This window comes from Miscanthus floridulus, chromosome 10 (assembly GCF_019320115.1).
Source record: "Miscanthus floridulus cultivar M001 chromosome 10, ASM1932011v1, whole genome shotgun sequence".
Classification (NCBI taxonomy): Eukaryota; Viridiplantae; Streptophyta; class Magnoliopsida; order Poales; family Poaceae; genus Miscanthus; species Miscanthus floridulus.
Genome location: NC_089589.1, coordinates 126,141,358 through 126,202,305, shown reverse-complemented (window position 1 = coordinate 126,202,305; position 60,948 = coordinate 126,141,358). Strand labels below are relative to the sequence as shown.

The 60,948-nt window shown below is 47.7% G+C and overlaps 3 protein-coding genes, 2 long non-coding RNA genes and 2 pseudogenes across 5 annotated transcripts; 6 read left to right on the top strand and 1 right to left on the bottom strand.

The window, feature by feature from the left end:
• Positions 1-978: 978 nt before the first annotated feature.
• Positions 979-1,836, top strand: LOC136487164 (uncharacterized). Its single transcript, XR_010767157.1, has 3 exons — positions 979-1,097; positions 1,182-1,675; positions 1,751-1,836. It is a non-coding gene; the product is annotated as an uncharacterized lncRNA (long non-coding RNA).
• Positions 1,837-10,605: 8,769 nt separating this feature from the next.
• On the top strand, positions 10,606-12,813 carry LOC136485636 (beta-D-xylosidase 1-like; annotated as a pseudogene).
• Positions 12,814-14,112: 1,299 nt separating this feature from the next.
• LOC136489553 (probable LRR receptor-like serine/threonine-protein kinase At3g47570) lies at positions 14,113-17,721 on the bottom strand (annotated as a pseudogene).
• Positions 17,722-28,672: 10,951 nt separating this feature from the next.
• Positions 28,673-29,569, top strand: LOC136485635 (uncharacterized). Its single transcript, XR_010766509.1, has 4 exons — positions 28,673-28,924; positions 29,004-29,148; positions 29,267-29,395; positions 29,479-29,569. It is a non-coding gene; the product is annotated as an uncharacterized lncRNA (long non-coding RNA).
• Positions 29,570-30,919: 1,350 nt separating this feature from the next.
• On the top strand, positions 30,920-32,117 carry LOC136489552 (MDIS1-interacting receptor like kinase 2-like). The gene is made up of 2 exons (XM_066486151.1): positions 30,920-31,879; positions 32,079-32,117. Exons 1-2 carry the CDS (start codon positions 30,920-30,922, stop codon positions 32,115-32,117), a joined length of 999 nt encoding a protein of 332 aa, XP_066342248.1.
• Positions 32,118-46,627: 14,510 nt separating this feature from the next.
• LOC136489551 (leucine-rich repeat receptor-like protein kinase PEPR2) lies at positions 46,628-50,071 on the top strand. Its single transcript, XM_066486150.1, has 4 exons — positions 46,628-46,633; positions 46,714-46,887; positions 46,962-47,322; positions 49,821-50,071. The coding sequence occupies exons 1-4, from the start codon at positions 46,628-46,630 to the stop codon at positions 50,069-50,071; spliced, it is 792 nt and encodes a 263-aa protein (XP_066342247.1).
• A 221-nt stretch (positions 50,072-50,292) lies between these two features.
• Positions 50,293-51,706, top strand: LOC136489550 (MDIS1-interacting receptor like kinase 2-like). Its single transcript, XM_066486149.1, has 2 exons — positions 50,293-51,037; positions 51,420-51,706. Exons 1-2 carry the CDS (start codon positions 50,293-50,295, stop codon positions 51,704-51,706), a joined length of 1,032 nt encoding a protein of 343 aa, XP_066342246.1.
• Positions 51,707-60,948: the final 9,242 nt, after the last annotated feature.

Sequence of the window (60,948 nt, the reverse complement as noted above, 5' to 3'; positions counted from 1 at the left end):
CGGACTGCTTTGACTTCCCAGGCGTCCACTATGTTGTTGGGGACGACACAAGGAATGTTGTGTCGGTTTCCCAGCTCGCTCGTGATCATGGACTGGCCACTGTCTTTGAGCCGACGTCTTGCCACGTCAAGGAGAAGAAGACCGGGAAGATCGTTGGCAAGGGTCGCTTACGCAACGGCATGTACATACTGGATTCTCTACACATCGTCAGCCAAGTGAGTATATACACACACCTCGATCATCTCTTCTCGAACGACCTTGAGTATCCTGCGAGCACATTTAGTGTTGATTTACATCCATCTATCCAGTAGTGCGTGGAGTAGGCTTCAATCTATTGATTCTATTTTTTCATATGCACAGCATATAAGAGACGGAGGAGCAAGTGGAGGCGATCGCCATGATGGAGCAGATGGAGGTGGTGGAGGTAATGGAGATGGTGATAGCACAGCTGAAGGGCGTGGAGGTGGTGGAAGAGATGGTAGGGGAGGAGGAGGGACCGGAGCTAGAAACCAGGAAGAAAGCAGTGGAAGTGGAGCCGCCAGAGGAGATATTAACGAAATAAATGAGGAGGGGGAGGGCGGGGACGAAAAAGAGATTGAAGAAATGGATGATAATGATGAAGATGACATCAAGGAGATTGGAGAAATAAATGGCAAAGGGGAAAATGAAGATGATGAGAAAAGAGGAGGACAAAATTCTAGACAATTATCGTCTCGATCGCACACAGGCTTGTTTGGCTTGTCAAGATTTGGTACGAACTTAACTACTGCATTGTACAAAATATTCATTTCATTATAAATCTCTATTTGCTTTGAAATTACTGGATTGTGGATTATTGTAGATTGCATATGGTGGATTGTTTCCATATTGTGCATTGCAGCTTGCATATTGCAACCGTATACAGGCTTGGGGGCAGGAGTAACAATCTTGCCTGTGGAACCTGTGGATTTTAGCAGTCTAATAGCTGTGTTCTGGGTCCAGTTTAAAACATGGATGAGCACAATCTGTAAAGAAGAAGAAACATTGGGGCCTTATCTCCAAGAATTATCTCATCAAGAGCATTACAAGCGATTGTTTGGGCTATCACGATTTGATGCGTATGTACCTGCTGCACTATATCTCAAAGATATATAAGGAATGTGTTCTTGATAAGTTTGTGATATATGTATATGTGTCTGCAGGACTACGGACCCGACTGGGTACCATCTTCCCGCTGGAGCCTTTCCTGCTTCGTCGACAAACGCAGCACGCCGGGACGAATTTCTACTGGACTCGGGTGCATCCTTCCACACGACATGGGATGAAAAGATTCTAATTTCCTACCCCGAGGGTCTAAAGGATCATACCGAGCCACCGACGCGGCGTTTCGGAGGGATTAGTGGGTCTATCGCGGTCAAAACATCTGGCTACTTGAGCATCGATAAGATCAAGCTCGACGGCGTACTGCTTGCTCCCGACTCACGGATGAACCTTGTCTCCGTTGGCCAGCTCTCGATCCAGTACGAGGTGAATGTGGAAATGGACGACAAGGGGTTCGTCATCAAGAAGCAGCAGGGCGGGGTACCGATTGGGGGAGGCAAGATGATCGACTACCATCTGTACGTGCTGGAATATTTCAAGCCAGGAGGTCTATTTGCTGAGAGCCCCACACCCGACTTCAAGATCTTTGGTAGAAGCCGTCCAGGTCGACCTCATGTCAACACTGTTCCCTGTCCGGCACATTCCACTACTACTGAAGAAACCGGAGCAGGCCGCGAGTCCCGTGCTGTCAGGATGCGAAGGCCCAACACGCTCGTCACAGGCCCAATGTGGAGCCGCTAGAGAGAGAGGGGTACTCTGTAATCCCATAACTGAATTCTGTTAATCATTCCTCCTACCTCCTACTCCCGTGCTAGTATGGATGAAAACGGTACGGATATTTATTCGACCGTTCGTTCGACCGAACAAATATGAACACTTATCTGGATAGTTACTCGGATATCCATAATTTTTTTTGGATACGGATAATAAAACGGATATCTTAGGCGGATATCAAATACGAATGTAATATCATCGATATCCGGCGGATATCGGATAATCCGGTTAAGTATCAGATATATCCGGATATTATTCAAACGGATATTATCCGGATATTATTCAAACTTTCTCAAATGAAAAAATGGCCAATATAAGGATTGTTGATCTTGATGAGCTGAACAAACTTGGTATTCAAAACTTTTCAATTTGAGACAATCTAGGGTTCCGAAAACTAGTTTGTAGGCGTTGAAATTTAAAAATCACAAATTTGAACCATCCAAACTATCTCAAATGGAAAGTTGACCAAAACAACAATTGTAGATCTTGAGGAGTTGAACAAACTTGGTATTCAAAACTTTTCAATTTGAAGTCATTTAGAGTTCATAATACTAGAGTCAAAGTGTTGTTTTTTCATTTGACCAAATTTGACTTGGTCAAACTTGCTCAAATGAGACACTAAATGACCTCAGATGAAAAAACTCAGAATATGAAGTTTGATCATCTCAGCAAGATCTACAATTGTTACATAGATCATTTTCCCATTTGAGAAAGTTTTATCAAACACTAGTCACAAATTCTTAAATCCCATATAGACTTTCTAAAACTATGTCACACACTTGTGAAATTTGAACTATATTTTGTTCAAACTTTCTCAAATGAAAAAATGGACTATATAAGGATTGTAGATCTTGATGAGCTGAACAAACTTGGTATTCAAAACTTTTCAATTTGAGACAATCTAGGGTTCCGAAAACTAGTTTGTAGGCGTTGAAATTTAAAAATCACAAATTTGAACCGTCCAAACTATCTAAAATGGAAAGTTGACCAAAACACTAATTGTAGATCTTGATGAGTTGAACAAACTTGGTATTTAAAACTTTTCAATTTGAAGTCATTTAGAGTTCATAATACTAGAGTCAAAGTGTTGTTTTTTCATTTGACCAAATTTGACTTGGTCAAACTTGCTCAAATGAGACACTAAATGACCTCAGATGAAAAACCTCTGAATACAAAGTTTGATCATCTTAGCAAGATCTACAATTGTTACATAGCTCATTTTCCCATTTGAGAAAGTTTTATCAAACACTAGTCACAAATTCTTGAATTTCATAGACTTTCTAAAACTATGTCACACACTTGTGAAATTTGAACTACATTTTGTTCAAACTTTCTCAAATGAAAAAATGTCCTATATAAGTATTGTAGATCTTGATGAGCTGAACAAACTTGGTATTCAAAACTTTTCAATTTGAGACAATCTAGGGTTCCGAAAACTAGTTTGTAGGCATAGAAATTTAAAAATCACAAATTTGAACCATCCAAACTATCTCAAATGGAAAGTTGACCAAAACAACAATTGTAGATCTTGATGATTTTAACAAACTTGGTACTCAAAACTTTTCAATTTGATGTTATTTAGAGTTCATAATACTAGAGTCAAAGTGTTGTTTTTTCATTTGACCAAATTTGACTTGGTCAAACTTGCTCAAATGAGACACTAAATGACCTCAGATGAAAAAACTCTGAATACCAAGTTTGATCATCTCAGCAAGATCTACAATTGTTACATAGCTCATTTTCCCATTTGAGAAAGTTTTATCAAACACTAGTCACAAATTCTTGAATCTCATATAGACTTTCTAAAACTATGTCACACACTTGTTAAATTTGAACTACATTTTGTTCAAACTTTCTCAAATGAAAAAATGGCCTATATAAGGATTGTAGATCTTGAATCCATGACCATGACTCCATGAGACCCATGAAGCCATGAGCTTGGCTATTTCTACTCATGCCGCGAAGATTGGTGCTTGTATGATGTTTGATGTATGATGTATCTGTATCTTTATCTTATTTGTTGCTTTACTCTTTAGTCTTTTCGCTTAATCTAGATGGATTATGGACTCATAAAGTGGTGTAATGGTTTGCGCACGTATGATATATATATATATATATATATATATATATATATATATATATATATATATATATATATATATATATATATATATATATATATATATATATATATATATATATATATATGCTGCTTTTACTCAATATCCGAATAGATATTTGTATCCGACCTTCTCCGAATCCGATTCATACCGTATTCAATACTCATTATTCGTATCCGTAACCGAGTCAATCCGTATTCGTATATGTATCCGAACGCTATCCGTGTCCGAATCCGAATCCGAACAGAAATATGAAAACAAATATAATATGAGTGATATCCGTTCGTATCCGATCTGTTTTCATCCCTACGTGCTAGTGCTTCCTCCTTCCTTCCCCAATTCTACCTCTCCGACCTACCCTTCTGCACCTCAGTAACAATAACAATTTTATTTCCCTACAGTGCACAGTTGGTTCGTTATTGTGTGCTCTCATCTTCGGTCCACCAGCACCCCCCACTTTGATGCTGATCACACACTATTGTTTTAATTCCCTTGTGTTGTTTCATCATATATTATTGTCATCGGGCATTAGTTAGCTATGCCTTGAAACCACTTCTTATACAAATCACTGGGAGTAGTGTATGTATAATCTTGCGCACCTTTGTTCTGGACCTCGAACTTATTAGTGTGCTTGAATAAGTGATTTGTGGCTGGCATTGGTGTGTTTCGTTTGCAGGACCAGATTGTGCGTTCGTACCCTTCTTCTGAATAAGTGTGTTATTTGTTATGTAGGTGATATGTGAACAACAAACCACATTGTATTTGTATATGCTTGTAACAATAACAGCAAACCACACTCTTGTAGTACTGGCCTTCTGTCATCAAACATTTCTCTCCGGTGTGTATTATCTTCTACTCCATCGGTTCCAAATTATAAGAAGCTTTGCCTTTTCTGAATTCATAACTTTTGCTATGCATCTAGATATATGTTATGTCTGGATACATAGTAAATATTATGAATCTAGACGAACTGAGCCTAGCTCAGTTGGTTAGGTCCCTTGTGGTGGAACCTATCCACCCGGGTTCAAGTCCTTGATTTGGCACGGGTGTTCGTATTTTTCTAGATTTATTCTATAATTTAATGGCGTTGTGCTTTATGTGGTAGACAACGTTCCCGTCGATAGCGAGGCGCATGTGCACTAGTACAGAAACAAGCTGTACTCCCGGTTGGGAAACCCCTTCAGTCCCGGTTTCCCAACCGGGAGCACGAATCCGGGACTAAAGAGTTCCTCCTTTAGTCCTGGTTTCTCGCCCGGGACTAAAGAGGCCTCCCGGCCTGGCAACGTGGGCCGGCCCTATTACCAACCGGGACTAAAAGTTTTCTTTTTTTCTTTTTTTGTTTCCATTTTCAATTGATGATTCATTTTGGTTTTCGAATAGGTCTTCGAATACGCATTCTACGCTGCAATAATATACGTATTCTACACGTTTATAATGTTCAAACATTTTGTACAAACTAAAGTATGAAACTAATGTATATATTACATGCATATACATATATTGTACGTTATTTTATGTACATATAATATGTATATATATATATATATATTACAAATAAAGCTTGCATTGTATATTCTATCATATCCTTGGGATAATAAATTCACTCCATCTGGTTTGGCTTCCATGTTTCGTTCATGTCATTATAGAACTCGCCGGCGGGGTTTAGGACCTGGTCATTAAGAAATCCTGCTACGATCTCTTGAATTGCTTTCAGTTGGTCACATCGTATGACTTTTTCCTTCAACCATAGAGTCTTCAATAAAAGTTAAAGGAAAAGTATTAATATATATATGTGTGTGTGTTGGTCAAGTGATTACTTATATATATGAGCAATAAAAGAAATTATGAATATATGAATATATTTATATAACGTACTTTGAGGATCTCTTCAGGAGTTCTTTTTGAGTACGCCATGATGAACTCGCAAACATAGTATCCGCAGTAGTTGTTTCCCTGTTCTTACCTCAGAACCCACTTTTACGAGAAAAAAGATCCGGTGAATTAAAAACATGCATGGTGTTAATTGAATTATATATATATATATATATATATATATATATATATATATATAAATGTAGCTAGTACTTACTTTGTGTGCGATTACATCCAGTGGCGCTTTGCAATGTTTCATGTGGTGTTCCTCAATGAAACTTTTCCAAACACTACGTCCAATAAAATAAAAAATTAATTTGGCCTTTAATAATTATTGCAGTTAAGAGATTAGGGTATATATAGTTGCTAGAGAGACCAAATTACCCTTGGATAATATCTATCATGTCTTGGTATTCTGTTTGCTCTTTTCTTAACGAGTCTAAGATGCTCAACCGACTATTAGCCATATCGATGACCATCAATATCCAGTGATTGCAGCATATGTTTTTATACACAAATATGATCGATATTAACTAGAGTCAACATATATATATATATGGGAGATAGCTTAGCTAGTAAGCAAATAATTGAACAAATGTCCATATGATCGACATTAATTATTTAACACACTTGAAGTTGTAGGGGAAGAGTATGTCCTTGTTTTGTTGGTTCACTAAGAACCTCATAAGATTTTTCTTGAGTTCAGCTTTCCATTGAGGCGGGGGATTAGGGTGTTTGAATACGACATTTGGATCAACGAAACCAACATCGTTATCCTTTCTCTTTCTTAGTTCTATCATCTCATATCTACATATATAAAAATATAGTGTGAGGATATATAATTTATATATATATATATATGTAGCTTTATATATATGCACTTTAATAGTAGAAAATAATCACACTTACAGACAATAGCAGCTAATGAGACTTTTGTCGAGAGAGTCCAGGTGGCATAGTTGGTGTAATTCTAAAAACTCGACATATATAACGTTATCGCCATGGAAGTAATGTTGGTTTCTAACTCTGACAGAAACAAAGTTCTCTCCCCATTCACACGCCGCCATGTACCACTTGTTTAGCAGGTATATTTGCGTACCCAGTTCACCTAAGGCCTCAGGGTTGTATAGACTCTTTCCATGTTCAAATTTCTTCCAAGGATCCACTTTCGGAGCAGATGGTCCTTCAGCGAGCATTTGGGCAAGGTCCAAACTAGTATCCTCGTAAAACCGAACCAGGTACTCAAAATCGACGTCCAGTAAGTCTAAGTTTGAACCATATTCATTACGAATGACAAGAGGGGGGGACTGATTGTTGCGATTGTTGTCCGAGTTGTGCAACACCTTTCCCTACTCTAGTCTTTTTTTGTGCCGCCTCAAATGACTTGGTGAGAGAGCGGTCGTAGTCCGATTTTGGCAGGGTCTTTTAAGATTCCCGCTTTTTCTGGTCCACCTTCTTTCTTAGAAGATCTGGAGGTAGGTAGAAGTACGGTTTCTCTGGGTTCTCCCTCGTTTCTCGTTGCTTTCTTACTTTTTTGAAGAAACTGTTCACATATTTTTGTACTGCAACATTTAATTCCTTTTCACTTTTCTCTTAAGACAGTTTTTGGAGAATAACTGGATTAAAGGAGGCTTTCTTCTTTGCCGACTGGTGAGCCAACGGCTTCGTTTGCGGGGAGGACCTCTTAGGAGCTGGCTGCTTCTTGGTCATCAAGGGAGGTGGGGAAGCCGTTGGAGACCTCCTTGGAGGTGGCGGTGGTGGAGACCTCCTTGGAGGCGTTGGAGACCTCCTTGGAGGTGGCAGCGGTAGCGGCGTTGCATAATCATTGCCCGGAGCACTATGATGATCTGGAGATTGAATAATTGGACTTAGGTTGACGGAGGCCCTGCTGTGTGAGTACAAAAAAGAATAATTAGGTATAAGAAATTGTTATTATTAATTATGCATGTCAATAGAAAATTAGTGAAAAAATTGTTTCGTTCACTTTTGTCCGCACCTATTGTCTGTCAGTTGAGGAAGCGGCGGTGGACTAGAGACCCCGGGAATAATGATGTAGCGCTTGTGCCATAGTATGAATGTCTTTTCTGCTTCTCCTAGAGTCTTCTCTCCATCACCTCATGGAATGTCAAGAGCCAGATCACTAAAACCTTTGTTAACTCTATCCACTGAGATGCTAACATATCCAGGTGGTATTATTGCCTCATGGATTCTTGGTGTCTTTGTAGGATCTGGAGGAGAAAAAACACCGAGAGCCACCATGATTGTTTCATTCCCTTTTGAAATATGTAGCTCACATGATGTAAACGGTGCAGTGATGTCATCCACGGGAAAACGTAGCATTACATCATCTTGATTTGGCAACTCCGTGGAAGCGCAGCTGCTTTTCAACTGATCAGGGGGCTAATATTAATGTTGATTCTTGGATCTGATGCCTGCCGTTGGGCACTCATTGCTATTTGCACTTGCTTTATGATTTCGTCCTGCATTCTAGCTTGCATGTCTTTTTCGCGCTCCTGTGCTTGAAGCAACGTCACCCGTGACTCACGAACATATTCCTCCAACCTACTGATCCGCGCTGCTTTCTCATCCTTCCTTCTCTGTCGGCTTCTGTAGGTATCTCTGTCGTTAGGGAAACTATGCTCCCAAGAAATATTCCATCATAAACCTCTCGTTCGGCCACTATGTTCAGCAGTCCCGATGGCATACATCAGTTCATCCTTCTCTCTATTGGGCCTGAACGCACCAATAGCTTTAGCTTGTAGAGCATAAGAAAATTTTTGTGTTGCTCTTTCGAGTTTTGGGCCATGAACCAGCTTCCCGGTCTCTAGGTCCAGTCTTCCCCCATGAGCGAAAAACCATTTTTCGCGCGTTTAGGCCAATTGAGTGATTCTGGTGTGATACCCTTGGCAAGAATGTCCGTTTCCATTTTTTTCCACTTGGAAATGGCAGTCGCATAGCCACCTGATCACATGCCATGGTGGTATACCTTCTGTCGGGCATTCTCTTGGTTCCTTCTCACCCGTTCCTCACCCTCTTTCAATGTCTTGTACTGTACAAAATCATTCCAGTAGGGCCTCAACTTCGCGAGCGGGCCCCTAGTATTGAAATTAGGCGTTAGGTTCTTCTTGACGTATTTCGTGTATAGGGATTTCTTCCAAGTCTGGAGTTGTGTGGCCATCTTCTTCATAGCCCACTTTCGAACTAGCTCCTTCAATTCATCATCGTTGATATCATCATAATCATCCGCTTGCAATGTGAAATATTGAAGGATATCATCCCAAATTAAATTCTTATCAAGATCAGAGACAAAACTAACATGAGGCTCATTGATCTTTTGCTTTCATTCACGGGCACTGATCGGAAGTCTGTCCCTTACAAGGTATCCACAGTGTTGCACGAATTTCCTTGCATGTGGACCAAGTGGTTCGCTTGTCTCGATATTGAATTCCGATATTATGTAGCGCCCCTCCAATTGCTTTTTCGGGCCTCGAATATTTTTGCTTTTCGCCGTTGTGGTCGTCGATCTAGAGGGCTACGTATAAAAAAAGAATAAATAAATATTATGTGTATACATAATAGATGATAGATATTCAAATATATATATATATAATATTCAAATATATATATAAATATATATACCTCGCCAGTATTTTCTTGCACAATATTTTCTTGATTATTTTCAAGAGCCAGGTATTGACTCCCGTCATCTATATCCTACTGGTCACCATCGGTAAATTGAGTGCCGATGTTGATAATATCCATCATTTCTTCATCCATGTTGTCTCTCAGGGCAGCCATCTAGCTTTTACACCACTAGATATATCTATAAAAAATAAAAATCATATATCTATAAAATGGATCGAGTCATATGCTTAAAATTAATTGAATAACTACTCTCGAAATTCAAGTCTCCAAAGCATAACTTTGATTTCTTATTTTCTAGAAATATTTATTGGCAAGTGATATATATAACAAATATATATATATATAACAATATAAATTTAAAACTCTCTAATATGTATAGCAAATATATATATATATATATATATATATATATATATATATATATATATATATATATATATATATATATATATAACAATACAAATTTATAACTCTCTAATATGTATGCATAACATCACTGAAGTCAGTCTTTTTCCACATATCAAAATTCATATATATACAATATATCACTAAAGTCAAAATATCAAAATTTATATCACCAAAGTTAGTATCTTTCCACATATCACTAAAATCAGTCTTTTTTCTTATATCAAAATTCATATATATACAATATATCACTAAAGTCAATATATCAAAAATTATATATCATGTAGCTAATGAAATCATATAACACTAATAATAAAGTAATTCTAGCGGTCGCGTGACTGCACAGTGCTGGGCAACCAAGAACAGGAGCCACTTGAAGCCACGTGATTGGCCAGACCGCCAGGCGGAGATGTCAGGCCATCTTGCCTCGGCAGCTGTGCACACCCTTTTCGTTTGGGCTTCTTTGGCTGGCAAGGTATGACTGAAAGTACTTTTACCTGAATTGATATAAAAATAATACTATTCGTTAGCTGATAAGTCATGGCTGATAAGTAAACGTGACCGAGCGAACAGACGAACATGGTCCATGGCCATGAACTCAACGCTGACCTCCCAGAAAGGGAGGAGAAATACTCCTACTTTTACCAATCATTCATTATACGTGCATTGATCGGTGCGACTGCAGGCGGTGTCGGAAGAGGCGCGCGCCATGTACAACGGCGGTCGAGCGGGGTTCACCTTCTGGTCCCCGAACGTGAACATCTTCGGTGGGGCCGCGGGCAGGAGAACCCCGGCGAGGACCCCGCAGTGTCCGCGCGCTACGCCGCCGCCTACGTGCGCGGCCTCCAGCAGCCCTACGCCGCCGGCCCGAACGCCCACCACAACCGGCTGAAGCTCGCCGCCTGCTGCAAGCACTTCACGGCGTACGACCTGGACAGCTGGGGCGGCACGGACCGGTTCCACTTCAACGCCGTGGTGGGCGCGCAGGACCTGGAGGACACCTTCAACGTCCCCTTCCGCGCCTGCGTCGCCGAGGGCCGCGCCGCCAGCGTCATGTGCTCCTACAACCAGGTCAACGGCGTGCCGACCTGCGCCGACGCGGCGTTCCTGCGGGGGACGATCAGGGGGAAGTGGCGGCTGGACGGGTACATCGTCTCCGACTGCGACTCCGTCGACGTCTTCTTCCGGGACCAGCACTACACCCGCACCGCCGAGGACGCCGTCGCCGCCACGCTCCGGGCCGGGCTCGACCTCGACTGTGGCCCCTTCCTCGCGCTCTACACCGAGTCCGCCGTCGACGGGCGGAAGGTCTCCGACGCCGACGTCGACGCCGCGCTGGTCAACACCGTCACGGTGCAGATGCGGCTCGGCATGTTCGACGGCGACCCGGCGTCCGGGCCGTTCGGGCACCTGGGCCCGCCCGACGTGTGCACGCGCGCGCACCAGGACCTGGCACTCGACGCCGCGCGCCAGGGCGTCGTGCTGCTGAAGAACCAGCGTGGAAAGCATAGGGACGTCCTCCCGCTCCGCCCCGCCGCGCACCGCGTCGTCGCCGTCGTCGGCCCGCACGCCGACGCCACCGTCGCCATGATCGGGAACTACGCCGGCAAGCCATGCCGGTACACCACGCCGCTGCAGGGCGTCGCTGGGTACGTCGCCCGGACGGTGCACCAGGCCGGGTGCACCGACGTCGCGTACCGGGGGAAGAACCAGCCCATCGCCGCGGCGGTGGACGCGGCGCGCCAAGCCGACGCCACCGTCGTCGTTGCTGGGCTCGATCAGAAGGTGGAGGCCGAGGGCCTCGACCGCACCAGCCTTCTCCTCCCTCGGCGACAGGCCGAGCTCATCTCCGCCGTCGCCAAGGCGGCCAAGAGCCCCGTCATCCTCGTGCTCATGTCCGGCGGGCCCATCGACATCGCGTTCGCGAAGAACGACCCGAGGATCGACGGGATCCTTTGGGCGGGATACCCTGGCCAGGCCGGCGGCCAGGCCATCGCCGACGTCATCTTTGGACAGCATAACCCAGGTGTGTGTATTACTATTACAGTGGCCGGTCGGCGTCAAAAGATCAATTTTTTTCTGCACAAGATGAAAACAGAGTCCGACTGACTGAATTCGTCAATTTTTTCAATTCAAAAAATTGGTTGCAGGCGGGAAGCTGCCGGTGACATGGTACCCTCAAGACTACCTGCAGAAGGTGCCGATGACGAACATGGCGATGCGCGCCAACCCGGCGCGCGGGTACCCGGGGCGGACGTACCGGTTCTACACGGGGCCGACGATCCACCCGTTCGGGCACGGGCTCAGCTACACCCAGTTCACGCACTCGCTCGCGCATGCGCCGGCGGAGCTCACCGTGCGGCTCTCCGGAGACCGCGCCGCCACCACCGCCTCCCTCCTGAACGCGACGCGCACACGCCCCGCCCGCGCCGTGCGGGTGGCGCACGCGCGGTGCGAGGGGCTGACGGTCCCCGTGCAAGTGGACGTGAGGAACGTCGGCGACCGCGACGGCGCGCACGCCGTGCTCGTGTACCACGCGGCGCCCTCGTCCTCGTCCGCCGCCGGTGTCCCCGGCGCGGACGCGCCCGCGCGGCAGCTGGTGGCGTTCGAGAAGGTGCACGTGCCCGCGGGCGGCGTGGCGCGCGTGGAGATGGGCATCGACGTGTGCGACCAGCTCAGCGTCGCGGACCGGAACGGCGTGCGGCGGATCCCCGTCGGCGAGCACAGGCTGATGATCGGCGAGCTCACGCACTCGGTCACGCTCGGCGTCGAGCAGCTCGGGGTATAGAACGGAAGGAGGATCCAGAGGCGTTCCTGAATAATCGTGTTGTGTTGTTGCGGGTGGGGTATTGGCTTGTGATTGCCACGGTGCGCTTGCTTCTGTCTCTGCAAAGGTGGAGATGGAGATGTAGAAGGCACCGGATTACTGAAAATTGATGGATTGAAAACAGAAACGATTGAAATGGAAGGAAGACAGAAGAATGTCGTTTCTTCCTTGATACCAATGTTTTCTGATCTTTATCTAAACAAATTCCACAATGTTTTCTGATGTCAAGATTAGTGCATTTCATGGAGATTACTACTATGTGATGGGTCATGGGAGCATAACGCTAGTGAGATCAGGCCCTCGAATCTTTCATGTGAGCAAAGAATACAAGCTGTTATCTCTCTGTATAAAAGCCTCAGCTAAAAAATGGTCATCTGAGCTTGATTCTGAGAAAATGGCATAGGGATCAGCTGTGCATTCCTGAACACTGGTTTCTTTCGTCTAAGTGTCCAAAAGACCAAAACCATGTGCTCTTCTTCCATTTGTCTTGGGCTCTTGGCCCAACTGCCCACTGATTTTGGCGCGCAAAGCTTCAGCTTTGCAAGAAAATCTCTGCTGCTCAGGTCTGAATATCTTCAAGCCCATGGATTTGGGTTCTGGTGACTCTACCAAAATTCAGTTTCTATTGTTCATGCAACAATTTAGTTTGAAGACAAGACTAAAGTCTTCTTTGTCGATTATCGTCTCTCTCCGATGTTTCAGGGAAATCTGGCGAGATGTCCATGTTAGATTAGTAAACGTGCCTTGCACGCTTGTACCTAATGCGGCCCATGCGCATCAGGGCAGGCAGAGGCGCAGAGCCCAGAGCGGTAGAGCCAGAGCCTGAGGCCGCACGCTGTGACGCACTGACGCTGGTAATACTAATTCAGTAACTAATCCCCGTCTTCCCATTCAGGCATTCTCACTTCTAATTTCGAATTTAATGTTGAACTCTTCCAGATCTATAGTAGCAATTAAATGATTCAAAATTATAATTGATTATGTGTGTCAAACCGTTGTCCGAACTCTGAAATGCAGAAAAAAACACAGCCACCGAGGTGTTCATTTGCACCCGAGTTGCTGCAATGCCTCTTCTCATTTGTATTTTCGAGTTTCCACTAGACCCCGATGGGAATCTGATGACAATACTGTTTTCCTTACAACTCACAAGTACATTATTGGATTCAGATAGGCAGAATCTCGCAACTTATTATGATCAAGGTTTCAGCTACAACAGCAAACCAGTTAACTCTGCATTTCACAGTATGCAAACTAATCTCAAATACGAAAGAAGCATTAACAAAATTCACAACAGGAACAAACAAACAGGTTGGCAGACTAAGGAAAAAGTAGGCAAAATGTAGCAAGACTTCGCTGCAGCTGCAGAAGGGAACGAAGAGAATAGACACGTCACTGGGCAGCACACAGCTCTGTCGCTGATGCAGACTTGGTGTAATCCTTTTTTATTTTCTTCAGTGCCACCACAACATCGCTCATCGATAACCTTTGGTCAGGTGAGTCACTTGAGCAGAGCAAACCCAACACAAATATTGGTGGTAGTAAGTGCTTCAGGTCGGGGGCAGAAGAGGAAGCTTCTTGGAGGATCTGTTCGTCCAGAACATGGAAAATCTCTGATGGAAAGGCTTGGTGAACCCACTGCCTGATGCTCAGATCCCCAACGAACATGGGATGTGTGGGTCTCTTTCCAGTGAATACTTCAAGAAGTATGATTCCAAAGCTGAACACATCGCTGTTGCGGGATGCCTTTCCAAATGATCCATACTCTGATAGCTCAATAAATTCAGATAACAAGAAGTTAGCACGATTAATCAACCGAATGAGTATATACGATCAAAGATATAGTTATAGCAAAACAGCATACAAGTGGTAGTACCTGGTGCCATGTACCCAAGTGTTCCAGGCATGCTAGCAGTAGTCATTGACTTGTCCTCACCCAATAGCAACTTTGCAATTCCAAAGTCTGCCACGTGTGCCGTCATGTCGCTGTCAAGCAGCACATTGCTAGGCTTCAAGTCACAGTGCAGGACGACCTCGTAATGCTCATGGTGAAGATAGTCCATTGCCATGGACACATCAAGCATGATCTCCAACCTTTTAAGGAACCCCAAGTTCCTTCTAACTTCAGAGTGTAGGATCTTCTCTAAGCTACCATTGGGCATGTACTGGAGCACGAGCGCTCTGAAGTCCAGGTTGGAGCAGGTGTTTAGTACCCTTATCAGGTTGCCGTGCCGAGCCATGCGAAGCACACGACACTCCGCATCGAAGCTCCTGATGGCAAACACAAAGCAGAGTAGACCCAAATGCTACGGCCGCAGCAAGGATTACATATTTCAAGAAGCGCCTAATATTCGTGTGAGACTTTTCATGACGACTGTTGAGACTAGCGGTCTCAGACAGAGTGGAGGAGGTGGTGACCTCCGTCCGCCGGGCAATGCCTTCAGGCGGAGGTTCGGGAAACAGGCGCAACAAACGGGCGTGTAAGGGAACGGCACACAGAACTAGGGTTTCATTCATTCATCATCCAACCCCCCACACTGTTATAAGTGTTCCCTATTTATAGGACCCAACTACCTCTTGACAGGATTTATTACAATGCCCCTCAACTGCTACAGTACATTCCTGGAATATTCCGCCACCGGTATCTCGTCCGCGGGGCAATCTCGCCACACCGTCTTCAAGTAATGGGCCTCCATAGGCGGGCGGCCCACCGTGCCTCGGTCTTCGGCCCAGAGGCCTGGGTTCCCGACGCTGGCCTCCGTCTTCAGGGGCGCGCCGTTGCCTTGGCGGGTCTCCGACCGGACCGGCGGAGACCATGTTGGCGCGCTCGCGCGGACCACGGGCGCCTGCGCTTAGGTACCTGTACACACTTAGGCAAGATTGTTTGTTTGATTAGTTCAGGGGTAGGGCGGCCTCCGCCCTCATCGCCGGAGACGCCCGTCAGCCAAAGCGGGGCGGCGTCCGCCTGAGCGGTCGGAGATGTCTGTGCCTGGCCCGGGCGGAATCCGCGACAAGCTCGCTGAGCCTCGTGCAGCGCCCTACGAGCATAGCCAGAAAAGTTCCTTTAGTCAGCGCCAGATCTTTGCCCTAAGACGGTCGAAGACGCCTTGGCGACACCTCGCCGTCGGAGGCCTTCGCCACCCGCCGAGGCCGTGTTACAACAACGACATGGCAAAAATCCGAGGCGTGGAGCGTCACATAGCCCAGCATTCCCAATCAAAGATTGGATAGTGATATTTGAGAATATACCTCTCTCTGGTATCCTGCCTTCTAGCTTATTAAAGGAGAGATTCAGAGTTGTTAAGAATGTGAAGTTAGCAAAGAACATGGGAATGGTGCCAGAGAGATTATTTGAGGAGAGATCTAACGCTTGTAGGCTAGTAAGCTCTTGAAACGAGTCTGGGATAGAGTTTTCGAACGAGTTGTGTGACAGATTTAGGTTAGTGAGCATCCTAGGTTGTCCAAACGATTCTGGGATGCTTCCACGCAAAAAATTGGAAGACAGGTCCACTGTACCCACTTGTTTTAACCCACCTACATCACCGGGTAATTCACCTGTAAAGAAGTTATGAGAAAGATCTAGCTCGATAACCTTCTCAAGGCTAAAAAGGCTTGCCGGTATTGTTGAACCCAACTGGTTCTGGGAGAAGTTGATGTGTTCTAGCCAGCTAAGATTGCCAATGCTATCCGGTACAGAGCCTAAGAATTTGTTTCCTTGGAGAAAGAATTGCTGTAGGCTTTTGAGTGTACCGATTTCTGCTGGGATATGGCCTGACAAGTGATTGCTTGAGACATCAATGAATGCTAGATTTTGCATCACTACGATAGACTCTGGGATTGGCCCTGTGAGCAGGTTACCGGAGAGTCCTATACTTTCAAGGCTACTTAAGTTTGACAGTGTCGATGGAAGCCTGCCTGTTAACTTGTTGTAACCTGCCGTAAAGCGATATAACTTTGTAGACAGGTTTCCCACGAGGTCTGGGAATCCCCCGGCGAAGGAGTTATCAGATATGTCAAGGATCTGGAGTTTCCTACAGTTGGAAAGGGAGGACAGCAAGTCGGTTAGATTCCCCTCTAAATTATTGTCCGTCAGAGGTAGACATCGCAGAGCTGGGATGTTCCCAAGTGTTGGTGGCACTGAGCCAGACAGCTGATTCATTTGCAAATTCAGGAAAGACAGTTGAGATAAATTCCCAAGAGAGCTTGGAATTGGGCCAGTCAGCTGACTTGAAGCAAGCTGCAGCGCAGTAAGCTGGGAGAGATTGGCAATAACAGATGGAACAGAGCCAACCAAGTAGTTTGCACCCAATGACAGATAGGTGAGGCGTGGGAGCTGAGCCAACCAAGGTGTTGTTGGCATGCTGCAAGCCCTAGCGGAACCCGGCCTGCGAAGTTGTTCCAGCTGAGGTCAAGCCACTCCAGCATCGGAAGGATGAAACTGCCGTTGCTCGGAATCACACCACTGAGATTGTTATCGTAGAGTGCAATAGCTCGCATCCTCGACATGTTGTAGATGGCCGGGGGCACCGTGCCGCCAAGCTGGTTGTGATTCAGGTTCAAGTACTCAAGCATGGGCAAGGAACCCACACCGTGTGGTATGGGACCCGACAGGCTGTTGTTTATCATGTCGATGTACCGCAGGGAAGGCGTGTTGTTGAACAGACATGGTGGTATGTGGCCACTCAACTGGTTCGTTTCGAGAGAAACGCTCTGAAGGCTGCGCATGTTGTGCAGCAGCCCCGGTGGGATCTCCCCCGAGAGGCTGTTGTTGCCTAGGCCAAAAAGTGCGAGCCCTGTGAGGTTTCCTATGCTGCTAGGGATGGCGCCTGAAAGGCTATTCCCGAACAGAGAAAGGACCCTCAGGCGTGCAGGACCTCAACGTGCAGGACCTGTAGGGAGTCGGAACGCGTCTTTTGCAGTAGTAATTAATTTCCCCATCGACCTTCTTTTCGGTCTTCTCATGATGACCTTGCATGATGACACAGGAAAAATACGAGTCATGTGCTATTTGATATTTTGATTGTTCCTGAGGCGGGCGTGATTGGTACGCTGCTTCTACTCGTACGTGGCCTATCGCATGCAGGAACCATGCGTGATTGGTAAGCTGCTTTGCTGCTCCGGCCAGGGCAGCCGCATGCACCAGGCGACGTCGAGGTAGGCTCGCTGGAAAGTGGAAACGCGGTTGCTGGGTTGCGTTTCTTTCGGGCCTGGCTCGTGCGAGCGCGCGCCATGTCCAAACAAACAAGCGACCAAACAAGGGCTCTGTTGATTTTGTATCTATTTATTCAGTCAACTAAACTTGAGGGTCTTGCATATACATAGCCTGTCATAGCTCAGCCTGGCGGGTAGGAATGAGCCAGACTCTCTTTCACCCGGTTCGTTTGAGTCATGATACAGTGTTTTTCTCTTATAATAAAACAGTATCAGTCGATTTATAAACCATAGAAACAATCACGCGAACAGAATAAATCCTCAAACCAACCACGCCCTAGTAGATCACCCACAGCCGAGCGCGGCCATCAATAATGGCGTGCGCAGGAAGACCGATGACGTGCGCTAGATGCCTTCCAGAGAATCCAGCATTGTTTGGCAAATGAGTCCTAAAGGCAATAGAGTAAAGTAGTACAACGCGTTTCTCTTTTGTTTGTTTATTTATTTATATACTGGGTTTGTATCACTTCCCCCTAAAAACCCATTAGCTTTTTTCCTGTTCCTGTTCCTGTTCCTGTTCCTGTTTCACTGTTCAGAAACGCGTTGCTGTCCACGCTTGCCGAACTTTTCTCGCGGTTTCTGTTCACATGCTTTTACAGTTCGCACCTCTGTTTAACGCACAGTTTACAAACGTTTCTCCAAGCTCCGCTGTTCGCTGCGCTGTTGACGCGCTCCACCGTCAGCGCGCCTGCTATCCTAGCAGCTTGTTCGGGAGGCCGTATCGTATCGTGGATTATTTATTACTGGCTGGTTTGGTGTGAGAGAAAAACACTGTTCCTGGCTGGAAATTTACGATCATTTACGAGCAAGCGAACAGACTGCTAGTCTGTATCATCCAAAGAGAGTGCCCTCGTTAGTTTGGCTACTTGTGCTAGACTGCTAAAGAAAGAGTCTGAGACAACAATCTTACTATTACTAACTAAAGGCCTTTTTGATTCGTCTAGTAGTTACTAAATTTAGTAGCTTTTAGTCACTTTAGTAACTTTTTAACCAAACGCTATGACTAAAAGCTACTAAAAGGGCTTTAGTCCTCTCTAGTAACTCTGAAGTTACTAAAAGTGACTAAACCGTTTAGTAGCTACTAAAGTTTAGTAGCTCGAATCAAACACCCCCTAACCCTAACTAGTCCGTCCTCTCGCACGGACTAGACTCTTAGTTATTATTTAATAATTCGGACTAACAAAAATATTTATCTATATATCTAATATTAAAAGCCAAAATTTCTTTTTTTTCCTCGTCTATCTTAACTAACTCCGTAAATGTATAATACAACTCTCATGTTTTATATGCTATGGCCCGTTCGCTTCGCTGAAAAAATAAGCTGAAACACTGTTCCGGCTGATTTGTTGTGAGAGAAAAATATTATTCCGGTTGAAAAGATAAGCCAAAAAATACGGATTATAAGATAAGCGAACAGGACCCACAGCTTGAACACACGTTCTTGAGGTAACCTGAATAGTTAGAAATCCTAATCTAAATAGATCGCTTCGATCTTGAGTAATGTTGAATAGGGAAAAAGATAAAAGTACAAATTAAGTAAATTTTACGCGCTTCTAAAAGTCCTAGACAATTTTTTTTTCGTCCCTGTAACCGTAAGAGGTTTCTTGGTTTCGTCCGTTGTGGAGTATGAGTTGGTATTTGCCGATATATATAAATAAATATAAATCTTTCCAAACCAAAGTCTCGTGGCATCAATGGATCTTCACCGTAGTTTGTTAAGAAGTCTTTACGGCGATGTCGCTGTTGCCGCACGTTGCCTCCGGAGATCTCCGTGTCCACCGTCGCCGCCACGGTGGTTGGCACCGGGACCACACATGCTCAAGGTCGAGGGCTACTCGTGGCTCAAGGCGACGCATCACGGCAAACGACAGCAACATAGAGTCATCTGCGTTCAAGCCTTCAAGCAGGAGGCCACGTCTGGAGACTCCGTTGCTTGTTGGAACCGGTGGTGACCTGAGACCTGTGGGAGTGTATGCTCGTGGTAACGAGTCGGGTCGGCTATAAGCCAGCTTCGAGATCGTGAACTCGGTGGTCACCACCGGTTCCAACATTGCTGTCTCAACGACCAAAGCAAGAATGACGCCGGCTTCGTCTCGCTGTACCTCTGGCGGAGTGACGCCGCCGCCGGGAGCTCGGGACCGCCGTCCACGCTGAGTTGACTCGCTCTGGTGCATAATCACCAGGGTATCACGCTGGTGCGGCGGCCGCGTCGTCGTCGTACGGCGTCTCGGGCACCTTCTCCGGTGAGAGAGCCTGGGGCAGTCCGCGATTCGTCAGCGTGGAGGAGCTGGAGCGGTCCCGGTTCCTCAAGGACGACTGCTTCACCGTCCGGTGCACGGTCACTGTCGTCGAGGACACGCCGTGCGTGAAGGAGGCGGTCGTGCAAGCGCAGGACATGCAGAGGCTGGGATTGCTCTGCAAGCACGACAACCTGTGCAAAAACCACCACGCGACGCCTGCGCAGACCCTTCAGGAAGAGTTTGCTAGGATGTGCCGTTCCATCTTTTCGATACTTTGTGTTTGTCGTCACAACTTTTTTTTGGTTCGTGTACGTTGGGAGAGAAAAAAAGTTATGCGTTTACCAAAATCTTCATGTTTCATGTGCATCAATGTCTAACTATAATCTTTTGTCTACCAAATATTAAATTGTAATTTCTTTGGTACATTACTCTTATCCTATCCATTCGTCCTAGAGGTGATGGTACAGATTTTTTATGCACTGATCTAACCCACTCTCAACAATATATGACTAACACCCATCCCTCACCTAAACTCGAGTCAAACACACACTGGCCACCATGAGCCTAATTCAAATTAATACCTCGCACATGCAGCCACCCGGTCTAGTCTGGTACTCACGTTGTTATTCAACGCTTATCTATACTCCACCTCCTCCTAACAATCTAACTACTCGCATAGTGGAGAGTTTCTTACGTCTTGTTTTTTTTACTTCCTAAACTATGCTCACATCCTCCATCCATGTCTTCTATGTGACCTGAACTCATGACCCCAGCTCATATATGAGCGAGAACAATTCGCATCTAGCGACGATCGATATATAATTCGATTCCAAGATATATTGGATCAAGCCCTCTATGTTTTACATGTGACCTAAACTTATGACCCGTGTTCATACGAGTTAGAACAACTCGTGTCTAGCAATAATATGGAGTCTGATTCCTATGTATATTAGGTTCCATTACAATGCACAGGCACATTTACTAGTTTATATTAAATTACATGTTTTTCTCTCTATTCATTTTCTAGCATATGTTTGATGAAATTTTGTTTAAAAATGCTCACAAGTGTGCGCATATTTATGTTTGCTATCAAGAAGTAAACAAGGAAGAAGCGCTAGGGTATGTATATAAAGTCATGTTCGTGGCATATACACAGGGTGACGTATCAAATACGATCTTGGCCCACTGGACAACTGCTGTGACTACCATAAATATGAAGCATCTAGGGTTTGTTTATGAGAGCTCCACTCGTGCAAAAAGTGAATTTGGATCCGAGATTCAACTGGATCCACCGTGGAGCAGCTCCACTGTATATATGTGATTCACCAAAGTGTTTGGCACAGTTCTACCTTCCTCTCTATCACTTCCACCTAGGCCCCACAGGCCACACGTCAGCTCCAATCTATTCTTTTCTTCTCCCGACGAAAATAGGAGCACTCGCCTCGCTCCCGTTGCCGACCCAGCGCCGGCAAGACTACTTGCAGAAGGTGCCGATGACGAACATGGCGATGCGCGCCAACCCGGCGCGCGGGTACCCGGGGCGGACGTACAGTGCCAGTCCTAGAGGTAGGGCACGAGGTGCGACAGCCGAGGACCCAAGCGAAGGAGGGGTCCAAGCCCAGGTATATAAACTCCAGGTCATATAGTCCATTAGGTCATATAGTCCATTAGACATTAGCAAACTAATGAGAAGAGGGACATAGAACTGGTCAGGCGGCGCAAAAAGATAACATCAACATTTCTTTCCTAGTTTCCTTTCCCCACGACCCTCGGGTAGAGAGGAGACGAGGAGTCACGCTGCACACAACACACTCTAATCGTGAGTTCACGATGTGTGCCTTACACACGCTGCACACAGCACACTCTAGTTTCCTTTCCCCACTTCTTGTACTTTGTACCCATATAGTCATATTTTTCTTTTAATTTAGGTGTTAGAATTTTAGAATGTTACCTAAGAAATATTTGTCATGGGTGAGAAAAAAAATAAATATATTGTTTTTTAATCTACATTGTTCCTCAATAATTATCATATATCTATAAATATATTGCTAAATCTACATTGTTCCTCGATAATTATCAGACATATTAAATTAAAAATATGTTATTGAATTTACTTTCGTTTTGTAAGTAAAATTAGTACCTATATATTATAAGATTTTATACATGGTTAAGAGGAGTCGTTGCGATGAGATCCTTAGAGCAGCCTGCGGACGTACCGGTTCTACACGGGGCCGACGATCCACCCGTTCGGGCATGGGCTCAGCTACACCCAGTTCACCCACACGCTGGCGCACGCGCCGGCGCAGCTCACCACGCGACTCTCCGGTAGCCACGCCGCCGCAGCTCGGGGTATAGCCGTATAGTAGAACGGAAGGAGGATCCAGAGGCGTTCCTGAATAATTGTGTTGTGTTGTTTCGGGGGGTATTGGCTTTGTGATTGCCACGGTGCTTGCTTCTGTCTCTGCAAAGGTGGCGATGGAGATCAGAATTAAAGGCACCAGATTGAAAACGGAAGCGATTGAAATGGAAGGGAGACAGAAGAATGTCGTTTCTTCCTCGATACCAATGTTTTCTGATCCTTATCTGACGTCAAGATCTGTGCATTTCATGGAGATTACTACTATGTGATGGGTCATGGGAGCATAACGCTAGTGAGACCAGGCGCTCGAATCTTTCATATGAGCAAGAATACAAACTGATAGGGGTCTGGCTGATGGTTTTTTTTTTCTGATAAATCAGCTGATGCTGTTTTATTGTGAGAGAAAAATATTATACCATGACTGATAAGTCAAGCTGATAAGACAAGAGAACAGGACGATATGTCTGTGCATCGAAAAGCCTCAGTTTGAATAGGCCAGGTATGCAGCTAAAAAATGGTCATCTTAGCTTGATTCTCAGAAAATGGCATACGGATTTAGCTATGCATTCCTTAACACAGGTTTCTTTCGTCTAGTGGTCCAAAAGGCCAAGCCTGTTCGTTGGTTGGTTTCTTGGCTGATAAGTCCGGCTGATGCTGGTTTATTATGAGAGGAAAACACTGTTGGCTGGCTGATAAGTCCTAGCTGAAACCAACAAGCGAACAGGCTGAAAAAAAAAACATGTACTTTTCCTCCCTTTGTCTTGGGCTCTCGGCCCAACTGCCCACCGATTTTGGTGTGCAAAAAATCTCTGCTGCCTAGTTCTGATGAATATCTTTAGACTGACTCCAACGAAGAGGACCCAAATACGATACCCATTCGGTATTATAGGTCATCTACAGTAAAAAAGGTCACGGACGCAAATATCTCCTCTCCAACAGCCCACCCATTCTCACCGTAGCGACCCCGTACGCGCGCCGCTGAGGCCAAGCGCTGGAGCACCGCGCCCCTGCCTCCGCCGCGGCGACGCCCCTGCCGTCGAGGTCGCGCTGCTCTGCTCCCTCCATCCCTCCCCTTCTTCTTCTCTGCTTCCTCTGCTTTCTCCCCGCCGTGGTGCGCCTGACCGCGCTCCACTGCGGAACCACCTCGCCGTGGGTGGCGCACCGACGCATGCGCCCCAGGCGTGGGAGTCCCCCGGCGCGGGCAGGCCCCGGTTGTGGCCATGGGTGCGGGACGAGGGTGGCCCCCGACGTGGCAACGCACCAGCGAGGGCGCGGGCCATTTCCGGTCAGTCGCCTCGCCCCGCTCAGGCGCCTCGCGCGGGTGAGTCGCGGGGTCAGGCCTGGGAGGGGAGAGGGAGGAGGAGGAGGGGGGGAGGAGGAGGGCGCTGGCGCCTGGGCTTCCTCCGACGCGGAGGCGTGCGCGGGTGGATTTGCGTTGCGAGGAGAGGCAACGCATTTTTGCGTATCGATTGGGCTCATAGGCAAAATGGGTAACGTGTTTGGGTCATCGGTTGGAGGATGTTTTGGATAGGTAAAAGCACTGTGTGGCACGTATTTTGGGTTTGCCTATCCGGGTTGGAGACGGTCTTAAGCCCATGAATTTGGGTTCTGGTGACTCCACCAAAATTCAGTTTCTATTGTTCATGCAACAATTTAGTTTGGAGACAAGACTGAAGTCTTCTTTGTTGAGAGAGAGAAAAAAAGAAGTCTTCTTTGTCGATGATCGGCTCTCTCCGAAGTTTCAGAGAAATCTGGAGAGTTGTCCAAGCGAGACAAAGTCACCTGAGTAGACAATGCCACAATGTTCAGCCTCACAAAAAAAGTCTGAAAAGGTTTTTTCAATCTGTATAGGAGAAAAAAATAACACGAGAAAGCAGAGGAGAATTCATAGAGAAAGCAGAGCATGAGGTGACCTCGAGCACTTGAGAATGCTGTCAAGAGAAATCCTTATTTGACATCGGAAAATAACTAGCTTCCGTTTACGATCCTAGAAATCCCTTTTCTCTTATCACTAGTATGATTTATATTCTAATGTCAAATTTTGTGTAGAGCTTATGTAGAGGCGGGTGAAGAAACCGGCTCTTTAAAAAAAACAATGGCAGGAGCTCTGCCGCTCAATTAAGACAAATAAAGTTTATGTACAAGAAAGGGTAGCCAAATGTGGTGCCAAACACCTCGAAAGGCTAGTCCACCCACGCGACGCGGCACAGTACAACACTACCATGAGTCATTGTTGCCGAGCATGGTTGCAAAGTAGCCAGTAGCTCCGACTTTCCATGGCAGACCACAGACGACCCACCCTACGATGCCAGATAGACGGGCCCGCAACAGGTCATCATAGCCGAGCTCAAGCGCATCGCGAAGAGCAGCGCCGACTTCCTGTCTTGGTCTCCCGCCCCACCTACGGCGTTTGCTGGGCCTCCCAAGCAGACTCCCAATCGTCGAAGAAGGAGAGGTGGGGGGTTCGCCCCGTGTTATCGTTGCCGAGCTACATCCCCCAATGTAGCAGCTCCGACTTCACAATGCAGTTCCCGCCGTCTCACATCGACTGAGTGCTGAGGAGCGAAGAGCGTCCACCGAAAGAGACATCGCGGCCAAGACGAAATTCCAACAGCAACGCCTTCAGGAAGGGTACGACGCCGATAGCGCCGTCGTCGCTCGTACAAGGAATGGATCGGGTTTCCACCCATGGAAGACACTGCTAGACGGGAACACGACGCCCCAACAAGAAAAGCGGCGCCCACATGTGTCACCGTCGCTAAGGCTTTCACCCAAGGTGCCCCCCGGCACAACCGTCTAGCCAAGATACCAGAACCCTAGCCTGCCGCCATCGTCACCGTCGTTGCCCTGCCGTCCCGCAGAAGCCCCTCTAGAGGGGCAGTAGCCGCACAGCTGCGTCGGCCGCTAGCCCCTCCGACCGGGCAACATGCTGGGTCAGACAAACCTTGCCGCCCGCGTCACAGCGCCGCACACCCAAGCCGTCGCCGCTGCCGACCTCTGCCAGGCGCATACCCCACCACCGCGCGCGCCGGATCTAGCCACCAGGATGTCGGACCCAGTGCCCTCCACCGGCGTCGCCACCTCCACCATGGCTACCACCGTGGGCGCCCCCTCCCTGGGGGCGCCGGAACGGCCTCCAGGGCACCGGATCCGCTCGCCCGGGCCCAGGACCCAGCGGCCCCGGCCCACGCCGCAACCGCTGCCATGGCTAAGGAGGAAAGGAGGAAGCGGAGGAGGAAGAAGAAGAAGAGCCCCCCAACGCCTGCACTGGCACTGGCCGGCCGCCGCAGCCGCAGCGGGTGGCCCCGCCGAGCCCCACGCGGCTCGCTGCTGCTCACGCCGCCGCCACTGCCGAGCGTGAGGAAGAGCCCCGCCCTCGACGCCCCTGGCCAACGCAGCCGCCTCCGCACGCATCCCAAGGCACGGCGCCCCCTGCTGTGGACGCACCCTGCAGATCCGGCACCGTTCCCGCCGCCGCCACCGTGGGCGCCGTCCAGCGCCCGCCCCAGGCGCGGCCCGCCGCAGCACCCGCAGATCTGGACGCCGGGGCAAGTGAGCCGCCCTGGGCCGCCGCTGCCGCCGCCGGCGAAGCCCTAAGGCCGGCACAGCACCCAGCAGTGGCCCGCGCCGCCGCACGCCTGGCGAATTGAACCTACGTAGTTTTCATCCCACGTTGGCTTCACATCGCATTTTGATTTCTTCTGCTGGATGGACCGGTCACTTATTAGTGTTCTGCTCCCTTTGTACGTCTGACGACTGCATTGTTAAAAAAAAAAAAATTAGCAGCAACGTGTATGACGTAACACTAGTCTTCGTCAAGTACTTTCCAGTTGTTCAATCATATCAATTGACCATAACAACCACCGCCTGATGCCTGCAAAGTTTCCTCAGAAGAAAGAAGAGCTACTCCTTATCGTGACACTTGCGCACTCCCACACTGTGCAGCCTGGCTTCTCAGGCAAGGCTGGCAAACCTTATCGTGACACTAGTGGAGATTCTAGAGAAATCTCTAACTATTTGGTGAATTTCTAGGATGATTCCGATGCGTAAGCTTTTTCCACAATGGAGATAGATAATTTTTTTTTTAAAAAAGTTGTCGATGAATGATTACAGTCCACTAAATTGATGATCTTTGTATGAACAATAGCCATATTACTGTTTATTTAATGGAGAATTACTGATGGCAGTGGTGGCCAGGGCCCTTTGGCCCCAACTAAGCTCCACCCCTGCTCGTAAGTGTTAACATGGAAATTCTAGAGAAATCTCCAATTACTTAATTAGTAGTAGTATATGACAGTTCGATGTACAGTTGGTGTATTTAACCAGCCCTCCTATATTACGCTCATGTCCGTACATGTACTTGCGCACCATTTTTGATAGGGCTGATAGCTAGCTACCCTCTCTATTTTAAATTATAAATCATTTTAATTTTTTAGGTATATTATTTTGCTATATGTACCAAGTATACATTCACTACGTGAAAAATGGTTTGCAGCAACGGCACAAATTTTTTTGTAGGGGCGGCTGGTGATGGAGCCACACCCCTACAGTGGAGTGCTGGAGACCCACGAGACCAGCCGCCCCTATAAATGGAACAGTAGGGGCGGCTGGTGATACGAGCCGCCCCTACAAATGGGTCGGATTTGTAGGGGCGGCTCACTCACCAGCCGCCCCCGATATTATTATTTGTAGGGGCGGCTGCTGATTGAGCCGCACCTACAAATGTCCTACGTACAGTACCGAGTCATCCCAAAATATCTGCCGCCCTCCTCTCTCTCTCTCCGTCTCGACTCTTCCATCCATCCGCCGCCCCCGTCCTCTCTCTCTCTCGCAACTGCGCTCCGCCCGTGGCCACCTCCTCCCCCGTCGCGACGCCCGTCGTGCTCGTGGTTTGCTCCACTGTTCGTGACCTCGTCAACCATGCGCAAAGAGCGCAGCTCCTTCCCCGTCCGCAACGATGGCGCTCCGGATCTCTGGCCTCCGGATCTCCTCCCCTTGCTCGACGACGGCCCAAATTTGCCCATAGCCGCAGCTCTGAAGGTGGAGCTTGGCTGGCGGACTCTGTGTCCCTCTTCCTAACTCTCCCTCACCCTCTCCCTCTCCCTCTCCCTCACAGATCGATCTTGGTGGGGCTTCTTCCGCAGAGGCAGTGGCGGTGAATCATGGCCGTCGCCTCGGTGGCCTCCTCCGCGCAATCCGGCGAGATCCGGCTGCAGGGGCTCCACCGACGGGCACGTCCATGTGCGGATCCGACCAGGTCCGGCTGCAGGGGCTCCTTCTTTTTTCTCTTTCTTCTCCAGCTCCTCTCTCTCCTCCCCTCCCTTTTCCCAGACCTCTCACCGCGTCGCCGTGCTACATGCACTTCATCGCCCCCCTCCGCCAGTCTTCATCGCCGTGCTCCGTCGTCTCCACAGTTCTTGCCTTACTCCGTCAGTCCCGTGCTTTTCCGCAAGCTCTTCCGTCTGGATCTATCACTTCTCCCCATCTTTACCTCTCTTCCGTCATCTCTCTATTCCAGAAGCTCTTCCCATGGATGAAGATGACAACGGTTTTCCATGAGCTCTCATCTCTCCTCATCTTTACTCTCTTCAGCCATCTGCTGCTTTTAGTAAACTATTATTTATTGGATCTGGATGCTGCTATGAGTTCATACGTCTGGTGCTTTTGGTTAGTTTTTTAGATCTGGTCAATGTGTTTGATGGATGCACTTGGCCTGTCGTTAGTTCATCCCTATGCTTCCTTTTTAGATAATATAAGCACCGACTCTTGTGCCCCATGTAGTTTTTGGTTTTCTTTTGATAATAAGGTTCTTATAAGATATGCTTGTTTTATGCCTGTTCTTAGATGTTTTGGATCTACTGCCGGTGGTTCTTTTTTCATTATAAAATGTGGCAGTGTGATTGTTGCTTTTTAGTTATTATATTCGAAGCTGCAAGCGGATTGTTTTTTTATTAGTCTTTAGAACTTTACTCTAGATGTGCCACGAACCAGATTTCTTCTTGTACGATCCTATTCACGAGCTTAATTGAGAAGAAAAAAAAGATCTGACGACTCAAGCTTTCATGGTGCCATGTTTTCCAGCGTGCTGTGTGTCTGGAGAAGGATGATGCCATGGTCTGAAAAAATAATAGCTACACATGGTCTGAAATCACGGAATGCTGCAGCATTTCAGGACATCATACTATGAGCTCTTATTCAATTGCTTGCAAATGGTTCTCTCAAAGGCCTGCTGTATTGGGTGAATTAGAGTTTTATGTGTACTTATTTTTGTCTTCTAAATAACTATTCTATTACACAGATATCATGTCATGATGTTGGTACTGGAGCTAGCCCAATCAGCTCCATCAAACATGCTGGGGGTCCTTGGGAACTTGGTCTTACAGAAACAAATCAGGTTTCCTACATTTTTTTTGCTGTAACGGTTTTTCCATGAAATTATTTTCTGTTTTGTAATGCTAGTTAACTTCCTCCAGACACTTATACAAAATGGATTGAGAGAGAGGGTAGTACTTAGGGTGGATGGTGGATTCAGGAGTGGTCAAGATGTTCTTATGGCTGCTGCTATGGGGGCTGATGAATATGGCTTTGGTTAACTACTTCCTCTTTGTTGCCGAGGAGGTATGTCATGATTCTCATTACTGATGCTATTTGTCTTAGCCTTGTTCCTTGATTGTTGCAAGACCTGCCTATTTTTTAGGGATAATTGTAACTTTTGAAAATTGGTTAATTCATTTAGGTTCGAGCTGCATTAGCTCAGTTGGGTTATGAGAAGCTGGATGACATCATTGGGCGAACAGATTTGCTTAAACCAAAGCATGTCTTGTTGGTGAAAACACAGCACATCGATCTTGGATACCTCTTATCAGTATGTATTAGCAGCCATTATTATTTGAAGCATTAGCATATCTTCCATGTGCTTTCTATTTAAATCAATGGTTTTTACATCAGAATGCTGGATTGCCCGAATGGAGCAGCTCCTAGATTAGGAGCCAGGACGTCCACACTAATGGCCCTGTTCTTGATGAGACAATCCTTGCAGCCTGAGGTAGTGTTTTTGATAAGTTCTCTTAGTTACATGGACTAACTTGACTAATGGCTGTCCACTAAACCTGATTTTCCAGTATCATCAATCAAAGCAACTCATCATTCCATGTTCATGAAACTAGAACTGTATTTATGGTCCATGCACAGCCTTAACCTGTCTAAAATGAAGTGCGGTTGCTAGGAACCCAAGTTTTATCTGCTTGGAGCACTATTATTTATATTATCTAATTTGCAGATAGCTGATGCGATTGAGAATGAGAAGGAAGTTTCCAAGGCGTTTCAAATCTATAATGTCAATAGAGCTGTCTGTGGTCGGGTAGCAGGTGTGTCTGGAGAAGAATAAGAGCTCATAGTATTATTTTTTCCTGATGTGTAGCTATTAGATCTAGTTGAGTACTTGACTACATTCATTTTTAGTCTTCGCAAAGCATCTGAAAACTTGTCTCAGATTTGCTTATCAAGCCTGACCAACGCCCATCCTACATGTACAAGTTCAGACATAGATAAGTCATGATGGAGTTGTGCATGAAAAATATATGTTCTGGTCGAATTTGAATTGTAAATTTAAATTTTTTTGGCGGAAAAATGATTTGTAGGGGCGGTTGGTACTGTAGCCGCATCTACAAATCGATTTGTAGAGACGGCTGGTGTTCCCAGACCGCCCCTATAAATCGATTTGTAGGGACGACTACAGTACCAGCCGCCCCTACAAATCGATTTGTAGGAGCGGTCTGGAAACCGCCCTTACAAATGCATGATTTGTAGAGACGGTTTGGTAGGGGCGGCTGGCCGAACCGCCCCTACAAATGCTTATTAGCCGCCCCTAAAAACCATATCTGACGTAGTGATTATGTCTAAAATATATTAAAAACAATATATTTAAAAGAGCTAAAAAGATTTATAATTTGAAACGAAACCACGGCCAGAGTAGGTCCCAACTCCCATGCATGGTTGTTCTTTCGGCAGATTGCATTATTCTATATTTCCTGTGTGCCTTTTGAATTGGAAAAATGTGCAGAGCTACTGAGGTAGACTGAGCAACGTTTCTAGCACGCATGCACGACTCGCCTTTCCGGTCTCGATCTATGTGTGAAAAAGTGAAACAACACTTCCTAACAATGCTTTGAGAATAGACTGAACCAACGACCACGCCCATGAGCAAATCAAAGAAAGCGACCAGAGTGCTTCATACGTTTTAAAATTCATTCAAATAAAGCACGTAGTCATCACTATATATACACACATAAACATAAACCCAACTCGATCTCCACCACCACAGCATATCCCAATGCATGCAACCAGCCCTAGCAACAAAATACACGTATAGTAAATCCTAAACACTACGATGGCGATCCTCCACACAAATTTATTGAAGTTGCTATGCACACTAACAATAAGGCTAGTAACAATTCTCTTGTTGCTCGTCGTCGTTCTGCACGCGGGCGGCACCGCGGAGCATCACGGCGGTCAGCTGTCGTCGTCGTCTCTAAGGTCCCAGAAAGAAGCCCTCCTCCGGTGGAAGTCGACCCTGCAGCAAAGCAGCAGCAGGGCGCCCGCACTGGACTCATGGCAGCCAGGTTCTAGCCCGTGCAACGGCAACTGGACGGGCATCGCCTGCAGCGTCGTCCACGTCCACCGTGGCCACCGCCGGCGCCGCGCACCCCTGGCAGCGGTCACCAGCATGTCGTTGCCAGAGGCCGGCATCAGTGGAAGCCTCGGTGAGCTCAACTTCTCCGCCCTCCCGTTCCTCCGGTTCATCAACCTCAGCTACAACAGCCTCGCCGGAGGAATCCCCCCAGCCATCACGTCGCTAACCACACTTTCCTACCTCGACCTCACTAGCAACTCGCTCCACGGACAGATACCACCGGAGATCGGTCGCATGGGACGCCTCCGGCTGCTGTGGCTCGCCCTCAACAACCTCACAGGCTACATCCCCGCGTCCCTCGGGAACCTGACCATGCTGACTGACCTCAGCGTCCTCCAAAACATGCTGGTCGGGACCATCCCGGACGAGCTCGGGAAGCTCACGCACCTAGAGGCCATGGAGCTCAGCGGCACCTTGTTGAGCGGCGCAATACCAGATAGCATAGGCAACCTGACCAGACTACGCCTCCTGCACCTCTACGAAAACCAGCTGTCACGGCCCATTCCATCCTCTCTAGGCAACCTCCTCAACCTTGTTGATCTTGAGCTCACCGGGAATCGCTTGAGCGGCGGAATTCCAGTCTCGCTGGCAAATCTCACTCAGCTCCAGTTGCTTTACCTCTCCGTCAATCAGCTCACAGGTCCAATCCCCCAGCAGGTAGGGTTGATGGAAAACCTAAGCCAGCTATCTCTATATACAAACCGGCTAGGAGGCCCGATTCCGCCTAGCTTGGGGAATGCAACCTGGCTAAACTACATTAATCTCTGCGATAACCAGTTTGTGGGGCCCATCCCTAGTGAGATTGGCTATTTGACGGGTCTCACTGACTTGTATCTATGCCAAAACCTCATTTCAGGCTCAATTCCTGCTAGCCTTGCCAACATCACGGGCATGAGAGAGCTACTTCTCTTCTACAACAAGCTGTCAGGTCCGCTGCCTCGAGAATTTTATCCTATCCTCACCCAGTTGGATGTGATCAATCTGAGCAACAACTCCCTCTCGGGCGAATTGCCATCTGATGTGTGCAAAGGGGGGAATAATCTCTGGGAGTTCATCGTCGCCTCTAACATGTTCACTGTCCCTATCCACTACCGGAATCGCAAGCTTTGCCGAGTGCCAATCACAACGGGAAACAGGGGCTTTGCCGAGTGTTTCCTACTTTGCCGAGTGCCAAATGTCGGGCACTCGGCAAAGATATACTTTGCCGAGTGCCGCACTCGGCAAAGACAAACACTCGGCATATCCTTCTTTGCCGAGTGCCAGGCACTCGGCAAAGGATAGCACTCGGCAAAACCTCCCTTTGCCGACTGTCGGGCTCTTGGCAAAGCTAAACACTTGGCAAAGGCTAACCGAGGTGACGGCGGCCACCCACCATTAGGCTTTGCCGAGTGGTCGCCGTCAGACACTCGGCAACGAATTTTTTAAATTTTTTAAATTTTTTTGTTTATTTTCTTTGCCGAGTGCCCTGGCTCTGGCACTCGGAAAAGGTTTTTATTTTTATTTTGTTTATTTTCTTTGCCGAGTGCCCTATCTCTAGCACTCGGCAAAGATTTTTAAAATTTTTTGTTTATTTTCTTTGCCGAGTGCCCTGGCTCTGGCACTCGGCAAAGGTTTTTAAAGACCCCCTTTGCCGAGTGCCAGGTCTGGCACTCGACAAAGGGGGTCTTTGCCGAGTGCCCTGTCTCTGGCACTCGGCAAAGAAAATAAACAAAAAATTAAAAAAACCTTTGTCGAGTGCCAGAGACAGGACACTCGGCAAAGAAAATAAACAAAAAAAAAAAATAAAAACCTTTGCCGAGTGCCAGAGCCTGGGCACTCGGCAAATAAAATAAACAAAAAATTAAAAAAATCTTTGCCGAGTGCTAGAGACAGGGCACTCGGCAAATAAAATAAACAAAAAAATAAAATAAAAACCTTTGCCGAGTGCCTGCCCGTGACACTCGGCAAAGGACCTAACATCAAAATGGGCCGCGGCCGGCCCACGCCGGCCAAACCCTACGCGCCGCCGCCACCGCCGCACCCGCGCCCGCGCCGCTCACGCGCGCTGCACGGCGCCCCGCCCCGCGCTGCCGCGCCGCCCGCGCGCGCTGCTCCGGCGGCCCGCCCCGCGCTGCCTCACTGCCTGCGCGTGCCCACGCCGCCCGCGCGCTGCCCCGCCGGCCCGCCCCGCGTTGCCGCTGCACGCGCGCTGCCCCAGCGTCCCACCCCGCGCCGCCGCTGCACGCGCGCGCTACCCCGACGCCGGCATCAAGCCTCGCCCCGGCCCTCCCCGCCGCCGATTTGCGTCGCGCCGCGTCTGGCCCCGCTTCCCGCCGCCGCAACCGGCGAAGAGCGCCGCACCCGGCCCTGCCGGCCGCTGCCCCGCCGCTCCCCGCCCCGCCACGCCCCACCGAACGACCGGTGCAGAAGGAGGAAGAAGGGGGAGAGGAAGGAGGAAGGAGAGGATGGAGGAAGGAGGTTGCCTTCCCGTTCCATTCCCGGCGCCATCTTCCCCGTGTTCCCATCTCGTCGACGCCTCTGTCGCCAAGGTATAATGATGTGGCATTGTGATTGTCGGCCTTCGAGCCGTTGTGATTGTCGGCCTTCGAGCCGTTGTGATTGTCGGCCTTCGTGCCGTTGTTTTTTGCAGGTTTTGGAAACCTCCCCGTGCAGGGGAGGTGCTGCCAAAATTTAGAATTGACCAAAATATATTTGTTTTTCATGCAGGTGAAGGAACTGTCTGAGCGGAGCCAGAGCACCTTGGCTACACCGATCGTCTTCCTCGGCATTGCGGGTCTGTCTGCACCGCGTCGCCTCGCCACTACACCGACTCGCCACCGCCCCGCTAGCCTGACTCCACCGACACCCTAGGTATAACCCCTCTTTTGCATACCTTGGTCGTAGATCGTGTAACCAAGTTAGGCGTCTCCCATCCGAAAGAGATACGGTTGGTGGTATGCATATCTTTGCATATCTACGGCCGTATCTTTTTTAGATTGTCCACATTATTTGGACAGCCCGCAGATGCGTAGATGAGTTTAGTTTCCATGGTCCGCTCTGATCCGAGATAGGGTTTCGACATTACCTCCCTGTTGTTCTCCGGATACACACTCTCCCTGCCAGGACGTGTATCGGGAGAACAACGGGGAGGTGCTGCCGAAATTATGTCTAGGATAGGAGCAGACCATGGTAACTAACCTCATCTATGCATCCGCGGGTGAGATTAGGACCTATCCTCACCTATTAGACAGTATGAAAGTCCTGTAGATGTAGTTGATGGTTGCATTACTCGCTGGCATTTTAGAGGATGGATGACCGTCAGTGGATGTACATGGGCTGGAAAAGATACATGGAGTACATAGATGAATGGTTTCGCAAGACCGAGGCTTTTTTGAACAAGGCATTTGGCAAGGCTTCGTCATCACATCTGCTAGAGCCGTGTCCCTGCTCCAAATGTGCAAACAGGAGAAGGATAAACAGGGTCAACATGGGTAAACATCTTGTGAAGAATGGATATATGCCAGGCTACACCCGGTGGATCTACCATGGTGAAGACCATCGTACGAGAGAGGAGGTGGTGAGACCACGCGTCGAAGCTTTTGATGATGATGCCGGTGTATTATATGCCGGTGTATTCAACCAGATTCCGTCTACCCAGGAAAAGATGTCTATATTGTGGCTCAACAGACCTACCAGGTGTATTATATGCCATACGCGTGCCAAGATGAAGAGCTTAAGGGTTGGGCTATTGTGCACAAGGTACCACCACATGGTAAACTACCTGCCCCAAACGATGAAGATTACAACTTCAATCCAAGCACATATGAGGAAGAGTTCTTTCAAGAAGAGGGGCCACAAGGAAGCTTTGTGATAGACTTAACCGAAGCGATAGAAATGGAAGTAGACAATGAAATGGTTGATGATGAGGATGCTGGAGATGAGGTCCAAAATGTGGATGACCTACAAATGCTTGAGCGATTACGTTTAGGCAATGGCAATGAAGACAACATTCCTCCTTCAATTAGTGTTGATGACTTGGACAATGTTAATAGCGATGATGAGACCTATGATCCAGCTAATCCCAATAATGATGATTATTTCTAATAAATGTAATACTAAAGTTGATTATCATTTTGCATCTATTTCTAATTAAGTGTTTTTTAAGCATGAATATTATTTCTAATACATGCAATACTTTTATTTTTTTTCAGGTGATTCAACAAAGATGGCGGGTGGGCGTCACAGGCCCGTCAGGTTGCTCTACCAAGCGGGGGAGGAGGCCGAGGGGTCAGACGCGAGGAGGAGGAGGAACCCGAGGAGCAGGAGGCCCCTGGCATGTCTACAGGCGTCGGAGGAGGCGGAGCCGGTGACGCCCGTGGAGAGGGCGCATGAGGAGGAGGAGCAGGAGGAGGAGGAGGTTTCGCAGACGCCCCCCGAGGGCGACGAGGAGGAGGCGCCCTTCGACGAGGAGGAGGCGTTGGCGGGAGGCACGGGTTCCTCTTCCTCTGCTCCGAGGGTGTACCTGCGAGGTCCCGCGAGCCTCCCTGCTTTTCCGCTTCCTCACCGCCGCCCAGTGATTCGCCCTGAAGGGCAAAAGTAAGTAAACTTGACATTTTATTTGCCCCTACTTCATATGATAAGTTCAAACAAAGATGAACTACTATTTTTTCTTAATCACATGTGCAGGAACTGGGTGGTTGTGTCCGGTGCTGGTGCACGCGCCCCCAATGGCATCCTGGGTCTTCTGTGCAGGCAACACTACCCCGGCGTCGTCACATACAAGAACAACATGTTGGCGGCCTGTTCGTTTGACCACTACGCCATCGCCGCTGATACGGAGTCGTACCCCAACAAGGCAGCACGGGTCATTGGGGAGTTCTGGGTAAGTCTCCTCGCATAGCATTGCTTCTTTCATTGAACTTTTTCTTTAAAAAATATCCATACAAATATCGTGTTTGTCTGCAGGCTTATTTCAAATGCGAGGAGGGATTTGAGGGCAGGAAGGATCAGGTGGCGACCAAAGCCTACAAAAAGCTCGTCGTCGACATGATTCACGAGGCGAAGATCTAGGTCGTTGTCACCTACTATGGGTCGAAGCTTGGACAGAGGGTCAAAAAGGCCGACGCCAGAACCATGGACCTAACCCGGGAGCAGTACATTGAGGTACATGAGAACATCTAGATTGATTCATTTTGAGAATTAGTAGGTTTAATTAGATCATCTTATGTGTCAATTACCGGATGACATGCAGATGATTCCTTGGTGGTGCGCATCGTATCCCGAGGCGTGGGAGAAGATCGTGGACAACTGGTTTATGGAGGGGTATGCCTCGACGCACAACGCTACAAGGGAACGGCGTTTGGAGATGCAAGGACCAGCACACCATCAAGGCAGCCGCAACCTCGCCAGATACAGAGACGCATGGGTACACGAATTCACACTCGGCAAAGAAAATAAACAAAAAATTAAAAAAACCTTTGCCGAGTGCTAGAGATAGGGCACTCGGCAAAGAAAAAAAAAAATAAAATAAAAACCTTTGCCGAGTGCCAGAGCCAGGGCACTCGGCAAAGGATAGCACTCGGCAAAACCTCCCTTTGCCGAGTGTCGGGCTCTCAGCAAAGCTAAATACTCAGCAAAGGCTAACTGAGGTGACGGCGGCCACCCACCGTTAGGCTTTGCCGAGTGGTCGCCGTCAGACACTCGGCAATGAATTTTTTAAATTTTTTTTAATTTTTTGTTTATTTTCTTTGTCGAGTGCCCTGGCTCTGGCACCCAGCAAAGGTTTTTATTTATTTTTGTTTATTTTCTTTGCCGAGTGCCCTGGCTCTGGCACTCGGCAAAGGTTTTTAAAGACCCCCTTTGCCGAGTGCCCTGTCTCTGGCACTCGGCAAAGAAAATAAACAAAAAATTAAAAAAACCTTTGCCGAGTGCTAGAGACAGGGCACTCGGCAAATAAAATAAACAAAAAATTAAAAAAATCTTTGCCGAGTGTCAGAGACAGGGCACTCGGCAAATAAAATAAACAAAAAATAAAAATAAAAACCTTTGCCGAGTGCCTGCCCGTGACACTCGGCAAAGGACCTGCCCGTGACACTCGGCAAAGGACCTAACATCAAAATGGGCCACAGCCGGCCCACGCCGGCCAAACCCTACGCGCCGCCACCGCCGCCGCACCCACGCCGCCCACGCGCGCTGCCCGGTGCCCCGCCCCGCGCGCGCCCGCGCGCGCTGCTTCGGCGGCCCGCCCCACGCTGCCTCGCCGGCCCGCCCCGCGCCGCCGCTGCACGCGCGCTGCCCCGGCGTCCCGCCCCGCGCCGCCGCTGCACGCGCGCGCTACGCCGACGCCGGCATCAAGCCTCGCCCCGGCCCTCCCCGCCGCCGATTTGCGTCACGCCGCGTCCGGCCCCGCTTCCCGCCGCCGCGACCGGCGAGGAGCGCCACACCCGGCCCTGCCGGCCGCTGCCCCGCCGCTCCCCGCCCCGCCACGCCCCACCGAACGACCGGTGCAGAAGGAGGAAGAAGGGGGAGAGGAAGGAGGAAGGAGAGGAAGGAGGAAGGAGGAAGGAGGTTGCCTTCCCGTTTCGTTCCCGGCACCATCTTCCCCGTGTTCCCATCTCATCGACGCCTCTACCGCCAAGGTATAATGATGTGGCACTGTGATTGTCGGCCTTTGAGCCGTTGTGATTGTCGGCCTTCGAGCCATTGTGATTGTCGGCCTTCGAGCCGTTGTGATTGTCGGCCTTCGTGCCGTTGTTTTTTGTAGGTTTTGGAAACCTCCCCGTGCAGGGGAGGTGCTGCCAAAATTTAGAATTGACCAAAATCTATTTGTTTTTCATGTAGGTGAAGGAACTGTCTGAGCAGAGCCGGAGCGCCTTGGCTACACCGATCGTCTTCCTCGGCGTTGCGGGTCTGCCTGCACCGCGTCGCCTCGCCACTGCACCGACTCGCCACCGCCCCACTAGCCTGACTCCACCGACACCCTAGGTATAACCCCTCTTTTGCGTACCTTGGTCGTAGATCACGTAACCAAGTTAGGCGTCTCCCATTCGAAAGAGATACGGTTGGTGGTATGCATATCTTTGCATATCTACGGCCGTATCCTTTTTAGATTGTCCACGTTATTTGGACAGCCCGTGGATGCGTAGATGAGTTTAGTTTCCATGGTCCGCTCCGATCCAAGACAGGGTTTCGGCATTACCTCCCCGTTGTTCTCCGGATACACACTCTCCCTGCCAGGACGTGTATCGGGAGAACAACGGGGAGGTGCTACCGAAATTATGTCTGGGATAGGAGCAGACTATGGTAACTAACCTCATCTACGCATCCGCAGGTGGGATTAGGACCTATCCTCACCTATTAGACAGTATGAAAGTCCTGTAGATGTAGTTGATGGTTGCATTACTCGCTGGCATTTTAGAGGATGGATGACCGTCAGTGGATGTACACGGGCTGGAAAAGATACATGGAGTACATAGATGAATGGTTTCGCAAGACCGAGGCTTTTTTGAGCAAGGCATTTGGCAAGGCTTCGTCATCACATCTGCTAGAGCCGTGTCCCTGCTCCAAATGTGCAAACAGGAGAAGGATAAACAGGGTCAACATGGGTAAACATCTTGTGAAGAATGGATATATGCCGGGCTACACCCGGTGGATCTACCATGGTGAAGCCCATCGTACGAGAGAGGAGGTGGTGAGACCACGCGTCGAAGCTTTTGATGATGATGCCGGTGTATTATATGCCGGTGTATTCAACCAGATTCCGTCTACCCAGGAAAAGATGTCTATATTGTGGCTCAATAGGCCTACCAGGTGTATTATATGCCATACGCGTGCCAAGACAAAGAGCTTAAGGGTTGGGCTATTGTGCACAAGGTACCACCACATGGTAAACTACCTGCCCCAAATGATGAAGATTACAACATCAATCCAAGCACATATGAGGAAGAGTTCTTTCAAGAAGAGGGGCTACAAGGAAGCTTTGTGATAGACTTAACCGAAGCGATAGAAATGGAAGTAGACAATGAAAGGGTTGATGATGAGGATGCTAGAGATGAGGTCCAAAATGTGGATGACTTACAAATGCTTGAGCGATTACGTTTAGGCAATGGCAATGAAGACAACATTCCTCCTTCAATTAGTGTTGATGACTTGGACAATGTTAATAGCGATGATGAGACCTATGATCCAGCTAATCCCAATAATGACGACTATTTCTAATAAATGTAATACTAAAGTTGATTATCATTTTGCATCTATTTCTAATTAAGTGTTTTTAAGCATGAATATTATTTCTAATACATGCAATACTTTTATTTTTTTCAGGTGATTCAACAAAGATGGCGGGTGGGCGTCATAGACCTGTCAGGTCGCTCTACCAAGCGGGGGAGGAGGCCGAGGGGTCAGATGTGAGGAGGAGGAGGAACCCGAGGAGCAGGAGGCCCCCAGCACGTCTACAAGTGTCGGAGGAGGCGGAGGTGGTGACGCCCGTGGAGAGGGCGCACGAGGAGGAGCAGGAGGAGGAGGAGGTTTCGCAGACGCCCCCCGAGGGCGACGAGGAGGAGGCGCCCTTCAACAAGCAGGAGGCATTGGCAGGAGGCACGGGTTCCTCCTCCTCTGCTTCGAGGGTGTACCTGCGAGGTCCCGCGAGCCTCCCTGCTTTTCCGCTTCCTCACCGCCGCCCAGTGATTCGCCCTGAAGGGCAAAAGTAAGTAAACTTGACATTTTATTTGCCCCTACTTCATATGATAAGTTCAAACAAAGATGAACTACTATTTTTTCTTAATCACATGTGCAGGAACTGGGTGGTTGTGTCCGGTGCTGGTGCACGTGCCCCCAATGGCATCCTGGGTCTTCTGTGCAGGCAACACTACCCCGGCGTCGTCACGTACAAGAACAACACGTTGGCGGCCTGTTCGTTTGACCACTATGCCATCGCCGCTGATACAGAGTCGTACCCCAACAAGGCAGCATGGGTCATTGGGGAGTTCTGGGTAAGTCTCCTCGCATAGCATTGCTTCTTTCATTGAACTTTTTCTTTAAAAAATATCCATACAAATATCGTGTTTGTCTGCAGGCTTATTTCAAATGCGAGGAGGGATTTGAGGGCAGGAAGGATCAGGTGGCGACCAAAGCCTACAAAAAGCTCGTCGTCGACATGATTCACGAGGCGAAGATCTAGGCCGTTGTCACCTACTATGGGTCGAAGCTTGGACAGAGGGTCAAAAAGGCCGACGCCAGAACCATGGACCTAACCTGGGAGCAGTACATTGAGGTACATGAGAACATCCAGATTGATTTGTTTTGAGAATTAGTAGGTTTAATTAGATCATCTTATATGTCAATTACCGGATGACATGCAGATGATTCCTTGGTGGTGCGCATCGTATCCCGAGGCGTGGGAGAAGATCGTGGACAACTGGTTTATGGAGGGGTATGCCTCGATGCACAACGCTGCAAGGGAACGGCGTTTGGAGATGCAAGGACCAGCACACCATCAAGGCAGCCGCAACCTCGCCGGATACAGAGACGCATGGGTACACGAATTCATTTATCTATTCTGATGCTCAATTATGACTGATTTCTAATCTTCTTGATGTCTTTCTCGTAGAGGGTGGCACATCAAGGGCAGAAGTGCTCGGACTTCTAGGCATGGTGCATGTCCCATAAGGGAAAGGCGACGTTCGACGTCTCCTTCAGCCTGTAGGATGGGTCCCAGGAGTACACGAACCCGAGCGTCCACACCCGCATCAGCGAGTACACATCGGCGGCAAGGTCAGTCCTTGGCCAGACTTCGACCCGTGCACGCAGGAGATTGATACGGAGCTCGTCATGAGGTTGGGAGGAGGGAAGAAGCACGGCCACATGTGGATTGCCGATGGCACAATCGACTCGACCGCTGTCCCTGATCTCTCCACGACCCGAGCCCATAGCACGAGCGAGAGCCTGGCCATACGCACACGGCCGACCGTTGCACAGCAGTGGGTCGACGTCCTCGAGGTAATTTCAGTTTGACTCGTCGTATATTGACTTTTACACACCATAATTAGCTATGCATTACTGAAACATTAGAGTGAAATGTTGTAGGCCCGGCTCGAAGAAGAAGCTCGGCAGCGTCAAGAGCTACAGGTGCAGCTGATGTCCCAGCGTCAGAACTATGAGAGTAGGTTGACAGGCATCACGGAAACCTTTGAGACTCGGTTGTCGAGCATCACGGCCTTTCTTCAAAGCCTTGGGCAACATACGGGTCTTGCTGTGCCACCTGAGCTGCTCGCTCCACCACCTCCACCTGCAGCCTCACCCTAGGATGGACCTACACCTGTGAGTATGAAAGTTAATTGCAGTCTCTTACATGCAAGTCATTTCTAATTAGCTAGCCAAGTACATATCTAACACATAGAATATATACTCCTTTGTGCAGCCTCAGTCGGCGCCTCAGCCGGCGCCTCAGTCGGCGCCTCAGCCGGCGCCTCAGTCGGCGCCTCAGCCGGCGTCTCAGTCGGCGGGTTCCAATAATCCGCCTAATCCTCAGGATCCGTATCGGTCACTGCCCGATCAAAGGCGTATTTGGTAATGAGTTTGAACTTGTCCATGTTCATGGAATTGTGGTAATAAACTGGATGTTAGATGATGAACAACTTTTGAACTTGTCAATTTCGATGTGATATATTCAGACACTTATGTTTGTGACTTCTAAATGGTGTTTGTGATATGTAAGTGATGAATGTGTGATGAATGTCATGGATTTGAAGAATGTGATGAATATCTGTGAAATTTTCTGTTTGAATGTGTGATGGAAGTGTTGGAATGTATAAACAAGAAAAAAATAGGCAATTATAGACGCTTTGCCAAGTGTCACACTCGGCAAAGGCCTCTTTGCCGAGTGCAATGACCACTGCACTCGGCAAAGCTGGCAAAAACTGGAGGGAAACATCAGCTTTCCTAGATTTGCCGAGTGTAATTGCAAGGACACTCGGCAAAGCTGGGCTCTTTGCCGAGTGTCAGGCCACGGTACTCGGCAAAGGGAAGGGGTTTGCCGAGTGCCGTGGCCTGACACACGGCAAAGAGACTTTTTTTTTAAAAAATAAAAAATTCTTTGCCAAGAGCCGACACTCGGCAAACAATTTCGGGAAAAAATTATATAAATTCTTTGTCGAGTGTCGTCCTTGAGACACTCGACAAAGCAACCGCCATGATAGCGCCCCGTTAACGGCTACTTTTCTTTGCCGAGTGTCCGGTCGACACTCGGCAAAGGCTTTGCCGAGTGCCCGACAAATGACACTCGGCAAAGAAGGCTTTGTCGACATTTTTTTCTCCGAGTGGTCTATGCCGAGTGCAGCGCTCGGCAAAGCCTTTGCCGAGTGTTTTTAGGCCTTTGCCGAGTGCCGTAGGCACTCGGCAAAGTTCCTGTTTCCCATTGTGAATAACTTTGCCGAGTTTTTTTTTTATCTCGGGCACTCGGTAAAGGCTGTCTTTGCCGAGTGCCCAAACTCGAACACTCGACAACGACACGACCCTCGACAAAGTTGGTCTTTGCCGAGTGCTCAGTTTCAGCACTCGGTAAAGACGTCCTCTTTGCCGAGTGCTCAGACATACCACTTGGCAAAGACTTTCTTTGCCGAGTGTCAACGTCTCACACTCGGCAAATTTTGGCCCGCCGTTAAACTAGCCTGCCGCCATCAGCTCTTTGCCGAGTGTACAAATGCAACACTCGGCAAAGAGTGTCTTTGCCGAGTGTCCAAAGCAGACACTCGGCAAAGTATAATTTTTTTTGACTCCTGCACTTCAAAATTTTTCACCTCTCCACATACCACATTTAGTACTCCATGCTTAAGTTTGGTGTATTTTTGAATTTATTTGCTATATTTAACTAATTAATTGCATTTCAAGCAATTTTTTGAATTAAGTTAAATTTGAACTGCAAGTGATTCAAATATTTGAAAAAATGAGTATAAAATTGATATTCATGTTATTCAACCCAGTTTGAGGCCTTACCTATAAGATTATAAGGGTTTTCGAACATCTTATTTTGGAAACACGACCCCGAGCGTGTGGTTGAATAGTTTTTAAATTCTATAAAAAGCAAAGGAAGTCCGAAAATCATGAAATTTGATAAGATGTCATGATATCATATGTGGAGGCTGTGGTAAAAAATTGAGAAGGTGTCGCATAAGTTGTCACGTACATTGCTTACAAACCAAAACATCTCCGAAGAAGTTTCATGATTGTTGAGAATGACCTGGTAAGATTTGGAGTGAAAGTGACGGTCGAGTTGTGGTTTGACTCCGAAACTTTTTGTATAGCCAATAGACATCAAAGATCGTGTCATGTTAAATTTTAGCGATTTTTTTTTGATCCATTTGATAATTATTAATTTGTAATTGCAATTATATAAATGGAATTTAAGCTATAACTACATGAAATCATGGTCTATTTTTCGCTGAAGCATCAAATTTGCATTGTTGAGTGAATTTGACAAGGTATTTTCAAAGTGTATTGGAACAAATTTGGAAAAAACGGTTAAGGAAATAGAAAAGTTTTTTAAAAAAAAATACCTTTGCCGAGTGTCCTAGGGTTCGCACTCGGCAAAGTATAGTCTTTGCTGAGTGCCTTATCGGGTTGACTCTCGGCAAAGATTTTTAATGTTTTTTTTAAAAATCCCGGCTTTGCCGAGTGCCGGATCGCGGACACTCGGCAAAGGCTTGACCCAGGACTTAACTGCCACGGCCGAGACTCACTCACGCACGCACGCTCACCACCCCTGCCAGAGTGCCAGCGCCGCCCCCTCGCTCCCTCACCGCGTCCTCTGCAACCTCCCCTCCCCTCGCTCCCTCACTGCCCCTGCCAGCGCGGCCCCCCGCCCTGCCCGTCATCCTCGCGCCGCCGCGCCTTCTCCCGCGCTGCCCCGCTCATGCCCGCCCGCCGTGCTCGCGCCCGGCGCGCTCGCCCGCCGGCCGCGGCCCCAAAGCCGCCTCCACCGGCAAAGTTTGGCCCGTCGGCTGCCCCCGTCACCGCCCCGCCCGCAACGCCGCGCCTGCGCTCCGCCCCGCGCTCGCCCGCCCGCCCACGCCGGCCGCTCCCACCGGTGGCCCGCCGCCTGGACTCGTCTCGCCCGCGGCCGATCTCCTCCATCCGCTCGCCGCGCCGCAACCCGGAGAGGAGACTAAGCTCGGTCGAGCACCACCTGGGGCCCAGCGTCCTCGCGACCATCTCCGGCACGGCGTCCGGCCTCTGCAGCCCCGGTAATTCAGTTGTGCTAAAACTTGTCTATACAGTTGCGTGCGGACCATGCATTATTCCTTCCTGAAATTAATTTGTGCTAAAACTTGTCTATTACATTTTCTTGCCTGTAAACTATGTTGTTGCAGTGGATTTGTTAAATTAAGAATTTCTCCTTAGCGTTTATGCTTCTTAATGGTACAAACCGTCTAAAATATTTCAAAGGCACCTAATGGAATGGTAACAATACATCAGTTCCCTTTTATCATTAAAAATAATTTCATCTTTACCTCAAACTACAACTTTGGATCTCAAAATCCATTCGATATATATGCCTTACAAAGTATTGAACTAATCATGATTTTAAGAAGACAAAAACTATCATGTACAGCTACTTGTGTCATAATAAAACGAGTAGCATAAAAAAAGAATAAACCAGTCTTAGATCAACATGCATAAAAACTATCATGTTCAGAAAGGATATCAAAGGCTTGAACTGCTCATGGTCTGGTGGGTAAATCTGTACATGGATGCAGTTTCCCTGTACAAATAAGCAGAGTTCAGCAAGTCTAGTCTAAGGCAAGATGAATGGTGATAACGGTTCTGCCACTATTGCATATTGTATCTCCCTTCGTATTTTAGAGTCCTGTCATGTAACTTTATATCTTATAGCTAGGTTCCATAGTAAAAAACCTACACAGTTATGGTAAAAACTATGGATTTTACAGCCTATCACAAATATACATAATCTTATAGTCAGCATACATGTGAGCATAGGAAGACAAGCGACAATATGTACCTCTTCATCAATCAAAACCAAGTCACTATGCAACATCTTTGATTCATCATGTGGATCATAGAAGTCCCAGAACCTAGAGGCACGCACACATATGGTCTCACTGCAGTTACCAGGCATGAGACCAGGAATCAACCTATCTCCCATCTGCAGGCACAGAATGAGATATAGAATTAGTACAAGAGTCATGGCACAATAAGTTTCATATGCGAGATTAAGATCGAAAGAGGGAAACCTTGGTATAGAAGACATCACACACATCATGTGAACCAATACACTCAATGCAAAATAAGAGATGTACGTGGCCAGCCAACATTTTCAAAAGCACGTATATACAGCAAGGCCCAAAATGTAACACATCGCAAAAGTTTCAGGCTGATGCCGCAAGGACCTCTCGGTACACAACATTTCGAGTCTTTGAGCCACACGAACCATCAGTATTCTCAATCAGAATTCTTAGGCCACCTCTAGAAGTCGACCGTGAAACAGCCACATAGAGTTGGCCATGTGTAAAAATAGGTTTTTTTAGGTAAAGGCCAACCCTTGAAAGAGTTTGCCCCTGGCTCTTATTTATTGTCATAGCGAAGCATATTCGTACTGGAAATTGTCTCCTCTGTAGCATGAATGGCCACTTCACATCTGCAGTGTTAAGGGCGATTCTTGGTATAAAAACCTCTTCGCCAACTTTAGACCCCATTAGTATTATGCACTGCCTGTGGTGCGGCGGCAGGGGGCTCCTCTTCCTCTGGCACGGCTAAACTCTATCAGTGAGGTCCCTCGCAACTCCCGAAGCGACCGATACCTCTTGAGAGACGCCCGATGGTTCGACCCGGTGGTTCAAAGTAAGTAACTTTACATGCTGTCACTATTTTCTCATTTGTTATGTTGAAACTAATAATTTTTCTTGATCACTTGGGAAGGGGTTTCGTGATTGTGGGTGCAGGTGGTCATGGACGCCATCCCAATGGCGTTCTTGGTGTTTTGTGCAAGACACACTTCCCTGGCTTTGTTGACTTTGCCGGAGTGCGGCAGCCGGCCTAGACGTTTGCCCACTACGCCGTCTGCGCAGATGCATATGATCGGGATGGCAGGATCTACGGCCACAAGGCAGAGCGGGTGATTACGGAGCTGTGGGTAAGTCTTCGTCTCACTACACTGCTCAATTCATCGCATTCATTGGACATTCTTCAAATAATGATAGGATACATTGCGTCTACGTACAGGATTTCTTCAGATGCGAGCCGGGATGGGAGGTGGCAGCGAGGGCGGCGGCTAACAAAGCTTGTCACAAACTAGTGGGTGACATGCACTACGAGGCGCGCCTCCAGGCCGTCGTGACATACAACGTAACCTTCGAGTTTAGGAAGGCCACGAAAAAAGAGGCAAGAAAGGAGACGCTGACCAAGGAACAATACATGAAGGTAAATATATAAGATTAATACTAATTTTTTCTAAGATTAAATAAGCTTAATTTGATCTACATATACTTGATGTCATATAGGTGGTTCCGTGGTGGTGCACTGGGCACGAAGACTGCTGGGAGGCAATGGTGGACAAGTGGTGCAGCCCCGAGTGGTGGGAGATGCACAACGCTTGTCGGGAGCGGCGTTTGATGATGCCTGGTGCACCACACCATCAAGGCAACCTTTGCCTCCTGGCCTACGCAGATAAATGGGTACGCTGAATCCATTTCTTTATTCTAAAGCTCAACTATGCAAATTTCTAATCATCCTACTGTTTCTTTCGCAGTCGACGTCACATGGTGGCGCGCCCGTCTCCCAGTTCGAGGCGTGGGCAATGGCCCACAAGGGCAAGGCAACGTCTGACGTCCACTACAACCCGAAGGACCCGCCCGAGGCGTACAGCAACTCGTTCGTCCACACCCGCCTCACTGAGTACACAGCGATGGCAAGGGAGGTCCATGGGCCAGAGTACGATCCCACCTCCGAGGACCTTGATGGAGAAGTCGTCATGAGGTTGGGAGGAGGGAAGAAGCACGGGCGGTACTGGATTGGCGACGGCGCAATCGACCTGGCCCGTACTAGGTCTCTCTCCCAGATTCGAGCAAGGAGCACGAGCTTGAGCCCGGCCATACACACACGGCTGGACTGTACATAGCACACGGTGCAGGCACTCAAGGTTATTTCTGTTTTATTCGTCGTTCATTGATTTTTACATACCTTTGCTTTGCGTTGTATCATTGGGGTGAAATATTGTAGGCCGAGGTGGCGGAAGAGAAGAGGCGATGGGAGGAGGCTGAGGCGAGGGCTGAGGAGGATCGACGGAGGATGGAGCAGATGTTTCAGTATATTCAAGGTCTTGGAGCTCACTCAGGCTATGTTCCGCCACCGATGATATTCACTCCACCAAATGATCCTGCTGTCACTCCTGTAAATTTCTCTACCTTAAATCTAAATGTGAATGTGGATATGGATATATGACCCTAATATGTGAGATGAACTTTGACAATTCGTGGTACCACACACCTCTATTGTCTGCAAATCGGCATGGCAAATTCTTTATTGAACTAAAACTCATCCTTGGTTGGACACTTGGACCTGGACTGTTTCTTGTGGCTGTAGACCAAGCTCGTCCAGATGCAGTATATTGCAATCTGGACACAACTCACAACTCAACAGCATGTCTCTTCAATCTTTTATATATGGAGATGCACTTTAGTCAAATTCAAATGAACACACACAGCACGTAGTTAGGTACTTCGTTCGATACAGCGGGCAAGCGGCAGCTGCCTGAGAAAACACAAAACCGGATTCAAACGGCTGCTGCTGAACCAAGCTAGGTCCAGCATAGCCTTTTAGCCTGTGGAAGAGAAGGCAATATGTACAAGACAAATACCATGCAACAATTGACTTACAAATTGGGTGCAAAAAGAAGAAAAAACACCAACACTCAGCAAACATGTAAATAGGTGGTCAGCCAGATATTGTGCAGCAGATAACTCTCTCAAATCAAAGCCACGATCGATCTGAGGGAGACAGAAAAAAAAAGTTTTGCTGCTGGTAAGTTCCCCAGAATGTCAGACCCTTGTCCTATGCACCGGCAGCAGCAAGAAGCTTATTTCCTTTCAAGGAAGGAACAGTTAAAAAGATTGCAATATACTATAAATAAAGAGGGCAGGATACCAACAGAGACAAAGCAAATATTCACTGCAATCTGTGTGAAAAACTTGATCATTGCTACTCTCGTGGTTCTTACAGTACTGTACTACCTATACTACTAGTGTGCAATGCAAGCACTACGCATGCGTACCTATATATACTGACAAAGACGAAGAAGCAGTTCTGATCTATTGTCCCCCCCCCCCCCCCCCTATATATAGAACCTACCTTAAATCTTGTCTCACACATGCAATCACTTCTCTTTTGTGCAGGGGTAATCGGCGGCGTCGAATAATATTTATGGCACACCTCCAGCTCAGGGCACACCTCCGTCGCAGTGGGACCGGTGGAGTGGCCGTCAACAATAGAGGTAGATGGACTTGTGCTTGTGATGCTTATTTGTGAATGGTGGCACTTGTGGCGGCACTTGGATGATATTTGTGGACTATGTGATACTTGTGGACAACTTGTGATGATATTTGTGGACTATGTGATACTTGTGGACAACTTGTGATGATATTTGTCATGATTATGGATTATATGTGATGGCTGTGTGATATATGTGATTGTTGTGTGATATGTGATATATATGTGATGGTTGTGTGATATATGTATGTGTGGATGCAATAAACAAAAAAAATGCAAAAAAAAGCAAATTTCCCAGCTATGCCGAATGCAATCACCAAGACACTCGGCAAAGCTGGGAGGCTTTGCCGAGTGCTATGACCATTGCACTCGGCAAAGGCAGGGAGGCTTTGCCGAGTGTCACCAGTAAGGCACTCGGCAAAGCCTCCCTGCCTTTGCCGAGTGCCACAAGTAAGACACTCGGCAAAGCCTCCCTGCCTTTGCCGAGTGCGACACTCGGCAAAGAGCGGGCTTTGCCGAGTGCCCCCCGTGAGGCGCTCGGCAAAGCGACCGTCACCGTCAATTGGCGCCGTCAGGCAACTTTTCTTTGCCGAGTGGTTTGCTGGCACTCGGCAAAGCCTTTGCCGAGTGCCCGACAAAAGACACTCGGCAAAGAGGCCTTTGCCGTCACCGGCTTTGCCGAGGGTTACACTCGGCAAAGGCTTTGCCGAATGTATATGGGGATTTGCCGAGTGTCATAGGCACTCGGCAAAGAGCCTGAGTTCGGTAGTGATCCCGAGAGGCCTGCAAAATTGCAGGAGCCTACTGAGAGTTGACCTATCTTCTAACAAGCTTACAGGGGACATATCAGATTTTGGGCCGTATCCACACCTCACTCAAGTAAGCTTGTGGGGAAACAATCTCCACGGGCATTTGTCAAAATCCTGGGGTTCAAGCACTAATTTGACCAAGTTGGTTATGGCAAAAAACATGTTAACGGGAAGCTTGCCACCTGAAATATCAAACCTAGTGAAGCTAGAGGTACTTATGCTCTACGGCAACAAACTAACAGGCCAGATACCACCAGAACTAGGCAACCTAGCCAACCTGTACATGCTCAGCTTATCGGGAAACGAATTTTCAGGTGATATACCACCTGAATTTGGCCAGATGAGTAATCTGCAGTTTCTCGATATATCTATGAATAAGTTAAATGGGTCAGTACCGCAGGAGCTTGGGAGTTGCACTGAGCTGCTATCATTGCTAATGAATCACAACAGCTTGAGCGGAGAATTGCCGGTGTCCTTGGGTAATCTTGGGAACCTGCAGCTTGTGCTGGATTTGAGCAATAACAATTTCACAGGCGCACTTCCTGTGCAGCTCTCGGGAGCTTAGTTAAGCTGGAGGTACTAAACCTCTCCCACAACCAATTCGATGGAACCATTCCACCCTCCTTCGCTGACATGGCTAGTTTGTCGGCACTTGACGTGTCATACAACAACTTGGAAGGGCCTCTTCCAATAGGGCGACTATTTCATAATGCCTCCATAGGATGGTTCCTCCATAATAACGGCCTCTGTGGCAATCTCTCAGGCCTTCCAACATGCGCTTCAGCTATGGATTTGGAGCATCATGAGAGAAGAATTCGCAGATTGGCATTAGCTATTTCCATTCCTTTGTGCATAGTCGTTGTGCTCACATTTTTAGGAGTTGTTATGATTATTCACAAGAGAAAAAGACCGCACGACAACACGACCGCTGTAGATACAAGAGATGTGCTTTCAGTGTGGAATTTCGATGGGAAACTAGCATTTGAGGATATCATTAGGGCAACAGAAAATTTCAGTGAGAGTTACATCATTGGATCAGGTGGGTATGGCACCGTCTATAAAGCTCAGCTTCGAGGGGGGAGATTGGTTGCAGTAAAAAGGCTTCATAAAACTGAAGAAGACAATATGAATGATGAAAAGAGATTCATAAGCGAAATCGAGGTGTTGACAAAGATACGGCACCGAAGCATCGTTAAGCTATATGGGTATTGCTCCCATCAGTTGTACAAATTTCTAGTTTATGATTACATTGATAGAGGAAGTCTTCATGCAACCTTGGAGAACGAGGAGCTAGCAAAGGAATTGAACTGGCAGAGGCGAGTTGCCATTGCTAGAGACGTGGCTCAAGCTATGTACTATTTGCACCATGAATGCAACCCGCCAATAATCCACCGTGACATTACAAGTAGCAACATATTGATCGATGCACATTTCAAAGCTTGTGTTTCAGATTTTGGCACAGCAAGGATTATAAAACCTGATTCATCCAATTGGAGTGAATTAGCAGGTACATATGGTTATATAGCCCCAGGTATGTGGCTTGCTTTAATTCTACTTGCCTGTTGCATACTTGTTAGAAATAAGTTTCACAAAACTGCGACTATATATTGGTACCTAAAATTTATTAGAAGACTGTAACATATGGAATTAGTTTCATACTACTACAGCTACCTTGGTAGTTTGGTGCCATTACTACAAGTTTGCATACAACTACAACTTTTACTCAACGTTTCACAATAGAAAGTTGTCCTTTTGCATTACTAGGGTAAGAAAAAGTAGTATGGTTCTATATATGAAACTACTCCCATAATTTGTAATTATTTTAACAGTTAGGTGTAAATAATTGTAGATTTATGAGATTTTTCTATATTATTCTTTACTTGACTCTAATTCTTTTATTTTTTTTTATGTAGAGCTTTCATACACATCAGTGGTGACAACAAAGTGTGATGTCTACAGCTTTGGTGTAGTTGTGCTTGAGATTGTGATGGGAAGATACCCTAGGGAACTTCAGACCCTTCCTTCCATTGAGATTGCAATGGAAATGTTGGACCAGCGAACACCATTGCCAACAATGGAGGAGGTAGAAGAAATCGCTTTGCTTGTCCAATTGGCATTTGCTTGCATGCAAACTTCTCCTCGCTCAAGACCAGAAATGCAGGATGTCTATCAGAAACTGACTCGCCACCCCTTCTCATGATGTTGCCATATTTCTTATGCACTTACTCTGGAAAAGTAACACAAGAACATGTCAAAGATTAGCAGTTTAGGGTTTGATAACCTGAGACTTGTATTATTTAACCCCAATCTGTAGACATAATACTATAGTGGCACTGGATAAAGCCCAACGAGATAGTGTCTGGCGTGGCCACCGTAATAATGCATCAAAGCAAGATCATATAACTATAGATTTTATTTGTTGAACCTTTTCTATTTTCTATAAATATTTTTTTCTTGTGAATTACTGGAGATGTGTAATGACTTGCACCCTATGTCTAGATATCTGAATTACACATGCATATCAAAATTCAAAAGCGTTGTATCGCTTGCCAACAACTAGGATAATTACATATGACTCTATTGATGCAAAAGTTGCATCCATGCATGATTATGGTTTTTTTTACTAGTAACAATATATTACAGAAAATTTTAAGTCTAAGTTCAAGCTATTTAAAAGACCGCCAAATCAAGTTGTGCCATACATTCATGCACCGAGGCTATTTACTGTTTAGCAATGTCTTTCGCTATTACTCTCTTTATTCCAAATTATAAGTCATTTTGTTTTTTATAGATACATAGTTTTTGCAATGTATATCTAGACATAGCGTATATCTAGGTGCACAGCAAAAGCTATGTAACAAGAAAAGTCACAACAACTTATTATTTGGAATGGGGGGAGTATTAGCTAGGCACGTGTGTGATCACTGCAACCCTAGCAGTGCGCAACCAGTGCATGGGACAGATCATCCAAGTGGTTCGATTCGCCTACTACCTTGTCTTGTTCAGTTAACCTTTTTTCGAGTGTAACATAGTAAAACCATGCTCCCCCAATGTCTCACTGGTACGTGGTGTTAAATAGGGGTGGGAAGCCTTGTTGGGAGGTAGGGTGCGGCCTCCACATTGGTTCAACACCTCATAATGAAGAAAGTGTGGTGGCCGTGTGATACATAACTATACGTATAACTTATCTCCAACTGTGTGATGGCGCGTGGAGAATAATTGTTCATTTGTGTCCATGACCACTTGTCCCCTTCTCTTGGCCATTCCTCCTAGACATGATACATGTATTTGGATTCAACCAGCATTATCGCTCTGTTCACTTGGCTTATAAGCCGTACTTTTTCAGCCAACGAACATTATTTTTCTCTCACAACAAATCAGCCAACAGTACTTGCAGCCATGGCTTATCAGCCAAGCGAACAGGGCATATATTGGCGCCGTCGGATGGCAACTATCGTATCCACGACCACTTCATAAGTCCTACTCAATGGGCAGCCGAGGCCACCTATCACGCACAAAGAAATTTTTATCATCGCCTCCACATACGATATCACGACATCTCAATAAGTTTCATGATTTTCGGACTTCGTTTGCTTTTTATAGAATTTAAAAACACTTCGCACGCAAGTTCACGGTCATGTTTCGTGAACAAGATATCCGAAATTTTGGGTCCGTTCCTGGATACGGCCTCACACTACACTCAGTAACATGACTATCATTTTTTGAATCATTAAATTCCATTATTCGTACCACGTGCAGTTCAAATTTATATTTTTCGAAAAAAATCAAGTGAACGAAATAAAGTAACTAAATATATCAAAAAGCCACAAAAAAATCCCTAAATTCTAACGAGGAGTTCCTGGTACTTTAAAAGGGCTGCATAAAAAATTTGGAGGCCAAAAACAAAAAAAAAAACTTTGCCGAGCGCCGGGGCATGGCACTCGGCAATGGGGGTCTTTGCCGAGTGCCAAGAATAAGGCACTCGGCAAAGAGGATTTTTGAATTTTTTTTAGAAATTTCCTCTTTGACGAGTGCCTTCATAGGGGCACTCGGCAAAGACATTTCAAAAAAAAATAATTTCTTAAATTCCTATCTTTGCCGAGTGCCGAATTAGTGGGAACTCGGCAAAGACATTTCAAAAAAAATTGAATCTTTGCCAGCGCCGTGTCAGGGGCCCTCGGCAAAGTATTTTCAAAAAAAAAAAAATTGCCGAGTGCCAGATCTAGGACACTCGGCAAAGATTTTTTTTTTTAAAAAAACCTTCTTTATTGAGTGCTAGGCCAGGTGACTCGGTAAAGAGGCGGTTAAATAAAATTAAAAACCTTTGTCGAGTGCCAGATCAGGGGCACTCGGCAAAGGGGGGATTTAACCCCACCGGCTGGGCCGGCCTACACACCCCGCACACACGCACACACACACACACACACACACACACACACACACACACACACACACGCCACCGCCCGCGCGCCCGCGCCGCCTGGCCGCTCGCCACCGCCCGCGCCGCCACCGCCACCGCCCGGGCCGCCCCCGCTGCCCGCACCGCCCGCGTGCCCGCGCCACCGCGACGCCAAGCCGCCCGCGTTCCTGCGCCGCCCGCGCGCCCCCGCTGCCCGCACCGCCCGCGTGACCGCGCCACCGCGACGCCAAGCCGCCCGCGTGCCCGCGCCGCCACCGCCCGTGCCACCCGCGTGCCCGCGCCACCGCAAGGCCAGGCCGCCCGCGCGCCCGCCAGCCACCGGGCCACCGCCGACGCCACGCGCCGCCACCCTTCCCCGCGCCGTGCGCCGCCCGCCACAGCCCCTCCCCGCCCTCGGCTGCGCACCGTGGACCGCCCGCCCCAACGCCGCCCGTGCCCGACCCCGTTCCCGACTCCGGCGACCCCGACCCCGCCCGCCCCTACCCCCGGCGCCCGTCAGGTATGCCCTCTCTCTTGTTGTTGCCGTGGTAGTGATAGTTGTAGTAGTATTAGTTGTAGTAGTAGTGCTAGTGGTAGTAGTAGTATTAGAAGTAGTGGTAGTAGTAGTAGAACTAGTGGTAGTAGTAGTAGCAATAGTGGAAGTAGTAGTAGAAGTAGTGGTACTACTTGGATATATTCTTCTGCATGGATTGATATCCAAACTACATGGCTTCTCTTGAGACATATGTGCTTGTCGACCATCGTGCCATTGTTTTTTGCAGGTTTTGAAAACCTCACCGTGCAGGGGAGGTTCTGCCAATTTTTTTTTTAAATTACATTTTTTTGTTCCATTTTTGTAGAGAAGAGCCCGTCGGAGCCGAGTCGGAGTTCCCATCGCCATGCCGGTCTGCCTGCACCGCGTCGCCTCGCCACTGCATTGACCCGCCACGGCCCTGCTAGCCTGACTCCACCGCCACCCTAGGTATAACCCCTCTTTTTGTATCATGGTCGTAGATCGCGTATCCTAGTTAGGCGTCTCCCGTTCGAAAGAGATACGGTTGGAGGTATGCAGATCTTTGCATATCTATGACCGTATCTATTTCGGATTGTCCATGTTTTTTGGACAGCCCGCGGATGCATAGATGGGTTAGTTTCCGTGGTCTACTCCGGTCTAAGACAGAGTTTTGGCATCACCTCCCTGTTGTTCTCCAGATACGCACTCTTCTTTGGCAGGACGTGTATCTGGAGAACAGCGGGTAGGTGCTGCCGAAATTCTGTCTCGGATAGGAGTAGAGCATGGAAACTAACCTCATCTACGCATCCGCGGGTGGGATTAAGACCTATCCTCACCTATTAGATAGTAGGAACACCATGTAGATGCAATTGAAAGTTACATTACTCGCTGATACATATGTTAGAGGATGTACACGGGCTGGAGAAGTCAGAGTGATTACACCACAGAATGGATGAACAAGACCGATGCTTTCTTGAACAGTGCATTTGGCAAGGCTGCTAAAGGACATTGCCTAGTTTTGTGTCCCTACAGCAAATGTGGAAACAGGAGAAGGGTAAACAAGGTGGAAATGGGTAAACATCTTGTGAAGAATGGATTTACGCCGGACTACACCCGGTGGGTCCACCATGGTGAAGCCCATCGTATGAGAGAGGAGGTGGTGAGACCACGGGTGGAGGGTTTTGATGCTGATGCCGGGGTAGCAGACATGTTAGATGACTTTCACCAAGGACAGTTCAATGAGGGACGTGAGAAGGAGGAGGTGGAGGCAGCCACACAGGCGTTCTACGACATGATGGACTCGGCACAGAAACCCCTTCACGATCGGTCAACGGTGTCTCAACTGGATGCCATTGGACGCTTAATGGGGTTGAAGTCCGAGTTGAACTTGAGTCGAGAAGGCTTCGATAAGATGTTGGACGTGATTGGCACCCTACTTACGGAGGCCCACATTCTGCCAAAGAGCATGTACGAGTCACATAAACTCCTTTGTGCACTTAAGATGTCGTATGAGTAGATACATGCTTGTCCGAAGGGGTGCGTCCTATTTAGGAAAGAACACGAGCATGCAAAGTTCTGTCCAAAGTGTAAATCCTCTAGGTACCTGGAGGTAGACTTTGATGATGGCAAGAAGAGGCAACTTACGATCCCTGTGAAAATCCTACGGTACCTTCCGTTCCTACCGATGATCCAACGACTATACATGACTGAGGAATCCGCGAAACAGATGACATGGCACAAAAATGGCAAACGGTATAATCCTGACAAGATTTTACATCCATCCGATGGTGAAGCTTGGACCTGCTTTAATGACAAACATCATGTCACGCTCGTAATGTACGTGTCACGCTGGCAATAGATGGGTTCAATCCTTATGGAATGATGGCTGCCCCATACACATGTTGGCCCATCTTCCTTATCCCCCTTAATCTCCCCCCGGTGTCTCCTTTCAACGACATAATGTATTCTTGTCGTTGATAATTCCTGGACACCCAGGGAGTAATATGGGTGTGTTCATGGAGCCCGTGTTTGATGAATTGGTCCATGCTTAGGATGAAGGGGTATGGACATACGATCGAGCTACAAAGACAACCTTCAAAATGCACGTTTGGTACCACTACTCCCTGCATGACTTCCTGGTGTATGGGATATTCTGCATCTGGTGTGTTCATGGGAAGTTCCCATGCCCAATATGCAAGGAAGGTGTAGGTTCATTTGGTTGTAGAAGGGTGGCAAGTATTCGTCGTTTGATAGACATCGTCAATTCCTACCTCTTGACCATCCATTCAGACCAGACATCAAGAACTTTATGAAAGGTGTCAAAGTGACAAACCCTGCACCGCGGATGATGACTGGTGCCGAGGTTCATGCTCAGATAGATGCTCTCGTGCCCAATGAAGAAGGTGGTTTTGTGGGATATGGTGAGCAACATATGTGGACTCATATCTCGGGCATGACGAGGCTCCCCTATTTCGATGGCCTTCTTCTACCGCATAACATTAATGTAATGCACACTGAAAAGAATGTTGCCGAGGCACTTTGGACAACACTCATGGACACTGAAAAGTCTAAGGACAACCCTAAGGATAGAGTGGACCTGGCAACGTTGTGCGATAGACCAAATCAAGAGATCCAGCCTCCTAGTCGTGGCAAGACCTGGAGAAGGCCTAAGGCCGATTTCATCTTGAAAAAGGACCAAAGGAGGGAAGTACTTGAATGGATCAAGATGCTAATGTTCCCTGATGGGTATGCAGCGAATCTAAAGAGGAGAGTGAACTTAGGCACTCTACGAGTCAATGGGATGAAGAGTCATGACTACCACATATGGATTGAGCGGCTTCTTCCAGCGATGGTTCGAGGCTATGTCCCAAAGCATGTCTGGCAAGTGCTGGCAGAGTTGAGCTACTTATTCCGCCAGCTTTGTGCCAAGGAGCTCTCTCGGACCGTCATTGATGACTTGGGAAAAGCGGCACCCGTGTTGCTCTGTAAGTTGGAGAAGATCTTTCCACCTGGCTGCTTCTTGCCGATGCAGCATTTGATTGTGCACCTCCCGTATGAGGCACGGATGGGGGGGGGGCATGCAGAATTGTTGGTGCTATCCAATCAAGAGATGTCTGAAGACTCTTCGCAAAAAATGTAGAAATAAAGCCAAAATTGAGGCTTCCATTGCAGAGGCATACATTCTAGAGGAGGTGTCAAACTTCATAGAGAAATACTACACTGAGAACCTTCCTAGCGTTTATAATCCACCCCCTCATTACAATGCTGGAGAAAATAAATCAAACCTCAGCCTTTTCCAAGGGCAACTCGGAAGCGCAAGTGCATCGACCACTAAGCAATTGAAAAATGAAGAGTGGCGAAGTATCATGCTATATGTGTTGACCAACCTTGTCGAGGTGCAACCGTTCATTGGGTAAGTTCTGAATGAACTTGTTTCATTTCGCCGTATGTCCTTGTTTCTTCGTCCAACCCCCTTGTTTTTTGTTGGTACAGGGAATTTCTTCATCAATCCTAGCATGGATCAAGGCAACCTACCCCGCAAAAAAATGATACCCTTCCTTCATAGGGTGCGGGACGAGAGAGCCCCGATTTCATTTGTTGGTTCAAACAGAAAGCCCAAACTGATGCGCCTATAAGTGACGAGCTGAGATAGGTTGCAAACGGCTGTGCCGTTAGGGTCAAGTCATTTACCGGTTATGATGTGAATGGATATAGTTTTCACATAGCAAGCTACGAGCAGAGTCAGCCCAATCGAAAAACCACAAACAGCGGAGTTGTTACGCCCGGCACTGATGGACTCGACTATTATGGAAGAATTAAAGAAATCTACGAACTATCATTCTATGGTTCCAAACCTCTTACTCCTGTCATATTCAAATGCCATTGGTTTCATCCTGGAGTAATGAGATGGACCCCTAAGCTTGGGCTAGTCGAGATTCGATAGGATTCCGTCTATCCAGGAAAAGATGTCTACATTGTGGCTCAACAGGCCGTCCATGTTTATTATACGTCATACACGTGCAAAGACGCTGAGCATCTTAAGGGTTGGTCTATTGTGCACAAGGTATCGCCACATGGTAAACTACCTGTCCCAAACGATGAAGATTACAACTTCAACCCAAACACATATGATGGAGAGTTCTATCAAGAAGAGGGGCTACAAGGGAGGTTTGACAGAGACTTAACCGAAGAGATAGGAATAGAATTAGACAATGAAAGGGATGATGACGAGGACGCTGGAGACGAGGTGCGAAATCTGAAGGACATACAAATGCTTGAGCAATTACGTTTAGGCAATGACAATGAAGACAACATTCCTCCTTCGAATAGTGTTGATGAGTTGGACAATGTTGATAGTGATGACGAGACCTATGATCCAGCTAATCTCAATCATGAAGATTATTTCTAATACATGTAATACTATGTTTTTTGTAATTATGTTTTGTTCATTTTTGCATATATTTCTAATACATGTATTACTATGTTTTTTGTAATTATGTTTTGTTCATTTTTGCACCTATTTCTAATTACGTCTTGTTTTTCTTTTTTATTGCAGGTGATTGAACAAAGATGGCGGGCGACCGTCATAGGTCTGTGAACTCAATTTACCAAAGACCACGGCGGCTGCAGGAGGAGGTGGAGGGGCGACAGAGGGATCGGACAGGAGGAGGAGGAGGAGGAGGACCGCCAGCCGTAGGAGGGGGCCATCTCCTCCCACGCCACGTGAGGAGGAGCTGGAGGAGGAGGTGGCACCCGTGGATGAGTCGGATGAGGAGCTGGTTTGACAGACGGACGAGGAGGAGGAGGAGGGGGAGGCAGCAGGCATGGGTCCCGCTTCCTCCGACTCCTCTTCGAGTGTCTACTTGCGAGGTCCCATGAGCCTCCCACAGGTTCCGCTTCCTCACCAACGCCCAGTTCGCCCCGAAGGGCAAAAGTAAGTAACTTTATATGTTATCACCACTACTTCATATGATATGATGAAAAAAACTAATAATTTTTCTTAATCACTTGTGCAGGAACTGGTTGTTGTGTCGGGTGGCAGCGCACGGCTAGTCAATGGCATCCTGGGTCTTCTGTGCAGGCAACACTTCCCCGAAATTGTCATGTACGCATCGAAGACGGAGCCGGCCTACTCGTTTGACCACTACGCCGTCGCCCTCGATGCGGAGTACCCCAACAAGGCGGCGCGGGTGAAGGCAGAGTTTTGGGTAAGTCTCCCACGCACAACATTGCTCAATACGTCGCATTCATTGGACTTTTCTTGAAATAATGAATGGATACATCGCTTTTGTATGCAGACTTATTACAGATACGAGGAGGGATTTGAGGCCAGGGCGGAGCAGGTGACTACCAAAGCCTATAAAAAACTCGTCACTGACATGCATCACGAGGTGCGCATTTAGGCCATCGTAACCTACTATGGGTCGAAGCTTGGAGAGAGCAAAACCAAGAAAGACGCAAGAGAGATGCAGCTGACCTGGGAGCAGTACCTTGAGGTAAATGAAGAACATCAATATTGATTCGTTTTGAGATTAAGTTGGTTGAGTTTGATCTTCTTATATGTCATATACTTGATGATGTGTAGATGATTACCTGGTGGTGCCAAGCGTATCCTGAGTGCTGGGCGATGATGGTGGAGAGGTGGTTCACAGAGGAGTACCTCAAGATGCACAGGGATGCCTGGGACCATCGTTTGCAGATGCAAGGTCCAGAACTCCATCAAGGCAGCCGCAGCCTCACCGGATACAAACAAGCATGGGTAGGCAAATTCATTTATCTGTTGTGACGCTCAGTTCTGCCTGATTTCTAATCATCGTGCTGTCTTTCTCGCAGTCGACGTCACATAGTGGCCAGGCTTGCTCGGACTTCCAGGCATGGTGTATGGCCCACAAGGGCAAGGCGACGTCCGACGTCTCCTTGAACATGGAGGACCTGCCCGAGGCATACACGAACCCGAGCGTCCACTCCCGCATCAGTGAGTACACTGAGGTGGCGAGGTCGCTCCATGGGTCAGACCACGATCCGAGCACCCAGGACTTCGATGGAGAGGCCGTCATGAGGGCGGGGCAAGACAAGAAGCATGGGCGGTTCTAGCTTGGCGACGGCGTCATCGACACGGCCTCTACTCCCTCTCTCTCCCAGATACGAGCACGGAGCACGAGCGAGAGCCTAGCCATTCGCACACGGCCGACCGCTGCATAGCACCGGGTCGACTTACTCGAGGTTATTCCTATTTTACTTGTCATACATTGATCTTTACACACCTTAATTAGCTTTGCATTACTGAAACATTGCAGGCCCGACTGGAACAAGAAATGAGGCAACGTCAGGAGCTGGAGGCCGAGCAGCAGAGGATGGCGGCCCAGCTAGAGGCCGAGCGGGAGGCCTAGGCGCAGAGGCTGACGGACATTACGGAGTTCCTACAAGGGCTTGGGCAACGTGTGGGCTTCTCTCTGCCAGCTGGGCTCTTGGTTCCACCTCATCCTCCGCGTCCTGCAGCTGCAGCTACTCCCGTGAGTATGAAAGTTTT

Excerpts from the sequence above, each read along its gene's own strand:
- LOC136489552 (XM_066486151.1), top strand. The coding sequence starts at position 30,920 with ATGGCGATCCTCCACACAAATTTATTGAAGTTGCTATGCACACTAACA. Across the intron at positions 31,880-32,078 it reads CAGGTCCAATCCCCCAGCAG|GCTCAATTCCTGCTAGCCTT; the intron begins GTAGGGTTGATG and ends ACCTCATTTCAG.
- LOC136489551 (XM_066486150.1), top strand. Across the intron at positions 46,888-46,961 it reads TGGCCTACGCAGATAAATGG|TCGACGTCACATGGTGGCGC; the intron begins GTACGCTGAATC and ends TTTCTTTCGCAG. Across the intron at positions 47,323-49,820 it reads CATACACACACGGCTGGACT|GTGATATACCACCTGAATTT; the intron begins GTACATAGCACA and ends ACGAATTTTCAG.
- LOC136489550 (XM_066486149.1), top strand. The coding sequence starts at position 50,293 with ATGGATTTGGAGCATCATGAGAGAAGAATTCGCAGATTGGCATTAGCT. Across the intron at positions 51,038-51,419 it reads ATATGGTTATATAGCCCCAG|AGCTTTCATACACATCAGTG; the intron begins GTATGTGGCTTG and ends TTTTTTATGTAG.